This window comes from Mya arenaria, chromosome 13, assembly GCF_026914265.1.
Source record: "Mya arenaria isolate MELC-2E11 chromosome 13, ASM2691426v1".
NCBI classification, from domain to species: domain Eukaryota; kingdom Metazoa; phylum Mollusca; class Bivalvia; order Myida; family Myidae; genus Mya; species Mya arenaria.
In genome coordinates this window covers 59,511,341-59,573,279 of record NC_069134.1, presented here as the reverse complement: position 1 = coordinate 59,573,279, position 61,939 = coordinate 59,511,341, and the positions used below count along the sequence as shown (strand labels likewise).

Sequence of the window (61,939 nt, the reverse complement as noted above, 5' to 3'; positions counted from 1 at the left end):
ATTAAATCATTTGAGCATAATTATCTAAACAAAGAAAATCATAGTATTTTTGCGTTTTTACTGGGGAATATTTGGCCACGTAGCTATTAATTGAAATGAAAACATTCATAAAGGCTGATATTATTCATTTGTACACAAATCAAGTTGTTGTTTTTTTCTCTAGGGGCTTGATTTCCTAAAAGGATTGCCTTAAAAAATGAAGATCGGAAGTGAAATTTCATTTTGATTTTTTGTTCTCCTAGCTGTTGAAGTTATGTTATCTGGAAACATAAAATGCCATAAAATCGCTGTCAAAATATTCAAACTATGTTCAATCAGTCCGATCAGTTGTTCTTGAAAAACGAACTGAAAATATTGAAGAGTGTGCTGATTTTTTCTGTTGCAAGTGTAGCATTTAGGATAACACTCAAAAATCAAAAAGCATTTCTTTTTATATTAGTACATTTCTAAATGACTTAATCGTAACAACTCGGCCATCTCCGGCAAGCTTTGAGATATGTATTGGATAGTGGCTGAGGTGTTCCGAATAGGTCGAAACTCTGTCACAAATCTGTTGAGTTGCATTTTGTTGGTGGTACTATGGAATAGTAAGCGTCCGGGTAACAGTTTGATAAGAAAACAAACAATATTCATTACTTGTTAAATTAGAGTTTACCGATATCAAATTTTAATAGGACTTAATTGGTCCATTGTCACGAGTGTCTGTATAGGGTCCAGTTACAATGATTTTTTAATTGATATCCGCACACGCAGTAACATGGCATTGTGTCATTCGTATATAAAACACATGTTAAAATGTTCGTTTTAATGTTCATTTGTAGATTCTGATGTATATTTGCTGTTTTTTTACTAATTGATACAAATATTCAACATCCAAAATCATGTTACTGTTTTTGTTTTGTAATTCATAAACGTGCATGCAATGACGTCTCAAAATCATAGTACCTTGTTATGTTGACGCTAACAAGCATTTATCCTGTACAAAGAAGAAGCCAACCATTTGCTCAAACAAATCAGGATCCAGGATCTCAGCCGTATATATTTAAAATGCGATTTCATTGATTGAATCCCCTTTTAATTCTTTACAGAAGAATACGAGCTGTGAACGTACATCATGTTTATTGACTACGAAAGGCCCTTGCCAATTAATATAACAATGCTCAGAGCCAAGAAACATATCCTGTACTTGGAAAAAAATATTTTCTACGACCTAGATAGACATATTTGCATTTTGCTCTATTTTTTCGAGCTACGATGTATGACCCCGGTCAACCAAATGCTGATGCTAAAAACCTTTCGATCTAGGATCTACGATCCAGGTCGACAATATGTGCATGTTGTTTTATTTTGTCGGGCTACAATCTTTGTCCCAGGTCAACCAATTTTGATGTCCACTACATTTTCGATTAACGATCTACGATCCAGGTCGACCAATTCGTTGTTTTTTTTTGTTGTTTATGTATGATTTACGAGCTACGCAACAACTTCACGCACCTACAAAATCCCATTTGACCCATGTTTCGCAAACCATTTTATCGCGTGCCATCTTATGCTGGTATATGTGAGTGTTTCTTTATTTTGGAGTAATCTGGTAATGACCTCGAAATCACTTTTCTTTAAAAGGTCTAAGTTAACTGAATACAAATTAATAAATTTCACCAAAATATGAAATTGCGAAATCTATTTTATATTTTATTATTTATCGTATGATTCAAATCATTATCATATTATTTATTTGTTTCAGTTATAGAATTGAGAGGAAAGCAAATTAATGTGACTGATATTCTTGTGTTTTACAAATTTCTGATCGTTTTTGTCTCATTGAGTTGTCAATACTCGATCTTTTCCTCTCTTTAACACATCATAGTTCAATTAATTTCGAAATCTGTTTTTTGTTTATTTGAATGTTATCAACAGCATCGTTCTATTAAAGGGAGAATATAACAGGGTGATGATGACTGCTAAGGGGCTAAGGAGAAGTGAAGAAGAAAACATAGAACAGGAGAGAAAGGAAGATAGAACATGGAGAAAGAAAAGAAAAAGGGGGGATAATAAATGAGAGGGAGGGGATATAGAAGAGGAGAAGGGAGGATAAGAAAGCACAGTGGGAAGATGAAAGTGGAGATAAAGAAGAGGGGTAGAATGAAGGATAGAACATCGATTAGAACAGGAGAAGGTGACATATGAGGGAGAACGGGGTGGTAGACTTGGGGGAAGAACTTGGGGACGGTGCGAGAAGGGAGATAGAAATTGGAGGTTATAACAGGAGAAGGTGACATATGAGGGAGGACGGGGTGGTAGACTTGGGGGAAGAACTTGGGGAAGGTGCGAGAAGGGAGATAGAAATTGGAGATTAGAACAGGAGAAGGTGACATATGAGGGAGGACGGGGTGGTAGACTTGGGGGAAGAACTTGGGGAAGGTGCGAGAAGGGAGATAGAAATTGGAGGTTATAACAGGAGAAGATGATTGATGAGGGAAAATAATACGGAGAGAAAGGAGGCTATAACAGAAGGTAGGAAGAAAGGAACAGGAAAAGAGATGATAGAACAGTGGGAAAGAACTTGGGCAATATGATAGAAGTGGGCTAAAGACAGGGAAGAGTTGGGGAGAGATGAGGAAGATGAAATGTAGAAGAAGAAAGATAGTAAGGGAGAAGAAGCAGAGATTAGAGATGTGGTGAGGAAGAAGTGATTAGAGGAACAAGGATGAAAGATAAGGAACATCAAAAAGGGAACGAAAATTAGAGAGGTCAGAGTAGTAAAAAAGAAAGTCGATTAAATAGTTCTCGTAACATGCGCGACCACATACGCATTTACGGTGGTGACTCTGAGAGTCGATGGAAAGACAAAAGATAAGACAGATCTCGTACCATGCACGACCACACGTACGAGTGGTGGCTCTGTCTGAGCCGAGCTCGAAAACCAGCACCGCTAGTTCTCGTACAAATTCGTTTCAAGAGTTGAAACCTTGGGAAAATGTGTCATAACATAAAATTTGGAGGTTTAAATGGCAGATTTCTATATCCGTTACCATGGAAAAGATAATTATATGCATGTTCGCAATGGTGCATAGAACACCTATACATAATAAAATCGTATTTTTAAAGCTTTATTCTGGAGCGATAATTCTTTCAAATTTAAGTTTTTTGTCTTATTTTAGCGATATTGTAATAATTTTATGACTTCCGGTTTCGTTTCCTTCAGTCTATTTATGTTTTTAATAACGTAATACATAATCTATAAATAGATGTATTAATATAATAACAAAAATGACAAAATGGTAGCGGCCATTACAATAAAAGGTGTGAAAGAATGACCATTCGTGAAAAAAGGCTTGAAAAAGATAGTCGTACTTGTACAACTGGTGTTTCTAGTTCTTTGCTATAAAGACCATTTTAATAAAGTGTGGGCTTATAGACACCTTGGAAAATCAACAATAAATGAATCCTAAATGTCTTATATAAACATTTAAACGTAAATTTATCTGTTTTTAACAACATGGTATTCACAATGGGCAATTCAAGCAAAAGCCAATTTTATAAAAAAAAAACACAACGTCTTTCGGCTGTGAGAACTACCTTCACCTTACACCAGAGTCTTTACTGCATCCACTCATAAAAATAACAACTAGAAGCCATAGGCTATCAATAGAAACAGGTAATTGGAATAGAACACCATACTACTTATCTGCAAATTCATTGGCTTTAAATGTAGGTTGTATTCTAAGTAGTGTTAAAATCTACAAAATAAGGATATATGAGGCAACATTCTATTTACTTCCAATATTTTTTACTTAAATAAACCCAAAATAGGGTTCTGTTAAGACTGCACTCTCACATATTGAACGTTTGGACAACTTCTTTATTTTTTGTCTTGGAACGGGACAACTTTTGTGAGAATCCATGGAAAACAGTTAAATAAGACTGCTGACAAAAAATAGATCGCAGATAGTTGTATTTAAGTTCAAAAATTGATGTTGTATGCATTTTTCTTAAACCGTTAGAAACGGTTTAGGCTATAAAACATTAATTTTCGAACGGAAATATGAAAATCTACGATCTGATTTTTTGTCAGCAATCTTATATCATTGGTTTGCAGATATTGACGCAAAATTTTGCTCTTTCCAAGACAAAAAATGAAAAAGTTGTAAAAATGGTATATCTGTGAGAGTGCAGCTTTAAACTTTAAGCGCAGGTCAATTGATCATTTAAGTGTGTCCTCAGTAGGTCAGTGGTAATCGTACAATGCGCTCAAGTAAATATTTTGACCTAAAACATTTTGGCGTCGAGTTTTAACCATAACTATGGAGGCTGCGCATTTAAAGTACCATTAGTTGTCGTTTTACTAAAGCTTTAAATCAAACGAAATACTTAGTATTCAAATTAGGCAGTTAAACGCATACGAATACAGTTAAAATTCAGTAGGCAATTATTCATCATATAACATGTTCTGCTTTTTAAGACAAGGAATGGAAACTTGTTAAATTTATTATTAAATTGCATGTTCCCAGGGGTAACAAAAGTATATGGTTTGACATATTCAAATTATTTTTACCAGTTAAGGATTAGATAGATAACTTTATTTAACTTCAGTTTCATCTCTTTCTTTCAAAAATATGTCAACAAACGTATACACATCCATTCAACTTTAAAGCAAATGTTTACAAACGTTGCTGTTGTGTACTGTTATGATACTGGGCAATTCGAATTGACGCCTGGGTTCATCTACACCTTCGGTCCTTAGGATGCAATATGCCCTCAGTTCATCTACAGTGTCACATGAGTGGCCTTCGGTTTCCTTGCATAGGGCGGTGCGGCATTTGGATCCTTTCAATGGTGTGTAAGTGGCCTACAGATCATTTGCAGCGGCGCATTGGAGGCCTTCGGTTTCCTTGCTATAGCACGCTATAGGCCTTCGGTTTTCTTGCTATAGCACGCTATAGGCCTTCGGTTCCCTTGCAGTGGCATGTTAAAGACTTTAGGGTTCCCTTGAAGTGGCATGTTTAAGTTTCCTTAAAATGGCACGTTATATGCTTTCGGTGACCGTGCAGTGACAGGTTTAGGCCTTCAGTTCCCTTAAAGTGGCACGTTAGAGGACTTCGGTTCCTAAGCAGTGGCACGCTAAAGGTCTTCGGTTCATTTGCAGTGGCACGTTTAGGCCTTCGGTTCCTAAGCAGTGGCACGCTATACGCCTTCGGTTCATTTGAAGAGGCACGTTTCGGCCTTCGGTTCATAAGCAGTGGCACGCTATAGGCCTTCGGTTTATTTGCAGTGGTACGTTTAGGCCTTCGGTTCCTAAGCAGTGGCACGCTAAAGGCATTCGGTTCATTTCCAGTGGCACGTTTCGGCCTTCGGTTCATTTGCAGTGGTAAGCTATAGGCCTTCAGTTCATTTGCAATGGCACGTTTAGGCCTTCTGTTCATTTGCAGTGGCACGTTTAGGCCTTCGGTCCATTTGCAGTGGCACGTTAAGGCCTTCGGTTCCAAAGCAGTGGCACGCTATAGACCTTCTGTTCATTTGCAGTGGCACGTTTAGGCCTTCGGGTCATATGCAGTGGCACATTTAGGCCTTAGGTTCATTTGCAGTGGCACGTTTAGGCCTTCGGTTCATTTGCAGTGGCACGTTTAGGCCTACGGTTCATTTGCAGTGGCACGTTTAGGCCCACGGTTCATTTGCAGTGGCACGTTTAGGCCTTCGGTTTATTTGCAGTGGCACGTTTAGGCCTTAGGTTCATTTGCAGTGGCACGTTTAGGCCTACGGTTCATTTGCAGTGGCACGTTTAGGCCTTCGGTTCATTTGCAGGGGCACGCTATACGCCTTCGGTTCATTTGAAGAGGCACGTTTCGGCCTTCGGTTCATAAGCAGTGGCACGCTATAGGCCTTCGGTTTATTTGCAGTGGTACGTTTAGGCCTTCGGTTCCTAAGCAGTGGCACGCTAAAGGCATTCGGTTCATTTCAAGTGGCACGTTTCGGCCTTCGGTTCATTTGCAGTGGTAAGCTATAGGCCTTCAGTTCATTTGCAATGGCACGTTTAGGCCTTCTGTTCATTTGCAGTGGCACGTTTAGGCCTTCGGTCCATTTGCAGTGGCACGTTAAGGCCTTCGGTTCCAAAGCAGTGGCACGCTATAGACCTTCTGTTCATTTGCAGTGGCACGTTTAGGCCTTCGGGTCATATGCAGTGGCACATTTAGGCCTTAGGTTCATTTGCAGTGGCACGTTTAGGCCTTCGGTTCATTTGCAGTGGCACGTTTAGGCCTACGGTTCATTTGCAGTGGCACGTTTAGGCCCACGGTTCATTTGCAGTGGCACGTTTAGGCCTTCGGTTTATTTGCAGTGGCACGTTTAGGCCTTAGGTTCATTTGCAGTGGCACGTTTAGGCCTACGGTTCATTTGCAGTGGCACGTTTAGGCCTTCGGTTCATTTGCAGGGGCACGTTTAGGCCTTCGGTTTATTTGCAGTGGCATGTTTGGGCCTTCGGTTCGCTTGTAATGGCACGTAAGAGGCTTTCGGTTCGCTTGTAATGGCACGTTTACGCCTTCAGTCCCGCATTAGTGGCCATCACTTCACTTACGGTGGTGTGTGTGATGTCATCGCTTCCATCGCAGTGGTGAAGTGGTAGCCTCATACAGGCTATAACACAAGAACTTAACCATATTCTGGATATTTGGCGGATCAACGTTTACTCATATATTAAAATAATTGAATGATGTATCAGCAAATTACGTGTTACGGTTAATACTGGCTTTATTATTTGAATGATTAATTGCATGATTGAGTGAATGTATTACCAATGAAGGCTTCAAGGCTATGTAGGCAGGGCCTTTATTCATATTAACCGTACATGTATGTAAAAGTAGTTCAATGCACATTTGTCCTTATTGCGGTAATTTTGATTTGAACTTCGTTATGATTAGATATGACAATCTACTTTACCTTACATGTTTTTAGATTACGCATTTGCCACTTTCTTAAACACGCACGCTCGCTCGCATGCACGCACGCATGCACCCACACAAGCACGCACTCTTTTCATAATTATAACCTTTTCGGGGCTTACAAATCATACATAAAACGTTTCTAAACGAATCTTACATACAACTTTGGTATGAACATCTTTAAGAAAACTTTGAGTGACATATATCACATAATGATTTGACTTACACGTATTATATATAACTTTAACTTACACATATAACATAATGCTTTTGCTACACATCTTACACAAAACTTTGAATTAAATATAATGCATAAAACTTCGTTTTACACATATAACATAATGCTTGGACTTACACATTATGTGTGAGTTATAGTGTGTTTTATAAGACATTGACTTACACAGCATGTGTTTTATAAGACATTGACTTACACAGCATGTGTTTTATAAGACATTGACATACACATAGTGAGACCTTGGCTTACATCTAATGTGTGTGTACAAAGACCTTGGCTTACACCTCATGTCTGTGTTATAAGACCTTGGCTTACACGTCATATGTGTGCTATAAGACCTTGGCATACACGTCATATGTGTGCTATAAGACCTTGGCTTACACCTCATGTCTGTGTTATAAGACCTTGGCATACACGTCATATGTGTGCTATAAGACCTTGGCTTACACCTCATGTCTGTGTTATAAGACCTTGGCTTACACCTCATGTCTGTGTTATAAGACCTTGGCTTACACGTCATATGTGTGGTATAATACCTTGGCTTACACGTCATCTGTGTGTAAAAAGACCTTAGCTTACACCTCAGATGTGTGGTATAATACCTTGGCTTACACGTCATATGTGTGGTATAATACCTTGACTTACACGTCATATGTGTGGTATAAGACCTTGGCTTACACGTCATATGTGTGGTATAATACCTTGGCTTACACCTCAGATGTGTGCGCTATAAGACCTTGGCTAACACCTCTCGTGTGTGTTATAAGACCTTGGCTTACACCTCATGTTTGTGCTATAAGACCTTGGCTTACACCTCATGTCTGTGTCATAAGACCTTGGCTTACACCTCAGATGTGTGCGCTATAAGACCTTGGCTAACACCTCTTGTGTGTGTTATAAGACATTGGCTTACACATCATGGGTATGCTATAAGACCTTGGCTTACACCTCATGTGTATGGTATAAGACCTTGGCTTACACCTCATGGGTATGCCATAAGACATTGGCTTACACCTCATGTGTATGGTATAAGACCTTGGCTTACACCTCAAGTGTGTGCTATAAGATATTGACTTTCACCTCATGTGTATGCTATAAGACCTTGGCTTACACATCATGGGTATGCTATAAAAAATTGGCTTACACCTAAAGTGTGTGCTATAAGACATTGGCTTACACATCAAGTGTGTGCATTAAGACATTGGCTTACACCTCATGAGTATGCAATAAGACCTTGGCTTACACCTCATGAGTATGCTATAAGACATTGGCTTACACCTCATGAGTATGCTATAAGACCTTGGCTTACACCTCATGAGTATGCTATAAGACATTGACTTACACCTCATCGACATGCTATAAGACATTGGCTTACACCTCATGGGTGTGCTATAAGATATTGGCTTACACCTCATGGGTATGCTAAAAGACATTGGCTTACACCTCATGGGTATGCTGTAAGACCTTGGCTTACACCTCATGGGTGTGCTATAGGACATTGGCTTATACCTCATGGGTATGCTATAAGACCTTGGCTTACACCTCATGGGTATGCTGTAAGACCTTGGCTTACACCTAATGAGTGTGCTATAGAACCTTGGCTTACACCTCATGAGTGTGGTATAAGACATTGGTTTACACCTAATGAGTGTGCTATAGATCCTTGGCTTACACCTCATGGGTGTGGTATAAGACATTGGTTTACACCTCATGAGTATGCTATTGTACCTTGGCTTACACATCATGGGTGTGATTTAAGATCATGGCTTACACCTCATGAGTATGGTATAAGACATTGGTTTACACCTCATAAGTATGCTATAGGACCTTGGCTTACACATCATGGGTGTGATTTAAGATCATGGCTTACACCTCATGAGTGTGGTATAAGACATTGGTTTACACCTCATGAATGTGCTATAAGATCATGGCTTACACCTCATGAGTGTGCTATAGGACCATTGCTTACACCTCACCGGAATGCTATAATACCTTGGCTTACATCTCATGGGTATGCTATAGGACATTGGCTTACACCTCATGAGTGTGCTATAGGACCTTGGCTTACACCTCATGGGTGTGCTATAATACCTTGGATTACACCTCATCGGTATGTTATAAGACCTTGGCTTACACCTCAAGAGTATGCTATAAGACATTGGCTTACACCTCATGAGTATGCTATTATACCTTGGCTTACACCTCATGGGTGTGCTATACGACCTTGGCTTACACCTCATCGACATGCTATAAAGCTTGGCTTACATCTGATTGGTATGCTGTAAGACCTTGGCTTACACCTCATGGGTATGCTGTACGACCTTAGCTTACCCCTCATTTGTATGCTATAAGACCTTGGTTTACACCTCATCGGTATGCTATAATACATTGGCTTACATCTCATGGGTATGCTCTAAGACATTGGCTTACACCTCATGTGTAAGCTATAAGACCTTGAATTACACCTCATGAGTATCCTATAAGACCTTGGCTTACACCTCATGGGTATGCTATAAGACCTTGGCTTACATCTCATGGGTATGCTCTAAGACATTGGCTTACACCTCATGGGTAAGCTATAAGACCTTGACTTACACCTCATGAGTATGCTATAAGACCTTGGCTTACACCTCATGGGTATGCTATAAGACCTTGGCTTACAACTCATGAGTCTGCTATAAGACCTTGGCTTACACCTCATGACCTTAGCTATAACCTTGGTTGTAAAACATAGTCAATATTCTTAAGAACAAGGGTTTCAGGGCAAACATTGTACTTTTAGTACCATTTGTTATTTTCAGTTATATAACTGAAGTACAGTTTTGCTCAGGTATTTCTTTTCTCATGGATAATAATAAAAAAAAATATGTTTAACAACATAATATACAATAGAATGCTCTTTAAAGAGAGTAAACATTTATTATTTTGAATGATGCCACACTTGTATGTGAAAACCTGAGTTGAGATTGAGAAATAAGATTATGGAATTTTCGTGACATTTGTGCTTTGTATGGCTCGAACTCAATACTTCAGAGCTATGAAGTTAAAACTCAAGACCATTTAGCCTCACTTTTTAACTTTTGATCAAGGGTCATAACTCAAAAATCGGGAAGAGTAATGCTTTGGACAACAGGTCTTAAATAATGCTTTGGCTTACACGTCTTACAAAATGCCTTGGCTTACACGTCTTACATAATGCCTTGGCTTACACGTCTTACATAATGCCTTTGGCTTTCACGTCTTACATAATGCCTTGGCTTACACGTCTTACAAAATGCCTTGGCTTACACGTCTTACAAAATGCCTTGGCTTACACGTCTTACATAATGCCTTGGCTTACACGTCTTACATAATGCCTTGGCTTACACGTCTTACATAATGCCTTTGGCTTTCACGTCTTACATAATGCTTAGGCTTACACGTCTTACATAATGCTTAGGCCTACACGTCTTACATAATGCCTAGGCTTACACGTCTTACGTAATGCCTCGGCTTACACATCTTACATAATGCCTCGGCTTACACGTCTTACTTAATGCCTTGGCTTACACGTCTTACATAATGCCTTGGCTTACATGTCTTACATAATGCCTTGGCTTACACGTCTTACATAATGCTTAGGCTTACACGTCTTACATAATGCCTTGGCTTACACGTCTTACATAATGCCTTGGCTTACATGTCTTACATAATGCCTTGGCTTACACGTCTTACATAATGCTTACGCTTACACGTCTTACATAATGCTTAGGCCTACACGTCTTACATAATGCCTAGGCTTACACGTCTTACGTAATGCCTCGGCTTACACGTCTTACATAATGCTTAGGCTTACACGTCTTACATAATGCCTTGGCTCACACGTCTTACATAATGCCTTGGCTTACATGTCTTACATAATGCCTTGGCTTACACGTCTTACATAATGCTTAGGCTTACACGTCTTACATAATGCCGTGGCTTACACGTCTTACATAATGCCTTGACTTACACGTCTTACATAATGCCTAGGCTAACACGTCTTACATTATGCCGTGGCTTACACGTCTTACGTAATGCCTCGGCTTACACGTCTTACATAATGCCTTGGCTTACACGTCTTACATAATGCTTAGGCTTACACGTCTTACAAAATGCCTAGGCTTACACGTCTTACATAATGCCTAGGCTTACACGTCTTACATAATGCTTAGGCTTACACGTCTTACATAATGCTTAGGCTTACACGTCTTACATAATGCTTAGGCTTACACGTCTTACATAATGCTTTGACTTACACGTCTTACATAATGCCTTGACTTACACGTCTTACATAATGCCTAGGCTAACACGTCTTACATTATGCCGTGGCTTACACGTCTTACATTATGCCGTGGCTTACACGTCTTACGTAATGCCTCGGCTTACACGTCTTATATAATGCCTTGGCTTACACGTCTTACATAATGCTTAGGCTTTCACGTCTTACAAAATGCCTAGGCTTACACGTCTTACATAATGCCTAGGCTTACACGTCTTACATAATGCCTTGGCTTACACGTCTTACATAATGCCTTGGCTGACACGTCTTACATAATGCCTTGGCTGACATGTCTTACATAATGCATTGGCTTACACGTCTTACATAATGCCTTGGCTGACATGTCTTACATAATGCTTAGGCTTACACGTCTTACATAATGCCTTGGCTGACATGTCTTACATAATGCCTTGGCTTACACATCTTACATAATGCCTTGGTTTGCACGTCTTACATATTTATTTGACTTCCACGTCTTTAATGATTCTTTGACTTAAATAATACACGTATTACATAATGCTTTGGCTTGCATGTCTTAACTAATTCATAGGCTCTTGAATGACTTTGTGGCATAGCACATAAATCGACTGAGGTCACGATGACACTCAAAAAGTCGTATGTTAATTAACCCACAGCACTTACATTGTTCAGCATTTAGCAATATTAATCACCTATTTAAATTAAATATTGGATTAGTCATCTAACTTCACATTTCAGGTTTTCAAATGTCATTAACATGTTATTTATCAAAGTATCACAAAGGTTAGGCATACATAATTGATCTCTGGCATACAATTAAGCATAAATAACCCAACATAACATTTAATGGTTACCTAACAAGACATACATTTGAAGGTAAAGCTATCACAGTCGTGGTGAATACACACTCCTTCATTTGAAGGTAAAGCTATCACAGTCGTGGTGAATACACCCTCCTACATTTGAAGGTAAAGCTATCACAGTCGTGGTGAATACACCCTCCTACAATTAAAGGTAAAGCTATCACAGTCGTTGTGAATACACCCTCTTACAATTAAAGGTAATGCTATCACAGTCGTTGTGAAAACACCCTCCTACATTTAAAGGTAAAGTTATCACAGTCGTGGTGAATACAACCTCCTTCATTTGAAGGTAAAGCTATCACAGTCGTTGTGAAAACACCCTCCTACATTTAAATGTAGTTATCACAGTCGTGGTGAATACACCCTCCTACATTTGAAGGTAAAGTTATCACAGTTGTGGTGAATACAACCTCTTTCATTTGAAGGTAAAGCTATCACAGTCGTGGTGAATACACCCTCCTTCATTTGAAGGTAAAGCTATCACGGTCGTTGTGAATACACCTTCCTTCATTTGAAGGTAAAGATATCACAGTCGTTTTGAATACACCCTCCTACAATTAAAGTTAAAGCTATCACAGTCGTTGTGAATACACCCTCCTTCATTTGAAGGTAAAGCTATCACAGTCGTGGTGAATACACCGTTCTTCATTTTGAAGGTAAAACTATCACAGTCGTGGTGAATACACCCTCCTACAATTAAAGGTAAAGCTATCACAGTCGTTGTGAATACACCCTCCTACAATTAAAGGTAAAGCTATCACAGTCTTTGTGAAAACACCCTCCTACATTTGAAGGTAAAGTTATCACAGTCGTGGTGAATACAACCTCCTTCATTTGAAGGTAAAGCTATCACAGTCGTGGTGAATACACCCTCCTACATTTGAAGGTAAAGCTATCACAGTCGTTGTGAATACACCTTCCTTCATTTGAAGGTAAAGATATCACAGTCGTTTTGAATACACCCTCCTACAATTAAAGTCAAAGCTATCACAGTCGTAGTGAATACACCCTCCTTCATTTGAAGGTAAAGCTATCACAGTCGTGGTGAATACACCGTCCTTCATTTTGAAGGTAAAGCTATCACAGTCATGGTGAATACACCCTCCTACATTTGAAGGTAAAGCTATCACAGTCATGGTGAATACACCCTCCTTCATTTGAAGGTAAAGCTATCACAGTCGTGGTGAATACACCCTCCTTCATTTGAAGGTAAAGCTATCACAGTCGTGGTGAATACACCCTCCTTCATTTGAAGGTAAAGCTATCACAGTCGTTGTGAAAACACCCTCCTACATTTAAATGTAGTTATCACAGTCGTGGTGAATACACCCTCCTACATTTGAAGGTAAAGTTATCACAGTCGTGGTGAATACAACCTCTTTCATTTGAAGGTAAAGCTATCACAGTCGTGGTGAATACACCCTCCTTCATTTGAAGGTAAAGCTATCACGGTCGTTGTGAATACACCTTCCTTCATTTGAAGGTAAAGATATCACAGTCGTTTTGAATACACCCTCCTACAATTAAAGTTAAAGCTATCATAGTCGTTGTGAATACACCCTCCTTCATTTGAAGGTAAAGCTATCACAGTCGTGGTGAATACACCGTTCTTCATTTTGAAGGTAAAACTATCACAGTCGTGGTGAATACACCCTCCTACAATTAAAGGTAAAGCTATCACAGTCGTTGTGAATACACCCTCCTACAATTAAAGGTAAAGCTATCACAGTCTTTGTGAAAACACCCTCCTACATTTGAAGGTAAAGTTATCACAGTCGTGGTGAATACAACCTCCTTCATTTGAAGGTAAAGCTATCACAGTCGTGGTGAATACACCCTCCTACATTTGAAGGTAAAGCTATCACAGTCGTTGTGAATACACCTTCCTTCATTTGAAGGTAAAGATATCACAGTCGTTTTGAATACACCCTCCTACAATTAAAGTCAAAGCTATCACAGTCGTAGTGAATACACTCTCCTTCATTTGAAGGTAAAGCTATCACAGTCGTGGTGAATACACCGTCCTTCATTTTGAAGGTAAAGCTATCACAGTCATGGTGAATACACCCTCCTACATTTGAAGGTAAAGCTATCACAGTCATGGTGAATACACCCTCCTTCATTTGAAGGTAAAGCTATCACAGTCGTGGTGAATACACCCTCCTTCATTTGAAGGTAAAGCTATCACAGTCGTGGTGAATACACCCTCCTTCATTTTGAAGGTAAAGCTATCACAGTCGTGGTGAATACACCCTCCTACATTTGAAGGTAAAGCTATCACATTCGTGGTGAATACACCCTCCTTCATTTGAAGGTAAAGCTATCACAGTCGTGGTGAATACACCCTCCTACAATTAAAGGTAAAGCTATCACAGTCGTGGTGAATACACCCTCCTTCATTTGAAGGTAAAGCTATCACAGTTGTGGTGAATACACCCTCCTACAATTAAAGGTAAAGCTATCACAGTCGTGGTGAATACACCCTCCTACAATTAAAGGTAAAGCTATCACAGTCGTTGTGAATACACCCTCCTTCAATTAAAGGTAAAGCTATCACAGTCGTTGTGAATACACCCTCCTACAATTAAAGGTAAAGCTATCACAGTCGTTGTGAATACACCCTCCTACAATTAAAGGTAAAGCTATCACAGTCGTTGTGAAAACACCCTCCTACATTTGAAGGTAAAGTTATCACAGTCGTGGTGAATACAACCTCCTTCATTTGAAGGTAAAGCTATCACAGTCGTTGTGAAAACACCCTCCTACATTTGAAGGTAAAGTTATCACAGTCGTGGTGAATACACCCTCCTACATTTGAAGGTAAAGTTATCACAGTCGTGGTGAATACAACCTCCTTCATTTGAAGGTAAATCTATCATAGTCGTGGTGAATACACCCTCCTACATTTGAAGGTAAAGCTATCACAGTCGTTGTGAATACACCTTCCTTCATTTGAAGGTAAATATATTACAGTCGTTTTGAATACACCCTCCTACAATTCAAGTTAAAGCTATCATAGTCGTTGTGAATACACCCTCCTTCATTTTAAGGTAAAGCTATCACAGTCGTGGTGAATACACCCTCCTTCATTTTGAAGGTAAAGCTATCACAGTCGTGGTGAATACACCCTCCTACAATTAAAGGTAAAGCTATCACAGTCGTTGTGAATACACCCTCCTACAATTAAAGGTAAAGCTATCACAGTTGTTGTGAAAACACCCTCCTACATTTGAAGGTAAAGTTATCACAGTCGTGGTGAATACAGCCTCCTTCATTTGAAGGTCAAGCTATCACAGTCGTGGTGAATACACCCTCCTACATTTGAAGGTAAAGCTATCACAGTCGTTGTGAATACACCTTCCTTCATTTGAAGGTAAAGATATCACAGTCGTAGTGAATACACCCTCCTTCATTTGAAGGTAAAGCTATCACAGTCGTGGTGAATACACCGTCCTACATTTTGAAGGTAAAGATATCACAGTCGTGGTGAATACACCCTCCTACATTTGAAGGTAAAGCTATCACAGTCATGGTGAATACACCGTCCTTCATTTTGAAGGTAAAGCTATCACAGTCGTGGTGAATACACCCTCCTACATTTGAAGATAAAGCTATCACAGTCATGGTGAATACACCCTCCTTCATTTGAAGGTAAAGCTATCACAGTCGTGGTGAATACAACCTTCTTCATTTGAAGGTAAAGCTATCACAGTCGTGGTGAATACACCGTCCTTCATTTTGAAGGTAAAGCTATCACAGTCGTGGTGAATACACCCTCCTTCATTTGAAGGTAAAGCTATCACAGTCGTGGTGAATACACCCTCCTTCATTTGAAGGTAAAGCTATCACAGTCGTGGTGAATACACCCTCCTTCATTTGAAGGTAAAGCTATCACAGTCGTGGTGAATACACCCTCCAACAATTAAAGGTCAAGCTATCACAGTCGTGCTGAATACACCCTCCTTCATTTGAAGGTAAAACTATCACAGTCGTGGTGAATACACCCTCCTACAATTAAAGGTAAAGCTATCACAGTCGTTGTGAAATCACCCTCCTACAATTAAAGGTAAAGCTATCACAGTCGTGGTGAATACACCCTCCTACAATTAAAGGTAAAGCTATCACAGTCGTTGTGAATATACCCTCCTACAATTAAAGGTAAAGCTATCACAGTCATGGTGAATACACCCTCCTACATTTGAAGGTACCGCTATCAAAGTCATGGTGAATACAGCCTCCTACATTTGAAGGTAATTCTATTATGGTCGTGATGAATACCTCTTCATGCATTTGAGGGTTGAGCTATGACAGTCGTGATGAATACCGCCTCATGCATTTGAGGGTAGAACTATCAAGGTCGTAATGAATACCGCCTCATGCATTTGAGGGTAGAGCCATCACAGTCGTGATGAATACTGCCTCATGCATTTGAAATTAAAGCTATCACAGTCATGGTGAATACTGCCTCATGCATTTGAAAGTAGAGCTATCACAGTCGTAATGAATATTCCTTCATGCAATTAAGTTTAGAGCTATCACAGTCGTGATAAATACCCTCTTATACACTTGAAACTAGAGCTATCACAGTCGTGGTGAATATCCTCTAATACACTTAAAACTAGAGCTATCACAGTTGTGATAAATACCCTCTCATGCATTTGAAACTAGAGCTATCACAGTTGTGATAAATACCCTCTCATGTATTTGAAACTAGAGCTATCACAGTTGTGATAAATACCCTCTCATACACTTGAAACTAGAGCTATCACAGTCGTGGTGAATATCCTCTCATACACTTAAAACTAGAGCTATCACAGTTGTGATAAATACCCCCTCATGCATTTGAAATTAGAGCTATTTGAGTGGAAATTAATATCCTCTCATGCATTTGAAACAAAAGCTATATCAGTGGTGGTGAATACCCTCTAATGCACTAGAAACTAGAGCTATCACAGTCGTGATGGATACCCCTCATGTATTTGAAACTAGAGATATCGCAGTGATTATGAGTAACCTCTCGTGCATTTGAATGTAGATATATCAGAATGCCCCCCCCCCCCCTTATGCACTTAAACTAGAGCTCTCACACTCCTGATCATTATACTATGAAAATCTAAGAGCTACCAAGAACATCTAAGAGTTACTTAGAACATCTAGGAGATACTAAGAACATCTAAGAGCTTCTGAGATCATCAAAGAAATACTAGGAAACATCTGAAAGATACTAAGAACATCTAAGAGATACTAAGAACATCTAAGTGCTTCTGAGATCATCTAAGAAATACTAGGAAACATCTGAAAGATATTTTGAACACCTAAGATATACTAAAAACATCTAAGAGCTACTAAGAACATCGAAAAGCTACTTTAATATCTAAGAGATACTAATAACATCTCAGACCTACTCTGAACATCTAAGAGCTGCTACAAACATCTGAGAGATACTCAGAACATCTAAGAGCTACTTCAAACATCTTAGAGATACCTATAACATCTAAGAGATACTAAAAAATTCTCAGAACTACTAAGATTATCTAAGAGATACTTAGAACACTGCATGAAATAAATCTTAACGATTTGTGTAAATAAAATATGAATCAAACAAATCTCAATTTTCAATTTTTGATAATTTTCCTTTCAAATAAAGCATCTGAAGAGGTAAATGAACTGTATTTTTTAAATCAAAAATATTTCCTTGTAGTTTAAATTTTAACATTTCAATCTGCTCTGATTGAAAACCCTAACATGTATGAAACATGTTTTAATGTAAACAATTAAATGAGCCTTTAACCTTTTAAACCAATAAAAAAAGATTTGTCACTATCCCATTTAGCATTTCCCATCATTTAAACACAGTCAACAGTTACGGAAGTAACATTTAATTGGAAATCAGAACCTCAATTATCTATCTTGTATCAAATAGAAGAGAAGTCATGAAACACAAACAGGTGAAAACTGTATTCATTAATGATTTTATTGCCGAAAGACCACATGATATTGACAAGCTGTCAACTACTGTGAAAATAGAAAGATGACTAAATACAATGAAACCAAAACAAACAGCCATTATAAAATCGTTTGCTTGATACAATTCTTCAGCTGTTGCATAGATAATTTGTCTGCTGTCTGAATTCTGCTTTAAACGAGAATTGGTTTAAACAATTTTTATTTCAATATAACATTTTCAATTTTCAGGTTCTCTGAAATCATTAGGACATTAATTTTTGTGGTTTTAACCAGTTTGGTTATCCACTATCGCGCCAATTGGCATATTTTCCCACAGAACCTGCGTGAGCTAGTAGACAGTGAGTTGACAGTGAATTCGCAGATGAATGAGGATCAGATTTTTTATTTTTTATTTTTTTTATTAATAAAACACAAGGAATTCAAGTACCCACGAAATTGTCCTTTTTTGCAAAACCCCGAAATTTCATGCCCAGTAATATAAATAACTTCACAGTATATACTTAGTTCCAACAACACCAAAAACAAAAATAACTGTGGCAAATAATACAAGACAAGTAAGTGATATATGCACGAAAACTTGAAATTGGTCCATAGGAAACAGCTGCCTCCACAATCATGTTATGTCACATGAATGCTTCAAAAAAGATCATTGTCATAGTCAGTACAATGGATATTTTGAATCAGCATTCAATGCTTTTTATGCCCCACCCCCATAAGTTGGGGCATAAAAATAAAATGGCCATAATTCTGTTCTGCAGTACAGATCTTTCTTTACAAACATCAGTGCATGATTCTTGATCGTTAGTATCTTGAAGCCATTCAAAGTATAAGAAAAAAAGGACAAAGGGCCATTATTTTGGTCCAAGGTTTAAGGTCACTAAAGTTTTGAATCTTTATATTTTGAAATGCATAGGCAACTCTGCATCCAGTATACACAAATTATATGAGTAGATATTTTGCAACAACTGTGTCCTTTGAGCTGCCAAAATTAATTCTTATGGAGGAAACAAGGCTAGGAGGAGTTAAACACATGATTTCGGGACTGACGTCCACATATGCCATCAACCCTCCTATATTTTATATATGTTCCGAATTACACAACATATCAGGAGTTGGCTTTTCTCTTCCTCCGCGGCTGTGATGTTGAATTATCTGCACTCTTGGACTGACTTGGCTGAGATCCACCTGAAATATGTCCATATTTACATGAGATATTTGTATATTGTAAATTTGAAAATTTGTCAATTTGTTACTTATAGGTTAATAGATCAGTTCCTCAAGGTGAAAGATGTAAGACAGAGAAAATAATCTACTTCAATTTACTTATGGGTTGAGACTAAGAGAAACATTCACCATGAATTTTGAATTTCTTGGCATAGTGTGTCCGTTATAAAAGGGACTAGCCAATGTTTTGTAAACTGCACTTTTTTATGATGAAATAAAGTGTGGCAAATCACAAGAAGTGTTAAAACTATGATACGGACGGCTGAAACCCTCCAACCAATGTTGATATATAGGCTCCTTGCTACAACCTGGTATGTATTTTTTTACTGCAATTTTGGTTTCAAAGAGTAAAATAATAATAATATTGAATATTACCAGGTAGTGTTTTCCGATGCATTACAGTGAAAAAAATTGTTTGGTTCAAAAACATGAGCCAGTCCCTTTGAACTTTATCAGCATCTTTTCCACCAAGATTTAAACCAAATATTTACTAGGCCATTAGTTTCGATATTCATAGTGGCATTTGTCCTTCTGGTGACATCATTTGAACATTTTATTTTTTCATAATTATCATAAAAAATCCACAAGGGCATGAATTCTTGTACATTGGGGACAGCCCTTGTTTATTTCATCACACAGAAATGTGTAATATACATCATAAGGGTGAATCATTACCTTTAAAGCTGCAATCTCACAGATGGATTGTTTTAAAAACTTTGTTTATCTTTTATCTTGGAATGAGCCAATATTTGCATAAATTGTGTTACTAAGACTTTAAGAAAAATGAGTTTTTCAGCAATTTTCCAAACAATTAAGATCTGTTCTATTGCAAGTTATCTTATATGACTGAATTAAAGGCATGAATGCCAAAATCAGCTGATTCTGAGACAAAATTGAAAGAAAAGACAAAACTATAAATCTGTGAGAGTGCAGCTTTAAAACCTATTTAACTTACATGTATTAACAAAAAAGATTTAACAAAAATATTTACCAGGCCATGAGTTCTGGCATTCCGGGCATCGCTTGTCTGCCTGGTCACGGAAAAACCTCTTAGAGCAGTGATTGTGTATCTTGGTGGTGCAACAGTCACATTTCTCGCCCTGGAAGATATGATTAGTGAATAATTTACATGTACAAGGGAAATTGACATTCTGGGCCAAGCGATTCCATCTAGCCGTGGAAAAAAACCTTGAAGCAGTGATGATTTACCTTAGGTGAACAACTGTTACATTTTCAACCTGGAAGATACGAATATATCTATTAGTTTACATGAACAAGAAGAAAAATTGAAAATAGGGGCCAAGCTTGTTCATGTAGTTGTGGAAAGTTATGGTGAATCTTGGTAGGGAGGCTGGGAAACTTCTCAGGACTTCTGGAAGATACAATTAAAATACTGAATACATTAACATGCAATCAGTTAATGAAACAATATGCATAAAATTATGCATAAAATTGTTAATCATTTCAAACATCTCTCACACAAAATGCTGCTAAATGGACAGATTGTCCCACTGATAAATTACTGTAGATTATAATATGTACCAGTACTTTTTTCAGGATTGTTCAGTTTTTCCAATCTCATCAGGCTGAAAATTCAAACGCGATTATTTCAACAAAGACATGCGACGGTGAATCAAATTATTTGAGAACATGCAGGCGAAACAATTGCAAAAAATATCAAATACTCAACCCCGAAAACATTAATGCAATCTAACGCATATTACAAACAGTACCTGAAGGCAGAGTTTCTTGCAGACGTTACACCTGACAGCATCTTCCTCGTACATTTCCAGAATGTACTGCTCCATCTCCATCAGTCCCCTGATGCCCAGGTAGACACGACCAGCCTCTGTCTGGAATGGGCCGTTAATAATGATAATGAAGCAAATAGCTACTTCATTTATGCATGTGCATCTTCCTCAAGAATGAGCTGCTTGCAAGACCCATAATACCTTTAGGTCAACATGAGTACCTTTGGTAGGGAATGTGGCAAATATGCAGTGATAGGTACAAGTGCATCAGAATGTACATGTTAACTTCAGAACGTAATTCCATCCTCTTGAGGGCTCATGGTGCCTAAGGGCTATTCCATTTAAACATATAACCCCCGGGGGGAAGGCACTTTTAAACTATGCCACCCCCCTACAAAAGCAAATTTGCCCTTGTGGGGTCAAAAAAGCGAAAAAATACACCCACCTATATACTATTTAAATAATTGCCTTCCCCCCGTGGGTTATATGTTTTACTGGAATAGCCCTAAAACCCGGTTCAAATTTTGTTTGTTCAAAATTTCTCATCAACACATACCCTGCCAATCCAGCGTTCATGTATCAATCTGTCAAGGAAGGCATCGGCCTCAACTTTAGACATTTTCTTTGGTAAGCTGTCTGTTATGTCCATGGCAGCTATTGAACCAATAGAGCCCCTGTCGGACTTCACAAACTCTTCAATCTAAAAGTGTATTTTTGCAAACAGTTAGCGACTCACTTCAAACTGTAAATCTCTAGATTCAAACAAATTGTATGTTCGCTTAACTAATACTTGCTTGTGTAGCTTTGCTGAAATAAAGGTCCAAATAAGAGTTGTTTAGATATTAGTACACAGATATCAGTACTCCATTTAAATTTAGATATCAGTACACAGATATCAGTACTCCATTTAAATTTAGATATCAGTACACAGATATAAGTACTCCATTTAAATTTAGATATCAGTACACAGATATAAGTACGCCATTTAAATTAAGATATCAGTACTCCATTTAAATTTAGATATCAGTACACAGATATCAGTACCCCATTTAAATTAAGATATCTGTACCCCATTTTAATTAAGATATCAGTACCCCATTTAAGTTTATGTTCAAGATCATAATGGACAAATCTCTTTAAAATGAAAGTGATCATTTAAGACAAATCAATGAGCATACAACATCTGATAATCTGAGATTTAGAAAAAAAGTGTCTCTTTACCTCTAAACCATGTAGTTTAATAGACCTCTCTAAATTTGTCACCTAAGTGAAAAAACTCAATATCTGCTTCTATTTCTATGTAAAGTTATTGAGTTATGCACTAGCGACACAATGATCTTACTTTCAATCAACAGTAATTCTCAAGGCAATGAGCCTCAAATCTACAGTGTTTATTTTTCAAGGCAACCATAACATTTACTGGCACATTACCAATTTTTTCACAAAATCCAGCTCATTCTCTGTATATTGCGAAGACAGCAATGCCACACTGGTCTCCGTTGTGTTCACCTGTAATGATCCAAGCAAGATCTGTGTATATGGGAGTAACAGCAAACATAGTTTGATCTAATAAAGTTAGTACTACTGTTTGTAAGACAAACTAAAAACATAATATTACATTCTATTTTCAAAACTAAATTATAAAATGTCATGATATACAGGTAGTACAATGTATAAAACTTGAAAAAATGAGCAGGTTGTTAACTAAAAGCTATTCTCAAAACAATGTGTATGATTTTTTTTCAATCCAAGCTTGTCCAAAAAAAAATGCAAGCTTGAATGAATGAGCAGGCTGTTGACACGAATTCTAATTTCAAAGACAATACCAATGTTTTTCTACAATCCAATAATGTCCCAAAATACATGCAAACTTGGTCAGGCTTTTGACACAAATTCTAATTTCAAAGACAATACATACAATTTTTTTCACTCCAATATCATCCCATGCAAGCTTGAAAGATGAGCAGGCTGTTTGTTGGCATGAATTCTAATTTCATTGACAATTCATATAATTTTTTATCAATCTTATATTTTTTTCCAACATTTTCCAGCAAGCTTACCAAGCCATAAAAGCTTTTCCCATTCATTTCATCACAGGCCTTTTTGATTTCCATGCCGAACATGCTGATGTTGCTGTTTATTAAATGACAAAAGTCCAATAATAGCTGCGTCTTTTCTTCATCCGAAAATGCTTCTGAAATATAAAGGTTATTATTTTAAAAACATTTACAGATGTGTTACCAGTTACCAGTAAGTCCAGATCTACTAATTCAAATGTTAAATACGCATGTTATTTCATTTATTTGAAGATCTTCAGCTCACATCAAACCCAGAGAAAACCCACTTGTCTGGCTTGAAGACCACAACACAAACTCACATGGGCCCAGGTCAGAAATCGATCCAAGGACGCCTTGGTGAGAATGAGTACACAAACCATTTGCTCTTTGACAATACAAGAGATGTATGGATCTAAATCTGTGTTCAACATTTAAAAATCCAAGATCTGAAATCCAAAACTTGCCACTGAGTGATGTTCTACAAAGAGAATAATTAATTAAACAAATCATTTTTTTGGTGTTATCTGTAGTCTTATTATTAATTTCATGGCCAAAGTACAAAGATGAGGAAGCATAATCCAGATGACATTGAACTAATACATTACCAAAAGTTTTCCAAAGAGGTTGTGTTTAAAATTCACTTTGTCTATATAATTTTTTTGTACTAGAGTTAACCTTCTAAGCAATACTGATCAAAATAGATGTACCTGACAATTCAGAGTCCAAAATTGACTCAAGATATTTGATAGATTTTTGTGACTTAATTTCATCGACATGGCTAATACATTGTAAACTAAAAGCACTTATATGTTGTAGTTTACAAAGTTTACGTTTGGAACCAAAAAGTATGTACATGTATACTGTCTTTCCTAGATTAAGAGATAATTTGTAATCAGTTAACCACTTGCTGCATTTTGCAATTTTTGACCAAGAACTTATAATATCGGGGTCTTTATGAGAAAATCGCCGTTGAGAAGTAAATGCTAGAGATAACTTAATATTTGATGATTATTAAATATTATTTCCTGTTTATAACTATTAACAAACAAAATGAGTTCTAAAGCAAGAGCGAACCATTGTATTTCTCGCAGCAGGACTTGAGCAGGCTGAACACTTCCTGTCCGTTGAGAACAAACCGCGACATGAACGACTGCAGGAACATACGATGACTGTCCCGCAACACCATCATCCTGTACAGCTGAAAAACAAAACACACTTTGATGTAATCATGTTTAATCATGTTTTCCAGTACGGATAAAAAAATCTGACCATCGGGCACGCTGCGTGGCCTGAAACTTGGCAAGCGTTGTTACCGGCTTGCACACGTGACCTCGGTCAGATTTTTCTATCTGTACCGGAAACACATGATTTATACTTATAAACAATAACTTTGAATAACATGTATCTCATTTCAAAATTACCAGAATCAGTGAATTTTTTACAGACGCCTCCTTGGTCTAGTGGGTAAGGCATCCACCTATGGACCCGGAGGTGGTGGGTTCGATCCCTGGCCACGTCATACCCGAAAGACGTTAAAAGTTGGTACAAGTAGCTTGCTTGCCTGGCGCTTGTCAATTAAAGGGTAGTGCTTGGAAAAGTGGTGTACTCAGTACTGGTTCAACCCAGGGAAGTTGTACCCCCTGTATCGGCGCTTAACACCGAGCACGTCAAAGAACCAAGGGGTCTCTTCGCAAAGAGCTAGGGTATCGCACCCGAGCTTCCTTGTATCCGACCACTGCCTCTTCTGCATGCTGTTCCTTCAGCAAAAACAAAGGAACCCGTTGAGAAAAAGTGCGGGTTATCCTTGACCGCAAGGTCTAAAGAAATACAAACATACATACAGTCTACAGACTAGTAATTACCAAAAAGTCAAAGTCTTGTTTCCCGCTAAAATGTCAACACTAAATTTACCCTCTAACTAAAATCTCTTAAGTGTGAAAGTGAATTGCAACTCAAAGTTCGATCTCTTGTTAAACAAAAAATAGAAACATTTAAATCGAAATATCGATATATGATCCTGTACACAAGACTTAACATAGACTTGGTCATAAATGTTTTTGTAAACAATACGAGATTAAAAACATGGCTGGTGTGGTCCACGTGAAGGAGAAAACTAGTTGGAAACCAGTGGAATTCAGTCGATTCGTAGACTCTAAAGGAGATTTTGATGGACTGATTAGTTTTGAAGAACTTACCGACTATGAAATTGTTAAAGGAGAGGTCAAAGTGGGTAAAAAGGTAAACATGTGATGGAATGTAATATAAATTCGCGAATTTGAAATGAGTCGTGAACACTTGGTTTCGAGTTAATTTGTCCGGTTTAATTTCATTTTGGGTTATCTTAAATTTCTATAACGGATAAAGTAAAACACTGCAAGCTACCAACAGTGCTATGCACGTTGAGATTTTGTCTCTGGGTTTGAATAGCCAACAAGGTTCTGTCAGTTGTAAACTAGCTGAGTGCCTTTCTTATCAATCTACCTGGTCAGTAGCCTAATTCCAGATCAATTTTGAAGTTCTCTTTAAATATTGTCAGAAAGACTTAACATAAATGCAGGAAATTTTGACAGCAATTATGGGTCCTATATATATTTACCGATGTGGAAAAAGAATAAAGGAAAATCCAATTAATTATTATATAATTTCTGTACAAAATGTGGACATAAACAACGTCCGTAAAATGCATTCCCTGCCTACAAATTCAGATTTTTTTTAAGAACAAATTAAACATCATCAAGTCAATATATCAATATTTTAATGTTATTTTTTTTTAAAAATCATGCAGTAGTTGTTTTACCTGTGTATATAATTTATACATCTTTTTAAGTATTTGTATGTGTATTTTCTGCTTATCCAAACTAATTATAATTATGTCTGAATTCACAAAATATAAGTTCAAAATATAGTTTATTTGACATAACCAGAGATCATTAGCTATGAATAACTATTGAAGTTATACTAGAAAATAACAAGAACTTATAAGGCTGGCAAAAAATCATGAGTACCAGGCTTGCAAGCTTGTGCAAATGTCAGGGCACGACACTAACGGTAACCTTTCTGACAGGATTACCACAGCCAATTTGCAAGGGAACAATCCGGGTCACCAGATAAAAACACTTTGCCACTGTGGTAATATCATAAATATTTTAATTTTTTGTCCAATGAAAAAAAAAATAATACAAAACTATGCTTTATCGATAAATAAACAATCTCTTCATGTATATAGCAGACACGCACTGCCTGGTGCAACATCATTGAATGTATTCCGGGTCAGCGTTCTCTGCAGTGTTTGGTATATAAAGTACATACAGAGAAGCCAGTCACCTTTAAAAACAATGTCATAATTGGATATTTAAGATAATTGTCAGCCCTTAATTTTATGAATATTATTTTAGTCGAAACTAAATAACAGACCAGTTCTGTTTGTTAAATTTAAGTATGACTAAGAATTCTTCCACACATTTTATTAATGTTATTAATCTTTAACGATGTGGTGATTTGTAAGCGGTGCTCCAGAGCCATTTTCCACATGGAAATAAAAGCTTGATAATGATGTGGAAAGGCTTAAAAAAGACTATAGATTGATTCTTAGTTTATTTTAAAACAATAAATTATTTAATTGTTTTCTTGCAAAATTTTGCAGGACACCCTGCTATTTTACAGGTCATCATTTTTTGGGAGTAGGTGATCCTGCGGGTCACCTTATAAAAAAAATTAGTGTGTCTAATTGTATATGTATCTCTTTCTAATTTATATTTCCAGAAATCAAAGGTGAAGGGTGAAGCAAAAGCAAAGGAAGATGCTAAAAGAAAATTAAAAGAAAAAGATGTGGAAGGTAAACCAAGAAAGAAATCGACAGAGAAGAAAGTCAAAAAGAGTGGAAAAGTAATTAAAACTGGTGCTCAGGCCAATCAACAAATTGATGACTTGAATGAAACTGTGGAAGAAAAATCAGATCTTGAGAAGGAGCAAGATCAGTTGAAAAAAAAGAAAAAGAAAGAAAAAATGAAAAGAAAAATACAAGAATTGAAGAATAAAAGAAAGTTACGGAAGGAAAAGCAAGAAAATGAACCCAAACAGAAAAAAGTAAAACTTGAGCAGCCAGAATCAAGTGAAGATGAGGCCGAAGATGATGATGCCACTAAAGGTAAAATACAGAAGAGAATATTTCATTGCCCAATATAAAGATGCGTAAATAGTACTTAATGGATTCAGACATAAAATGATGTCTTGTATTGATATTGAAAATATTCTATATATAGCCTTTGTGTCGTCATCAGTGTTGTGCAAAAACTTGGCCTTACATCAAAAACCTGTTGCAAGTGGCTATACTCACTTATATAGATAAAGGTCCATAACTCTGACTTTAAAAATTGACGAGTTATGCCCTCTTTTTTGGCATAAAAACAACGGGTGAGTGCTGCGGCACTCTTTTTAAACAATTATCGTCATATTGTTATATATTTTTTTTATAAAAATTGATAATAACCTTATCTTTAATCATTTTAATTAACGAAAAATTTAGTCATGTTTGCCTTGTATTATATTGACCTTTATCATAATAAGGAATGGAGAGATGGAAGGGCCTCCATGTGCCAGAAGAGGTTCTACGGGCTCTGAGAGATGCTGGATTTCGGGCACCCACATCCATACAAGCCCAGGTCCTGCCTTCTGCCATCAGGGACCAGATGGATATTGTTGGGGCTGCTGAGACGGTAAAGGATTTGTATAAAAGTTATATATAGGGCAATTAAAAAAAATAAGGGTGGCTTTTTCCAGGAGCCCATCTTGATAAAAGCCCAGTTGTGCAATATTAAAGCAGTTAGCTTCTGGGATTTCCATAGCCACCTCATTTGTACTGATATGTTACAATAAAGCTCTTTGTTGTTTCTGGTGCTAAGAATTTAGCTGCCATATGGATAGAGCTATTTGGTAACATATCTTTCCATAGAGAATTTGCTGACTACATACATATATATATATATATATTTAATGTCACAAGCAATGTGTACAATATGAAGCCCTCAGTAACATGCAACAAAATATTATAAATCAAGATTTTCAGTAAAATATTTAGTGAAATGTCACAGATTAAATTGAAATTTTTATCTGCAAAAACGAACAAACTTTTCTTATACTAACAAATATAGACATAAGCAGACTATGAGATAGTAGATACCGTAGTTATTATAACTTCCGATTCCATTGCTTTTTTCTGACGAATCTGGGGCCAAAATTTGTCCCAATAAATAAAAAAAAATGGACCCCCTAAAAAAAGTCATTCATCACATTATTTTATGTTTTTCTGTCCTTTTTATGCAATCTGTTTTATTTCTAAGCAAAATTTAAAATAAGTCAAAATAGTGCATTTTACCCAATTTGAAGGGCCCCAGTTGCATCTCAAAATGGTTGGAAAACAAACAGATTCTCAGCAATATAGATTCAAAAAGGCAACCTTACTACTTGTATAATGGCGTGTATAAGATTGCCCCAATGTCATGTAAATAGTGTGTTTGTTATGGTATAATATCTGTGTCTATGGTATATTACAGGGAAGCGGAAAGACTCTGGCGTTTGGAATACCACTTCTGCATTTTATCTTGGAAGAAAAAAGGAAGGAAAATGGTAATATTTCTTACAAAATTGTTTTGTTATTGACTTACATGTTCCAGCTTAAAGATTTCTTGCTCTCTGACAGGTAAATCATTGTTGTTATTTAAGAGAAGCACATGTTTTTAAAGCAGTCCAAAGATTTAAAGTCTGCAAACATAAAACATTCTTTAAAAACTTTTGTTTACTTAAGATATGAATTGAACCAGAAAATTTAACTAGGTAAATTATTTCAACTAAATATTTTATAACTAGTTTGAACATGGTTTTTCATGTTAGTTGATTCATGAAATGAGATTTCACTACCACGGCAAATAAATTTCAGACCCACAATCTATGGATGAAATGGAAAGTGACAGTGGCAATGAAACTGGTAATGCTGATGTTGAAGATATTGATGCTTCTGCGGACCAGGAGAAGGAGGAGGAGTCAAATGAAATGGATGAAACAAACAGTGATATGGAAGAGGAGTCAGAAGATGACGAGGACAATGGAGAAGCAGAGGAAAAAGAAGATGAACAGTCAGAAGATGAGAGTGATGATGGGGAAAATTCTGACGAAGAAAATGTTGGTGAACTTCAGGTATATATTTTCTGAAATGTTAATCTGTTTATAAATATATTGTAACATCAAGCTCGAATTCATTTTAGCAAGGATTATTTTCCACTCAAAGACATGGTTATTGATTTTGACCAATTCAGGTGTTTTTCAGCAACAGTGATTTGAGTATTGTTATTATATAATCTGCCTTTTATAATTGTACATTATATTTTACTATACTTCATGTGACTTTGTCATCAATAGTTATTCCATAAAGTCAAATTTGACTATTTTAATGGCACCATCGCTTGCATTTTGAAATACTAGTAGATGTTCATGCATGTTCTACGGTAACTGGTGTTCGTAAGTGATATGCACTTACAGGGCTTTTTCACCTTCTTTGCTAAGGGGCCGAAATTAGGCTACTTCACAATTGGGAAAAATGGCATTTTTTCCCAATTTCCAGATATTTTTTTCACAAATCCCAGATATTTTTCCCAAAAAGGAAGATCTTACTTCAAAAATTTACAAAAAAAAATTATTCTGGTTGAGCAAATTATTCTTTTTTATCTTAAACGTTGACATAAGAAGAAAGCTGTATAATTTAAACGTTATTCGAGGACCAATTACTCCATAGAATTATATTGTTATCAATTTCCCATTTTGAGACGTTAACGCATTTAAATTTCCCAATTGGCAGAATTTCACGCGTTTAAATTTCCCAAAATGAAAAGGCTAGGCCTCTTCACAATTTTTGGTGAAAAAGCCCTGACTTAATGCACAAACAGTCTGTAAATACATTTTCTTGATTTATCATTATTCTGTTAATTATATGTATAACTATTATCATTAGTTTTTGCTAATTTTATATTTTACAAGATAAATTTTCTGCATATGTTTAAAAATGACCAGTGTTATATTCAGTTAAATACTGATTTCAGGTAAAAGTGTCAAATCCCAACCTTGGCTTACACCTTAGCCAACATTATTTTTTTTGTTGATTCAATTTTACATGATTTAATAATAAGCTGCAGTATTTACGTTCATGTAACGCCAGTTTTTCAACAAAATGAAATCATTTTGCAGGAGGATGGTACAGGGTGTGTGGCAGTTGTGAAGGATGCTGACTTCAGCTGGATGGAGGGCCTGACACCTGCCCCCATGATGCCTGGAGCCCCTATGCTCCCCCGGGCGACCAGGACCCACCCCCGGGCTCTTATCCTGGAGCCCACACGAGAGTTAGCCATACAAGTGAAAAACCACCTGGTCGCTGCTGCCAAGTACACCGATATAAAGGTGGGTCTAGTTTCTTGCAGATGTGTTGTTCACATTAATTTTTGTCAAGTTTCATGTTATAGAGGGCTGCACAAAAAATTATGGGTGCCATATAGTAACCACCCTGTCTGTCTGTTCATCCAGATTATGTGTTTTTTTTGCTAATAACTTAAGAACTTCAGTATATTAAATTCATACTTTCTAAACATGCTAACAGTAACAATTTATGTTACTTGTGCTAAAAAATTGTCAAATCTTTTAAAGGGACTTGGTCATGTTTAACAGAGTCAGTCAGACATTGAAAAAAAATTGTGAGAAATGTGACAAAGATGCTTTTATCAATGATATAACATCATAAAATGCTCATAATGGATCTCATTTGTTAATAAGTATTTAAAAATGTGACAGTGCATGCTGTTTTTGCCGAAATGTGCTAGGACTAAATAGTCTGTCATTAAGTAAGGAAAGTAACTTAATTTTGAATATTTGAAAGTATTGTTTGCATCATTAAATCTGTGAGTGAGTCCCTTTAAATGTTAAAGGTCAATTGGGCCGATTGTTCAGAGCTTTGTTAAAGTTAACAACGGGATTAACAGCATTGTTGTTAACTTTTTAAAGTCAAATATTTGATGATGTGCTCACATATTTAAATATAAACAAGAACAGCTGAAACAGTTATCTCGAATCTTGTTTGTAGTACAGAAGTGTATCCATTGAAGTTCCAGAGAAGTTCTGAACAATTGGTTCATAGTCTCACAAGTTTTCCAATAGAAATTGAGTATCTTGTTTTGGAACATGTCTGAGATATTGTTTATAAATGAATCAGATTCTGTGCTATGGTTAAAATTTACTATTTAAAAAGAAAAACTTCTTTAACATCAAAAGCTTAACGCAAAACTGAACCAGCCTTTGAGACTTAGAGTCATAACATTTTACACAGCTTATTTCATATTGCGTGCGTAATTCATCAATAACATATGAAAAATATTTTCTTAGGATCTTTAGATTACACAATATTATATATATATTTTCTCACTACAACATTGTTTACAGGTAGCAGTTATAGTTGGTGGCCTGTCGATGGAAAAACAGCGCCGTGTATTGAAGAAGTGTCCCGACATCATTGTGGCCACTCCTGGTCGCCTTTGGGAACTTATTCAGGAGGTATGTTACGAACATTAAACGACAATCACAAAGGGCTAAGAAGTTATACGGTCTTCTATTTGTGGGAAAAAAACGCATCAATTCCGAGAAATAAAATATACAGAGAGTAACATCGTCTTGGGTGAAAAACTGTATGATTTGCATGAAATTTTTGGAGCGAGGATGCCTTAAATGTATTAACAGTTGATGCAGTATAATTATAAAGTTTATGATGGATGCAAATTTTGATTTATATGAAAATGAGTGTTTTAGTTAGATTTTTCAGAGGTTAATGGAATAAAATTATTTTCCAGATTGACTTCTTATATTGTTAAAGCCTTTACAATACTGTATGTCATATCATCAGGGCGAGACATGTCTACATGAAGTTGAGAAGACACGTCTTCTTGTGGTGGACGAGGCAGATCGTATGATAGAAAAAGGACATTTTGATGAGCTTGCCAGGCTGCTAGAGAAGATGAAAAGGTGAGTAACATTGTTATTAAGGTTACCTATCTTGCATAGAAATAGGTGTGTACTTGACCTTTGATAGAAAAGAGGGCCTTTGACAACCTTGCCAGGCTGCTAGAAAAGATAAAGGTTGTTACTTGTGTTACCTACCTTGGGTAGAAAAGACGCGTGTACTTGGAAGTGGACGAAACAGACCTCATGATAAAATAGAGGGCCTTTGACGAGTTTGCCAAGCTGCTAGAAAAGATAAAGGTTGTTACTAGTGTTACCTACCTTTGGTGGAAAAGTTGTTTTTGATGTATTTCCATTATTTCTGCTACTTACACTTTCATACCTGAACACATGGAATGATGAAAAATGAATATACTTTGTTCACTTTTTTCTGGCACTCTAATGCTGATCAACACCTGTACATAAGAGAATGAACGAATAATGAATCCACATTGTATAATGAATTGTTATTTGCAGAGACAGCACAAAGGAAATTCGTCACACGTTCGTGTTTTCTGCCACTCTGACGCTGATCCACACTGGACCACAGAGGGTGATGAAAAAACGCAAGAAGAAAATGGATGAGAAAACTAAGCTTGGTAAATTATGGAAAACTTTTTTAAGCGTACTCCTTTTGTTTAAAACATTTGGAGGGGTGAGATCAGAATGTTCCTAACTGACAATATAATACAAACTACATTTTCAGCCAATGAACATAAAGTAGAGGGCTTAATCATTAAGAATTTCAACTTTCGCATTTGTTTAAAGGTCCATCTACTGTCACTTATCTTAAATAACTCCCTGCATCAGATTTTGTGTCAACAATGTGTCAGCCAATGAGGTTGTATTATAAGTCAGTGAGATGACCTGAAGTAATAACTTAATGATTAAGAAGGACTCATTCACTATGCTCACTCCACCCTTTCCTTATCATTAAGATTTTACTTTACATCATCTAACTATTACACAAGCAGATAAAATCCTTTCACCTCCACACCTCCATTAACTCATCAGTTTAAGTAATTGTATGCCTTGGATCGGGCATGAATTTCTCATACTTAAAAATACCTCACGTTATTTTTTAGGATTGATAATTGTCAGCTGTTGGAACACTTGATAAGTTGGTTACGAAAAGTTCTTGTATATTAATATCAGTCGATTTACATGAATATAGAAGAATTCTCCAGTCTTCAAAAAGTTGGTTGCTAAATTTGTAAGAACACCTTCATGAATTACCTTTCAACTGCACACAGCAGTTACTTCCCTTTGCAGTTCAGTAAATTACTGGTGTCATGTTAATCTCATACTTATTAAAACATAAAATAAATATTTCATTTGTAGTGCTTGTAAATAACTAAATGTATGAAACATAAATAAAATTCAAAGAGTTATTAAAAATAAAAGTACAAAGCTGCAAATTAATTTATTCTTTTTACTTGGTGGCTCTTCAAGGGAGATTACTGTATGGGAGATTGCAATACAGTCTTCAAATGTGTAATGTGTTGAATGGGGCTTTAATTTATCTGCAGGTTACCTGATGAGGAAGATGGGTCTGAAGCCGAAACCAAAGATTGTGGACCTGACACGAAAGATGGGGACAGTCGAGACTCTCACAGAAGCTCGGATACACTGTCCCAAGGAGGAAAAGGTGGGATCGTTAGACATCAGTGATCGAAATTAGCCCACAAGCCCTGCACTGTTTAAATTATTACTGGGCTTGCTTAAAATTCTGGATTTAATACATAGTTGGGCAGGGCTTGTTCTAAAATTTGATGCCAAGCACTAGTGGAAGAATTCGGTATTAAACATCAAAAAGTCTCATTTAAATGACCAGCATGCATGAGGAAAACGTTAATGAACAAAGTTATGCCAGTTAAACAGGGAGCAATGGCATCAAGATTCCTTGGAGCAGATTTTGTCTAGGACAGATTTTCATGAAAAGTACTGTTTTGCACGAAATCGCCCCTAGGGTTTTTGGTGAAATAGCTCTCAGTGTTTTGCAATTTTTATGGAGAACAGTAAACAATCAACAGTATTTATCCTTAGAATTGACAAATCCCACATGTATTTTGTATCAGTCAAAAGTTCCCCATTATGTGAATATCATACTCCTGGCCCGAATGTCTTGATAATTCTTTAGTTTAACAGGTTGGAGTGCATTATTTCATTTTTAGCCAAATTACTTTCTTATACTCGTACTAGATTTCTTTTATGTAACAAAAAGTAGTTCATCATGATTATCTTTTAAATACTTCTTGTATAAGTCTCAAAACTCTTATAAATGAGAACATCCAGGAAATGATACTGAAACAGAAATAGTGACCTTAGCTTGATCCACATTATTATTAGAAGGAGCTAACTCTTGTTCAAGAAATTAGGGCCATGTTTTAGCGTAGTTGACTTTCCAATAAAATTAAACTAACCTTGACCCCCTTTTATTATGCCCCCGAAGGTGGGCATATTAAAATCGCACCGTCCGTCCGTCCGGCTCTGTAACTTTCCCTTGTATGGACAGATTTTAAAATAACTTGCCTCATGTGTTCCACATACCAAGACAACGTGTGGCATGCAAGACTCGTGTCCCTACCTCAAAGGTCAAGGTCACACTTAGTGTTTATTCACAATGGAGTGCTGCATATAAGGACATAGAGTATAGGTTGTCGTGTCCGGGCTGTAACCTTCTCTTGTATGGACAGATTTTAAAATAACTTGCCACATGTGTACCACATACCAAGACGACGTGTCGCGTGCAAGACCCGTGTCCCTACCTCAAAGGTCAAGGTCACACTTAGTGTTTATTCACAATGGAGTGCTGCATATAAGGACATAGAGTACAGGTTGTCGTGTCCGGGCTGTAACTTTCCCTTGTATGGACAGATTTTAAAATAACTTGCCACATGTGTTCCACATACCAAGACGATGTGTCACGTGCAAGACCCGTGTCCCTACCTCAAAGGTCAAGGTCACACTTAGTGTTTACTCACAATGGAGTGCTGCATATAAGGACATAGAGTATAGGTTGTCGTGTCCGGGCTGTAACTTTCTCTTGTATGGACAGATTTTAAAATAACTTGCCACATGTGTTCCACATACCAAGACGACGTGTCGTGTGCAAGACCCGTGTCCCTACCTCAAAGGTCAAGGTCACACTTAGTGTTTATTCACAATGGAGTGCTGCATATCAGGACATAAGAGTATAGGTTGTCGTGTCCGGGCTGTAACTTTCCCTTGTCAGGGTTCTCAATAAGTTTCAGTTGAACCGTCTCAAAGAGTAAAGTAACCGACCTGCTTCTACTTATTCTATTTAGAATTAATTTATTTTTCAAAATTTTAACCGGCCCAATTGCCATTTGAACCATCCATTTTAGCCGGCAGCCGGTTCTTATTGAGAACACTGCCTTGTATGGACAGATTTTAAAATAACTTGCCACATGTGTTCCACATACCAAGACGACGTGTCGCGTGCAAGACCCGTGTCCCTACCTCAAAGGTCAAGGTCACACTTAGAGTTTATTTACAATGGAGTGCTGCATATAACGACATAGAGTATAGGTTGTCGTGTCCGGGCTGTAACTTTCCCTTGTATGGACAGATTTTAAAATAACTTGCCACATGTGTTCCACATACCAAGACGACGTGTCGTGTGCAAGACCCATGTCCCTGCCTTAAAGGTCAAGGTCACACATAGTGTTTATTCACAATGGAGTGCTGCATATAAGGACATAGAGTATAGGTTGTCGTGTCCGGGCTGTAACTTTCCCTTGTATGGACAGATTTTAAAAAAACTTGACACATGTGTTCCACATACCAAGACGACGTGTCACGTGCAAGACCCATGTCCCTACCTCTAAGGTGAAAGATACAGATACAAAGTGTTTATTCACAAGGGAATTCTGAATATAAGGACATAACAGTGTAGGTTGTCAAGTATGGGTGGTATTTTTTTATGTTCAGAGGCAATTAAAAATAACTTGCCATATGTATTTGACACGTAAAGGCAAGATAAACTTTTCATGTACTGACCTTGTTCGTAGGTCAATGTCACATTCGGGGGCATTCGTCACATACTGTGACAGCTCTTGTTTTGCAATAAAATTAAACTAACCTTGACCCCCTTTTATTTTGCAATAAAATTAAACTAACCTTGAGCCCCTTTTATTTTGCAATAAAATTAAACTAACCTTGACCCCATGGTTTCCCAATTAATCATTCATTTTGAATTCTAATTTCAGGACATCTACTTGTATTACTTCCTACGACAGTATCCAGGCCGGACACTCGTGTTTGCGAACAGCAAGGATTGTATTCGACGTCTGGTATCCGTGTTTACGATTCTACAGTGTCGACCCCTCCCCCTCCATGCTGACATGCACCAGCGTCAGCGACTGAAAAACCTGGACAAGTTTACAGGTAATGGAGGATTGTGTTTAAGGATTGACTAGAAAGTTAAAGTCATGAAATTTATAAAACTCTGCAGGTTTGTTTCCGTCCTTTCAAATTGACTTCTCTTGCTTGAAGAGTTTTTGTATCATCTTCTTCTCTTGTTAGAAGATACCAGTATTGTTTGTGTATCAAGAAATCTATTTTTCTTAATTTCTTCATTATTAACATTTCATCTCCATTTGTTTTAAGTATGACCAAGACAAAAAATACTGTGTAATAAATGAAACAAAGTTAGACCGCAATTTTTATGCCCCCACAAAGTGGCGGCATATAGGGTTGCCCTTGTCCGTACGTACGTCTGTCCGTACGTCCGTACGTACGTACGTACGTCCCGAAGATTGTTTCCGATCTAATTCTTGAAAACCGTTTGTCCAATCCTCACCAAACTTTAAACACATGTTTGTGACCATAATATCTTGATCAAGTTCGATAGTCATGGAAATCGCTTTAGTCATTTAGGAGTTACGGCCCTTTTTTGCCAAAAATACTTCAAAAATATATGTTTCCAATCTAATTCTTGAAAAGTATGTGTCCAATCCTCACCAAACTTTACATACATGATTGTGACCATAATATCTTGATCAAGTTCGATAGCCATGGAAATCGCTTTTGTCATTTAGGAGTTACGGCCCTTTATTTGCAAAAAAAGACTTGAGAAATATGTCCCGAAGATTGTTTCCGATCTAATTCTTGAAAACTGTTTGTCCAATCCTCACCAAACTTTAAACACATGTTTGTGACCATAATAATTTGATCAAGTTCGATAGTCATGGAAATCGCTTTAGTCATTTAGGAGTTACGGCCCTTTTTTGCCAAAAATACTTCAAAAATCATTATGGCTTATTTTCTGTGACAAAAAACCGAAGTGGGGGCATCCGTGTCCTATGGACACATTTCTAGTTAAAAAGTTGTTTGGCCTCGTCCAACCTACTCACAAGAATACCTGTGACTGAATAGGTTTTTCAGTGATCATATTTATATTTTCATTTCTCATCACTAAATTAGGGGTGAGGCTTTATACATATGTAATTGAAAATTGCAAGTGTCTTTTATAATGTGTTTATTTAAATCCAATGCCCCATTTGCAGCTAACCCCAATGGCCTGTTACTGGCTTCTGATGTGGCAGCTCGAGGATTGGACATCCCGAATGTAGAACATGTCATACACTACCAGGTGCCTCAAACTGTTGAGGTATGCATGCATGGCTTATAAGCCCAAGTTAAAATGTACTTGGCTTTCATGATAAATTACAAGAGGTTGCTAAAGCCTACAATGAACCCATCTTGCGTATCATTTGTAGCAAGTTGTTTATTTAGTTTATACTAATTTCCTTTAGTTCAATTATGACAAAAGCTGATAGCTTATATAATCACTCTCCAGTCCGTTTCTGGGGTAGAAACCAGTACTGGTGACCATTTTGAGAGGCTGTTAGAAAGGACCCTTGGTGGGGATTGAACCCACAATCTCTTGGTAGAGAGGTGGAGACCTATACCAAAAGGCCACTTTCACCCTCTATTAAGTTGTGTATTTATATGCAGAGTGAAAAACTGGGGCACATGTTCTGCAAATGTTTTTATCTTGGACACATCTTAGAAACTTGGTACATATGTTACAATGACAATATGGATGTGTGTAGCAAGAACCATAACCTTGGCTGATATATCAGTTGAATTATGTCCCTTGAGTAGCAGAGAAAAACAGATTTGCGTTGACATACTGACATGACAGATGAGTTAAACAATGATGAAGTATTGTCGCAAAATTGTTCTAAGACTGATGTCACCAATAATCAATTGCAAAATCTTGAAATCAATAATTGCTATATAGCAGTATTCTCTAAAAATAAAGTTTTTCGACAAATTTATCAGTCCTGCTAGTTGTAAGGATTATTTACATTAATTCCTGTTTCCATGTTTTCTCACTTGCAGAATTATGTGCACAGAAGTGGCCGGACAGCTCGTGCAATGAAGGAAGGACTCAGTGTTGTGTTGATTGGCCCGGATGATGTTAAAAGTTACAAGAAGATAATACACACGCTCAACAAAAGTATGTTTAACCAGGTTTTCACACAGTTATGGTTATTAGAATGGCGAACGTTGTTGTTCAGGCGGGCGGGCGGCGTCAAACTCACCTATGAAACTGAATAACTTTAGTAAGGGTTGACATATCTTGACCAAACTTGGTTTATAGAAAGAGTTTATGGGTACCTTTCATGGGATTGCGTTTGGGGTCCCTAGGGTCAAGGTCAAGGTCACTGTTACTAAAAATAGAAAACCAGTTAAAACTGAATAACTTTAGTTAGGGTTGACCTATCTTGACCAAACTTGGTCAATTGGAAGAGTTTATGGATACCTTTCATGGGATTGCATTTGGGTCCCTAGGGTCAAGGTCACTGTTACTAAAAATAGAAAAACAGTTGAAACTGAATAACTTTAGTTAGGGTTGACATATCTTGACCAAACTTGGTCTATAGGAAGTGTTTATGGATTCCTTTCATGGGATTGCATTTTGGGTCCCTTGAGTCAAGGTCACTGTTACTTAAAATAGAAAAATGGTTCAAACTAAATATCTTTAGTTAGGGTTGACATATCTTGACCAAACTTGGTGTATAGTAAGAGTTTATGGATACCTTTCATGGGATTGCATTTTGTGGTCCGTAGATTCAAGGTCAAGGTCAGTGTTACTAAAAATATAAAAACAGTTGAAACTGAATAATTTTAGACAGGGTCTACAAATCTTGACCAAACCAGGTATAAAGGAAGAGTTTATGGATACCTTTCATGGGATTGCGTTTGGGGTCCCTAGATTCAAGGTCAAGGTCACTGTTACTAAAAATAGAAAAATGGTTGAAACTGAATAATAAGTTAGGGTTGACATATCCTGACACAACTTGGTATAAAGGAAGAGTTTATGGATACCTTTCAATGGATTGCATTTGGGGTTCCTAGGGTCAAGGTCACTGTTACTAAAAATAGAAAAACAGACACAGGCTGTTCTTCTGTCAATCATTAAAAACCTGGTTTTGTCGCATTGCAGCGTTTCTTGTTCATTTATTTAAATAAACTACGTAGTGATGTGATGTATTAACAAATGGATCAAAGATTCAGGGCTTCATTATATCCAAAGTTCGCAAACTAAATCTAACCCATTAGCCTAGACTGTTGAACAAAATACGAAAAAGGAGTTTTCAGTCTGGTAAAAAGCTTGAAGCATTTTGTGTAATCTGAATAACTCTGGATGCTGATTGGCTGATTGAATTATAAAACAAGGCCTTGAACTATGTATGGTATGCCATTACAGATGAAGATCTGCCCATGTTCCCAGTGGAGCAGACAATCCTTTCAGAGCTGAAACGTCGGGTCAACATGGTCCGACAGATAGAAACACAAGAATATAGGTAAGTTCTCAAATAATCCGAAAGATAAAAATACGGCCGTATCATGTAGAAACTTAGGAGTGATTTGTAACTAGAAGTGATTTACAATAGCAGTGCTGCACCATCAATTTTGGCACACACACACACACACATATCTTTAAATGCTGAAAGCAAAAAAATACCTTAATTAAATCAAAATTTTACCAGTACAGTTCACAAAAAACATGTGTCTTGTGATAATTTTTAAATAACAATGATCATACTGTTGTTCATAGTGTGAAGCCATAATAATACAAGCACCAAAATGACTGGTTCATGAAATCTGCCAAGGAATCTGGGTTGGAAATACATGCAGACAATGCTGGACTGTATCCATAATGTATAGACTGGTTTATACAATGTTGCTGCTTTTTACAGGTTTAACAAAAAGAAGCGCCAAAATGACTGGTTTATTAAATCTGCTGAGGAAGCTGGCGTGGAAATAGACGATGCTGGACTGTATCCTTCATGTATAGACTGGTTTACTGTTCATCTTTCATTGGCGTTCACATAGTCTCAGAATTGAAACTTTTGCCCTTCCTATCTGAAAGCTTTAAAACTGTTACATCATACTAGGAGTATTTCATCTATAGATTCAACACAGTTTAAGAATCTTGGTTTTCTTGTGCACATACATGTAAAGCATACCACCAGAAATATTGAATATTGATTTGTTTTATCAGCATTTCCACATTTAACACGTTTTCCATGTGCCCAAGTAGTTGTGTGGATTTTAAAAGCAACATAGCAGTTCATACTGACTGAAATAGGGCTGAATCTGGCAAAGATAAGAAACCCGCAAAGAGCCTGTTTTAAGGTTCACAGCTGAATTGGTACATTTTAATATTAAGATAAGTAAATTGATTTGTATCAAAGATGATTGTACAATGTTCAGTTTCAAAACCGCACAAGGTATTTTGCTAGCACATTGTTTGTTGTTAAGCCTGAATGAATAAAAGTTTACTTAATGAATTAAATTCATTAGCAAATAGCAAAAGAACTCAAATTAAGATCATTTGTCGAGTTATTGTCCTTGACACGTGATCAGTTTGGATGACCTTGGTGATGATGATGAACAACAGCGACACCGGCAGCATTTGCGTCAGATGAAGCACGAGCTGTCCTTGCTGCTGGGCCAGCCTCTTGCTCCCCAGTCCACGTATACCAAGTATCCGACCAGGACTGGCAAACTGGTAACACCTCAGAATACAGGTTGGTATATAACCTATATTTTCATAAATTTTGTTCCTTCCTGCTAAAGCACAAATTTTCCACACTTGTGTGCCAGGTATTAATAAAAGGTTAAAATAAGGTCTTTCAAGGGTTCATTTGCCAGCCAACAAGGGGTGGGGGCTCGGGCATATGTGCCACCAACCCTGCTAGAGCCGCCACTGAACTGTAATTTTACTTTTATTTTTTGTTAAAAAAAGTTAACTTTTTTTTTCAACGGAACTTGAAAAAAACCAATAAATTTACTTCTTTCATAGCCTTCCAGTAATTGTTGTCAATGGTGGCAGTGTCTTCTTGCAAAAACGCTGGACTATATTGTATGACTCAAAGATTGGTTGACATGTTCGTTAAGAATACGATTTTAAAGCCTATTACGTTGACGTCAACAACGTTGCTTACGTTAACAACGTTCTGAACAAAAGGTCCATTGCCAAACAAAAGCAAGTCTGTTCACTTGCTGGCTGAAATTCTTGTTAGCTGACGATCCACTGTTCATGCATGTATGCGCAACAGGAGAGGCTAGGCCAGCAAATAGTTGGAAAATGTATTTGATATTTCGGGTAGATGTTATTCTTATTTACATGTACTCACAATTTTTCAGAGAGGTCAGTTGATGCGCTGGCACAACTGAAGAAAAATAAGAAAGTTGAGAAGCAGGCGACATCGGAAGTGGAGCAGACAACAAACAGCTCGGAGCAGACAACAGTTTCAAGGTCACAAAAACGCCGCCAATTGAGAAGGGAAAAGTGGAAGAAACGAAAAGAAGAGCCACAAAAGACAGAATGAATAATATTTCAAAATGTTTATATGAAATAATTGTTGATTATTTGAATACATATACAAATAAAACGTTTAAAAGAGCAATTCAATTCTGGGTTTACTTTTAACTTTTTCTACCATTGAAAATTTGAATTCTTGGACGAAATAGCAAATTAAATTGATGTGAAAAATGGATCCTAAAACTAAGATGAAATGATGCGATCTTCATATTTGAATGATTTGTTTAAACATATTGGTCACTTGTCTGATCAAAACCTTAAGTGACAGGTCAAAACTAACGTTTCAAACGTTTGTAAAAGCGCATGAGGGCACATGTTTATCCAACCGCTATGAAACATGTTTCTGAAATCGAGGTCAATTTTCAATTCAAGGTCATTTTACGTTCAGAAGTATGTCACGAGGTCATATGCGTGGAAAAGCCTTTTTAACACCAGAAACAACATATTCTACTCGTGGTCATAATGAAACATTGTCAAAAGATGGGCCTCTGTGAGAGCTATGTATATCAAACCGTGACGTATAACGTTAAGTCATGAAGCCGTCGACAAAATCCGTGAACTTGATCAAGCCGGATACATTACATGTTAACCGAGCGATTGTCACTATGTGTGTATGTGTGTAAACGTGTGTATGTACACCGAGTTTAATTTCAGAAGAGAACAAAGCGACGAAAACAATTAGCGCTTCAAAGAACAATCATTTTGTAATTCTGACATGAGAAAATGTACATGTGTCAACACACGCAAAATAAAACGTCTTATCGCTGATCACAGAGGTCAGCCCACTAGACCGGGCACCGCGTCATAGTGCACGTGAAGTGACGTCAGAAGGTCCATTGGCGCGTCCACCGCGAACAGGGCGTACTCCCTGCCACAGTCCATTAAACCTGCAGAATAATTTTACAAGCGCTGATGGTTAAAATAGAAAAGTTAACACAATATATACAAAGCGGAAAAGTCTTGAAAGTCCAAGTACCAGTGAAAGGGTTTTAGACAGGTTTTCCAAAGGACAGGGTGCTAAGAGAGAAAAGGGCACAATGTATCAGGAAGTCAGGAATTCGAACATCATAGATTTCACACAAACATAGTAGGAATTATGCTTAATTGAAGTAATAACGGGTTTCAGCTGCCGAATATGTCAAGTTTGTATTAATTTAAAATGGTATTTTAAGTTTTAATCAAAACAGAGATTTTTGATTATCTTAAGCATTTAATTTTATGAAGGCAGGGGGGTGCACATGCTGGTCTCCATTAGGCGAGAAGGGTGCCACCTTAAAGGGACAGGGTGCAGCACCCTTCCATAGTGTTTCAGCTAAAACCATAAGTGAGGTCCGTTTTATAACTATCTGCCTAAGAAATGCACTCGCATCCTCGGCATCCGATATAGGTTATGATATGCTGGGTTGCCGAGGATGCGCACCCGAGGCTGTCGAAAATTTACCTCTGAATAGTTCCATGGGTACATAGTCTGCCCTCATGATCTCGTATACATAGCTGACCCAGTTCAGATGAGTCGTCGTAACTAAGGGTAACGTAGTAGGTGAAGGTCGTATCGCGGAAGTCGTGGTTGTCATAGCAACATTGCTACTGACTGCCTGGTGACGTAGTTTAACAGCGTAGTCGTAGTAATTGTCACGGACGTAACTAAAACGCCAGACAATGTAAATATGTTGCATGCACATGGTCGTTTTAACATGGTCAATTCATGATAAATAGTAAAGACACCAAGAGTGCGACATATTTTTGAAGGTTCGATTTTCATGCGAAATATTATATTAAGCCAATGTGAAATATTGAGACAGGGAAGTCAACTCGGGAAGTTCTTTATACCTTGAAAATTGTATAAAGGGTTTACTTACTGCGCCATGTACATACATCCCCGCCCAACAACATACGACAATGCCTGTCGTTTGCCGCTAAATTGTCGTCTGGCCATAACATGTCGTCTGACCGGTGACGCGTCTAGTCCAGACACACAAACGAATACCAGAAAAACCAAAAACAGGTGTCTTTTCGCCATTTTCGTTGTCAACAGAGTTAAACTTTTTGGAACTAACTTCCTCGTAGAATAATGATAAGGTCTCTTGTATGTGAAGATAAGAGATTTCAATTGTTTTTGCAACGCAATATATAATGGGCACCTTTTCAATCACCAATGTAAATATCAAAGAACATATAAGCATGCCAACATCATTGTTACACTGTTGTTTTACGTAAGACAAAGATTGATATCAACTATTTATATAAAAAAAATGTTAACTAGTATATACTTCTTCCATCACATTTATTTTAGGAACAGGAGTTTAATTTTCATCATACGAAATTTCATTTTAAAATGTTCAGTATTTCTCTAGTTATTTCTCAAGTCTAATCCGGCAACTGCTCAAGTACTGTTTACAAAGCACTATGCTCCGCCCACTTATTTACCTTATTAGCATATAGTGAGGCATTGGTCCAGTTAAGGATTTTGTTGACATTTCCTATACAAGCATCGTAACGACCATTTTTTTTTGTCTCTTATTATTTAAGCCTATGTGGCACTGGGACTTTAATTGATATAACTGTGGTACATGTGTCCGCCTCTCTGCAAACGAGGCTGCGGGTTTGAATCCCACCAGGGAAACTTTCTTATGGTCTCACTCTCTCAAAAATGACACCAGTACTGGTGTTTACCCCAGATACGCACTCAAGAGTGATTAATGAAGCAAACGAAAAAAATGGCTTTCAAAGGATACGTAAGCACGGGCGGATATGAAGTTAGACGGGACGTAACCATTTGACTTGCACCTTTTCATCATAATCAAAATTGTACTACCCCATTTTTTAACCATCTGAGGGGGGGGACCGGGTAAATGATACACTTCTTGATATAAATTATACATTCATTTTATTTTCGACACGCGTGGAGGATGACATTTGGATCAATACCCTTACGCATGGGGCGCCCCTAAGTCCGAGGCTTACAACTGCAACATATTTAAACAGATAAGGAGAGACTCAACACGGAATAAACAGTTTTGATTATCCAAATGATGCTTTATTCCAAATAATATTTTGCATTTATTTGCCAGCCATATGTCACCATAATGTTGATGCGTTACCCAACGTCAATCTGAGCAAATACAATGGTTGTATATTTCACCTTGGGCTCCTGACGTTTACCAAGCCACGCCCTGTACACGTACTCCAGGCCGGAGTGTCTGTCCCGAACCTGCCACGTGCGCGCGCGAACCTCGTCCCACGCACTTCCGGTTTCACCGAGGCCCCGCTTCTTTCGCACGAGATAAGTGCCTGTATGATCGTCGTTGAGAAATAGAAAAATATCTTCCAGAAATTTATTAAGCAATAATGGGATTTCTTCGTTTCCGCTATTTATGCGTTCGTCTGTCATGTCCGAAAGTATTCTATCAAAGTCAGTTTTCATGATATCCTCTGATCTTAGCGTGGCAACAGTTTGTTTTTCTCGTTCAAAATCTTGAATATCTTTGGGTTCATCGGCATTGTGTTGGTTGACGTCATCATAAACTGACGTCACCGTGGAAAACGTCCCGGAAGTTCGAGCCAAAGGTGCGGCGGACGTCTGTTTGTACTGGAGAGCTTCGATCAGGACGATGAGGGGTATAAAAAGTATCGTCGCCTCCATTGTCGGCTTCTGAAAGAGGAAATTGCATATACGGAAAACGTTTAGGTATTTAATTTTTGAGTTTAGTAGCTGTTACCAGTAGTAGCAGACTACCCACCTGTCCGAGTTTGGTTTAGTGGTCACCAAGCCGGACAAATATGTTTTTTCCAGGTGCTCCAGTTTCCCCAACATTAAAAGACCACACTCTCGCGTAACAACGTACCAACGAGTGATTGGTGTAATGTTTTAACAACTTGTTCCTTAATCGTTGTAAAACAAATAAGTTTTAACTAAGTAAAAGCAGAAATTAGTTACATATTGTATTCACCTGAACAAGTATTTCAGCAACTTTCGTTTCTCTTATTAACTTTTATTGCAAGATCTAGGTCTAAAATGACATATTTGTCTCAAATATGTTAATGAAAAAGTGTGTCATTAGATAATATGCCAAATTATGTTATGTACCTATCCTAAAATATATCCTGATTTCTTAAAAAAAGCTTCCTGTATCCTGGAGAGCACCACTTAAGCCAGTAAGTATGTCATGAACCCATTGTTAAATGTCTCAAAGGGTTCATAGCCTGTCCAGATGTTCAAGCCATTGTTAAGAAAACAATGTATTCCATAAAAAACAAAAGACATGTTGCTGTTTTCTTGGAAAAAGTGACATCATTTAAGGTATCCGGTGTACACTCGAATTTCGTTATGTCAAATTCTGTTATCTCGATGCTTGGAAAATGTCGAATTATGTTACGTCGGTGTTTTGGTTATTTCGAATTATGTAATATCGATGTTTTGGTTATGCCAAACTCTGTTATTTCAATGTTATGTTTGTGTCAAATTCGGTTATCTCGATGTTTTGGTCATGTCGAACTTTGTTATCTCTGTTTGGAAAATGTCGAACTTTTTTCGAATGTGTTGGGTTTAGTAAGACATATTTTGAATTTCGGTTATGTCGAATGTTCGTTTTCTCGAAGTATTTCCCGAGGTCCCAACGACTTCGACATATCGAGTTTTTATTGTATAATGACGTGATTTTTTTCGTGCCTGGTGACCCCATATATTCTTGATACACTTGAAAGGGTTTTGTGAGTAGGGAAAGAATATGTAAAACTTATATCGAAAACATACCACATATACGATTTGTTGTCCTTGAAAAAAAAATGCAAATTAAGGGATTTCACGTTCGAATTCAGTTGTAACAGAGAATAAAAATACGAGCTACAATAATCTATATATAATATTTTTCGGTAATTTATTTTACATGTTTGTAATAAGTCGGTCATTCTTTACAAATGGGTTCAAAATTATACGGCATCATCAGAAATTCTCGGCTCATTAAAATGACAAACTCATTTGTACACCGGGGTCCGATTTCTTGAGTAATCTTGTCCCTTGTAACAGGATAAGGCTAAGCTCACTATTTTTTTTTGTTTTGGTATAACTTGTTTAATATTCTAATTTTTATGAGTTCTGATGCATTTAAAGGAGATTCTTTGAAAAATTACCTAGTCTTAAAAATGACCATGATAAACTATGTTTTGGTTTGTAATTAATACGGAATTTAAGCAAGTGAAATAAATTTAAATTTGTTACGCTTAGTTTTTAAGGAATTAGGGCGAGCTATCTTAAATAAATCAGCCAATAAGATTGTTGTTAATATCGGTCCTAATTTACGGGGAAATAGTTGCTTTTTTCATATTAAGCAGTTTTTACTTAAGACGCCCAATGATCGTTGCAACAAAAGTTAATCAATAACTATGCGGCATGTGCATCTCCATCAGAATACATGCTATGTATATAAATACTTGCACGTTCTTTATTATCTTGAATACATAGAAACTGCTTTGGAAGAAGGCTCTTTGGTCAATTCTGGATGAAATTACGAGATTGTTGGCAACCTTATTTTAAGTGATAAAAGAATGACACTACCGACCTATAACTTTGTCAAATTGCAGAAACATCTCCACCACCATCTCAATATGTTGGTGTACCCGTCGGTGGTGTCAGATGTGTAGGTATGTTAACAATGCTGTCAATGATGTCCAGTGTGTGTCGAGCAGAAGGGTTTATAATGCAGGACTGTTAACAATCCGGCACTGTTGTCCGGTTTGCTTCAAGGAAGCTTGTTTACAATGCTGGCACTGGTGTCCCGTGTGCGTCAAGGAAGCCTCTTTACAATGCTGTTTACAATGCTGGCACTGGTGTCCCGTGTGCGTCAATGAAGCCTGTTTATAATGCTGGCACTGCTTTCCAATGTGCTTCAAGGAGGCGTGTTTAAAAATGCTGACACTGCTGTCCGTTGTGCTTAAAGGGACCATGTTTACAGTGTTGGCACCGCCGTCCAGTGTGCTTCAAATAGCCGTGTTTTCAATGCTGGTACTGTTGTCAGGAATGCCTCAATGATCCGTGATAACAATGCTGGCACTGTTGTCCTTTGTGCTTCAAGGATAAGTGTTTACAGTGTTGGCAATTATGTCTGGTGTGCTTTAAAGAGCCGTGTTTACAATGCCGGCACTGATGTCTGGTTTGCTTTAAAGAGCCGTGTTTACAATGCCGGCACTGATGTCTGGTGTGCCTCAAGGAGCAGTGTTTACAATACCGGCACTGATGTCAGGTGTGCTTTAAAGAGCCATGTTTACAATGCTGGCACTGATGTCTGGTGGGCTTTGGAGAGCTTTTTTTATAATGCCGGCACTGATGCTAGGTGTGCTTTAAAGAGCCATGTTTACAATGTTGGCTCTGATGTCTGGTGTGCTTTAAAGAGCGGTGTTTATAATGCCGGCACTGATGTCTGGTGTGCTTTAAAGAGTCGTGTTTACAATGCCGGCACTGATGTCTGGTGTGCTTTAAAGAGCGGTGTTTACAATGCCGGCACTGATGTCTGGTGTGCTTTAAAGAGCGGTGTTTACAATGCCGGCACTTATGTCTGGTGTGCTTTAAAGAGCGGTGTTTACAATGTTGGCAGTGCTGTTTGGTGTGCTTTAAAGAGCCGTGTTTACAATGTCGGCACTGATGACTGGTGTGCTTCAAGGAGCCATGTTTACAATGTTGGCACTGCTATCAGGTGTGCTTCAAGGAGCCGTGTTTACAATGCTGGCACTGATGTCAGGTGTGCTTCAAGGAGCCGTGTTTACAATGTTGGCACTGATGTCAGGTGTGCTTCAAGGAGCCTTGTTTACAATGTTGGCACTGATGTCAGGTGTGCTTCAAGGAGCCGTGTTTACAATGTTGGCACTGATGTCAGGTGTGCTTCAAGGAGCCATGTTTACAATGTTGGCACTGATGTCAGGTGTGCTTCAAGGAGCCATGTTTACAATGTTGGCACTGATGTCAGGTGTGCTTCAAGGAGCCTTGTTTACAATGTTGGCACTGATGTCTGGTGTGCTTCAAGGAGCCTTGTTTACAATGCTGGCACTGATGTCAGGTGTGCTTCAAGGAGCCGTGTTTACAATGCTGGCACTGATGTCAGGTGTGCTTCAAGGAGCCGTGTTTACAATGTTGGCACTGATGTCAGGTGTGCTTCAAGGAGCCGTGTTTACAATGTTGGCACTGATGTCAGTTGTGCTTCAAGGAGCCGTGTTTACAATGTTGGCACTGATGTCAGGTGTGCTTCAAGGAGCCGTGTTTACAATGCCGGCACTGCTGTCTGGTGTGCTTTAAAGAGCCGTGTTTACAATGCCGGCACTGCTGTCTGGTGTGCTTTAAAGAGCGGTGTTTACAATGCCGGCACTGCTGTCTGGTGTGCTTTAAAGAGCGGTGTTTACAATGCCGGCACTGCTGTCTGGTGTGCTTTAAAGAGCGGTGTTTACAATGCCGGCACTGATGTCTGGTGTGCTTTAAAGAGCGGTGTTTACAATGCCGGCACTGATGTCTGGTGTGCTTTAAAGAGCGGTGTTTACAATGCCGGCACTGATGTCTGGTGTGCTTTAAAGAGCGGTGTTTACCATGCCGGCACTGATGTCTGGTGTGCTTTAAGGAGCCGTGTTTACAATGTTGGCACTGATGTCAGGTGTGCTTCAAGGAGCCGTGTTTACAATGTTGGCACTGATGCCAGGTGTGCTTCAAGGAGCCGTGTTTACAATGCCGGCACTGATGTCTGGTGTGCTTCAAAGAGCGGTGTTTACAATGCCGGCACTGATGTCTGGTGTGCTTCAAAGAGCGGTGTTTACAATGCCGGCACTGCTGTCTGATGTGCTTTAAAGAGCGGTGTTTACAATGCCGGCACTGATGTCTGGTGTGCTTTAAAGAGCGGTGTTTACAATGCCGGCACTGATGTCTGGTGTGCTTTAAAGAGCGGTGTTTACAATGTTGGCACTGATGACTGGTGTGCTTTAAAGAGCTGTGTTTACAATGCCGGCACTGGTGTCTGGTGTGCTTCAAGGAGCCATGTTTAAAATGTTGGCACTGCTATCAGGTGTGCTTCAAGGAGCCGTGTTTATAATGCTGGCACTGATGTCAGGTGTGCTTCAAGGAGCCGTGTTTACAATGCTGGCACTGATGTCAGGTGTGCTTCAAGGAGCCATGTTTACAATGTTGGCACTGATGTCAGGTGTGCTTCAAGGAGCCATGTTTACAATGTTGGCACTGATGTCAGGTGTGCTTCAAGGAGCCATGTTTACAATGCTGGCACTGATGTCAGGTGTGCTTCAAGGAGCCATGTTTACAATGTTGGCACTGATGTCAGGTGTGCTTCAAGGAGCCATGTTTACAATGTTGGCACTGATGTCAGGTGTGCTTCAAGGAGCCGTGTTTACAATGTTGGCACTGATGTCAGGTGTGCTTCAAGGAGCCGTGTTTACAATGTTGGCACTGATGTCAGGTGTGCTTCAAGGAGCCTTGTTTACAATGTTGGCACTGATGTCAGGTGTGCTTCAAGGAGCCGTGTTTACAATGTTGGCACTGATGTCAGGTGTGCTTCAAGCAGCCGTGTTTACAATGTTGGCACTGATGTCAGGTGTGCTTCAAGGAGCCGTGTTTACAATGCCGGCACTGATGTCTGGTGTGCTTCAAGGAGCCATGTTTACAATGTTGGCACTGCTGTCAGGTGTGCTTCAAGGCGCCTTGTTTACAATGTTGGCACTGATGTCAGGTGTGCTTCAAGGAGCCATGTTTACAATGTTGGCACTGATGTCAGGTGTGCTTCAAGGAGCCGTGTTTACAATGTTGGCACTGATGTCAGGTGTGCTTCAAGGAGCCGTGTTTACAATGCTGGCACTGATGTCAGGTGTGCTTCAAGGAGCCATGTTTACAATGCTGGCACTGATGTCAGGTGTGCTTCAAGGAGCCTTGTGTACAATGTTGGCACTGCTGTCAGGTGTGCTTCAAGGAGCCTTGTGTACAATGTTGACACTGATGTCCAATGTGTGTCAGGCTGATATGTTCACCATTCTAGAAATGCTGTCCGGTTAGTGTCGCGCAGGTTTTTTCATAGAGTTTTCCGTATTGTTCAGTATGCGTTGAACAGGTGTTATAAAAAAGCCTTGCAGTAAATGTTTTGAGAGCCAATGTCCCAAAAAGTTGGCCAAAAAACATTGTACTTTTGGAATTCACTTTTTTTTTCAAATTAGTGCAAATAGAAATACAAATATTCTGCATTTCAGTTAGGTGTTTTATTTCTTCAGACTGGAAAACAATGTTTTCTTCATTTCATCATGAACTTTATTAATTTTCAACAGTTTAGTATAAACTTTATTTTCAGAGTATAGTATGAACTAACTTGAACTTTATTTCATCCTGAATTCCATTTTGTCATCTTGGTTTGAACTTTACTACATCAGTATAGTATGATCTTTATTTCATTGCAAGATCAAAACAGTTTTTTGGGAATAGTATTCTCACATAAAGCTTTATACTTTTGAAAATACAACATTTTATATGTTTTTTAGAAATTGCTTGTTAAATTCCTGTTATATAAAATATAATACACATTTTATGTAATACTTGTATCATTTATGAGTTAACATAAATAAAAGTAATAAATCAAAGAGTTTTTCATAATGGTGAAAACAATATTTGCCAGGAATTCCAATAAATGAAAGAACAAATGAAATTATTTTTTATTTAATGCATAAAAAGGTAGCACAAAAGACACTGAAGTACATGTTTAAATGTAGATTTCTAACAAAAATAGCATTACTTAATACATGCAGATTTAGAGTTATACATCAAGCACTTTTTTGCATTTTCCACTTCTTTATATCTTAACTTTCATTGGGCCGAATGTTCAGAACTTTGTTAAAGTTAACAATGTTGTTAACAACATCATTGTGAACTTTTAAAGGTGAAATATTTTATGATGACCTCATATATTTGCATAGAACAAGTGCAGCTACAATATTTGTCTCAAATCTTGTTAGAAATACTGTATATCACAAGTGCATCCATTAAACTTGCAATTTTTAACAATGATTACGTAACTATGTTTTTTACTTTAGACCCACATTAATTATTGCTAGATTTTTATCTAAATTATTTTTGAAATGTGGGCAGGGGGTTTCTTTTTGCATAAGAGACCATATACTTGTGTTTCTAGACAAACCACTAACAGGATCGTAACAATTACATTATACATCAACACTGGTTGGTATGAAAAATAGCCGTTCCCGGACACTACCGGACCCAAATGTGTATCATATAAGGCTCTCATTTAAATTTAATCAATGCTGATGCAGAATACTTTCCTATGAAAAATAAAGCAACAGTAATTAATTATTACTAATTATAATAATACAGACATGCTTCTTGCATTGGATTGTCAAAGCTATTATCATATAAGTTATATATTTTAAGGTTTTTTTTCTTGATTAACATTCATAATTTATCTTATATATCTGATAGACATTATCTTGCCAAAACCAGTTAAGCAGCTAAAAAAACAAAAAAAAGCTTTTATGTTACTAAAATAGTTATCCCTTGTAAATTCACAGAATACCATAAGTGCATAATATATATATATATATATATATATATATATATATATATATATATATATATATATATATATATATATATATATATAGTTTCTTACTATAGAGGATATTTGTTTGCTTCAGTGTAAGATCGTAATATCTTTCACTGAGTGAGCAACCAAAAGCTTTATTTCATGAGTAGCCACGAGTTGGTTTTGACGAGGTGAAAATATATTCAATCTTACATGGAAACAAAGAATTTTTCTTTTTATTATATAGTTAAAGCTTGCTATGTTGAAGTCGTTAGGACCTTGGGAAATACTTTGAGATAATGAGCATTTGATATAACCGAATTCAAAACATGTCTTACTAAACCTACAACCCTTGAAAACAGTTTGACATAAGAAACTCACCCTCATAACAGAGTTTGACAAAGTGAGTTCCAACTGTGTGTCAAAATGTATGCAAACGCTGCTTCAGTTCAGATTTAACATCAGTGACATTGTGCTGATGTTTGATAGGAAAGCGTGCAAAAGCCATAATAGTGAAAAATGTCAAATTGTTATTTCACTGTTTGAAACAATCAGATATAATGTTTATTTCACAGATGTATCTCTATAAATCACCGGAAAGCATATATACAACAAGAAAATCATGTTGATCAAAAACATGCATAATATTCAGTCTATGTTGCATATCATTTAGACTCTCTTTTCACACAATGTCAGTTATTAACATAAATATGTGGCAGATAAATCCTTATTACTATAAATACAGGTGGATCCCTGTTTCAATAAATAGAGGACCATTTCTCAGGTGGATCCCTGTTTCTATAATTACAGGTATATTTCTCAGGTGGATCCCTGTTTCTATAATTACAGGACCATTTCTCAGGTGGATCCCTGTTTCTATAATTACAGGACCACTTCACAGGTGGATCCCTGTTTCTATAATTACAGGACCACTTCACAGGTGGATCCCTGTTTCTATAAATACAGGATCATTTCACAGGTGAATCCATGTTTCTATAAATACAGGACCATTTCACAGGTGGATCCATGTTTCCATAAATACAGGTATATTTCTCAGGTGAATCCATGTTTCCATAAATACAGGTACATTTCTCAGGTGAATCCATGTTTCTATAAATACAGGTACATTTCACAGGTGAATCCATGTTTCAATAAATACAGGTACATTTCTCAGGTGAATCCATGTTTCTATAAATACAGGTACATATCACAGGTGAATCCATGTTTCTATAAATACAGGTACATATCACAGGTGAATCCATGTTTCTATAAATACAGGTACATTTCACAGGAGGTTCCATGTTTCAAAAACAGGTACATAATTAACAGATGAGTTCATATTTCTATAAATACAGCTACATTTCAAAGGCAAAACAATATACAGGGAAAAAAACAATTATAAAAGATCATAGTACATATTATTCTTGACTTAATATGATTATAGTATACAAAAACACTTCCATTAAGAGTGTGGACTGTGTAAATGGCATTAATACAAAGAACAACTGGTATAAAATTTTAATGCCAAAAAATAGGTCAAAATATCTTTTTTAATTCATATTATTAGTTTGTCTGAATATCATCATTTACAAACTAAAACCATCGCCATTTTGTCTGGGTATGTTCGCACATTTCTTACCTGCAGGAATCCACCAAAAATTAATCCCAAAAGGGGAAGAAAAAATTAAATCTGAAAACTTTGTCACCTGTTTATAAAAATTAATATGCAGGCTCTAACCAACTGACTGCCAAAAAAGAAAAAAAAATGAGACCAGAAAGTTTTTTACCCATTTGAGTGGTGAATTTTTTCTTCTTCTGAAAACTACCAAACAAAGTATTTTAATTGCGCTAAAAATCAGGGTTACGAAACTGGAAATGAAAATATTTTGTTAGGATGAATCATTGTGCACCGGTAGCTCGATCTCTGACCACATTTCGGTATATCATACTAACGTAAATAGCTAACAATAAAAGAATAAATAAATCATCAAGAAATCCGAAAATTCCAAATACTGCTTCTGGTATAATGTCAAATGGCGACAGGAAGTAAAGAAGAGCCATGAGAAAGCATACAACTATTCTCAGACGAAACATGAACAAAAGTCCACCAACTGTGAAAAACTCGCTATAGAGATGACGTAGTAATGTTGGTAAATCTCGAAGGTAGTCCATCCACTAAAATAGAATACGATGAAATATTAAAAAGAAAGACAAAGCTTAGCATTTTTGAGCATCAGTCAAAAAATACAATTAAGGATAAGTTGTCAATAATCTAATTAATCTTTCATGATTGTAATTTACACAAATTGATTATATTCATCATAAATAATTAAATTAATGAGAATTATTGTAAATATCATAGTGTTTCTTTTTGACTGAAATGGAACTGAAATTCAGTCTCATTCGCAATCCAAAAGTATACTTTTTTTCTCACAGAAATTGGACTCAAAATTCACAATCCCAATTTTTTTTAATTTATTTCTTCTTAAATTTTTAACAAGTAAACTAGTTAAAAATTTAAGGAGAAATAAATAGAATAAAAAAAAAATTAAAAAAAAATTTGGATTGTGAAATTTGAGTCCAATTTCTGTGAAAAAAAGTATTCTTTTGGATTGTCAATAATCTTCCATGATTGTAGATTACACAGAATTTATTATATTTCACAATTTTGAGGGCCCTGGCCCCATTAACAAAAAGGTGGGAAAAAAACTCTGAAAATATAAAACAGCTATACTTCAACATCCAAACAAAACATCAAACTAAAAAACTATGCACTACAGGTCAATTCGGCATTGTTAATGTGTTATTCTCAAACTAAATATTTAACAAAGGTTAATTATTTTTTTACAAAACTACATTTTTCAGTCTGACAGTATTAAATGTGGATTGCTGAACATATAATTTCCACTTACCGGCCTTGGTTGACCAGAAAACCGTCTGTTGTACTGGTAGATGGAGTCAACAATCTGACGTTTGTCCGCCGAGTTGCTGTTGTGTTCCTCTTGGGTAAAATTAACCAGCAGTAATGTCACCTGAAGCATGGAATGTGCAAGAAGCAAAACTTAAGAATAAAGAGTAATCATAACTAATATTTTGAGAGCTTAGTGCAAGACTGTTGTAACTCCTTCTACATTTATATTGAGTTACAACCATCTTGTACTAATTCTGCTACATTTATAGTTCTGACAGTAGAGAATGATATAATTTGAACTCTGGCCTGTAAAGAACAACTTTTAAAATGTCCATGTGTTTGTACTTTAAGCAATTATTTCTGATAACATGTGTGTTCAAGATGGTACATACATTGTTACTTTTTTACAAACATTATCAAACTCCCTTTCCCCACTTGGATATTGTTAATCTGATTACCGTTTGCCTGCACACTGGACAGCGGACAGCTCCGAGCCAACGCCCATGTTGCCAGTATGTCACAATACACAGACCTGGATATATACACATTGTTTAACTTTACATATCAGAGTGAATATTGAATAATGAAATTGATTACCAGTACAAGTAATGAAATAAAAAATACACTTTTAAAATGTACCATAATTCCTTCTGAAAGCCTAATTTATTTTTTACATTAGGATCTAGACTTTTAAAAGACACTCAACATAAGTTATGAAGCATCTAAACTAAGCAAATAATACACATCAATTAGTTGCACAAAGCACAATCGCATTGCCATGTTACTCCAAGGAGATGCAGTGTTGTCAATAAGAACCGATTGCCAGCCAAAATGTACAGTTAAGATGGCAATTTGGCCTCTTCAGTATCCAATTCCATACGAAATTTTAAAGAAATGCCAAATTGTTGCCATTTGTATTCGGTTTATTTTATGACTGTGGGAAGTTGATTGACAAGTTCTATAATATTCAGTAATGCCTTGTACTTAATTTGAAATTTACTTGATGCATTAGGGTGGACATAAAACCAGGATCATTCAATGCTTCAATAATTTAAAATGCTAAGTACATTGGCAAATACCGGGGTAGTAGTATCTGACAAAACTTTCTGACAAAGCATTGCTAATTCTGAATTCATGAATACCTGTACAGTTTATTGTGACGTTTGCAAAACAACAATTGAAAGTTTTGAAATGGTTGATAGAGTGTTTGTTCTGTATGAAGAAATAAGATACAAAGAAAAACTAAATCCATTATATGACTTATTGCCTTTTCCATAGCATTTCCCATGTTAGCTACGTATGTGTAACCATTTCTACCCTGTATGACTGGTGATTATAGGGGCTACCAGACAAATCAGCCCCTAGCTCAAACGGTTACCTTTTCGGCCCCTTACCAAATCGTCCCCATCCCGTAGACGTTTCGGCCCCTGATTACCGAGACGTTTCGGCCCTTATTTATATTTTATTTTTTTTATTTCTAAATATAAGTAAAAAACATGTAATTTCATTTTTTTCTTTTGATAGACAAAGCTATATACATACATACAAAGGTATAGATAAAAATAGATTTAAAGAAAATATCTGTACACTTGAAAACATGTAAAGATTTATTCACGAGATGTTTTTTATAAAACGAAATAGAGTTGAAGGAAAAAAAATTAAACTTCATTTTTTTAAAAAATAATCTTTAATATTATACATGTACTACATATACACTATGTAGCTAATATTATGTATAATGACATGTCCATTGTCTAACATCAGTCTTGACCAAACACCTATCGCCTGCCGTAGATGGCACCAACATTTTTCAGGAACTCCTCGCAGGTGACATCATGCGAATCGTATGAGTCCCACTCATCCATGATCCTGGCGTCTAGAGCGGATACTTCATTTAAAGTTTCATCAAGGAACGATTCCGCAGTGGCGAACTGCGAAACATCTGAATTGATGGATAATGATTTATGAAAAGAAGAAAACAGATTTTTTATAAGAACTAATATACAGTACATCTTCTTATTAACTACAATTTAATAATAAATAAACAAACACATGGTAAGACATAAGTTATACATTTTATGAATTTATATTTTAAATCAGGTAAGGATGAAAAAAAAACCTATTATTAATCTTATATTGAATACGTATGCAAAACCATACTGGCTTAAAAGGTGTTTTTAGACAGACGGTCTTATGGCGAATTGTCACATTCCACAGGGGTATCAGGCGTTGGAATTATGACACTTTGTGTTTACAAGCTTATAAATACGTGTACAAGGTTTGTTCCGACTTTCCCAACCGCTAATTCTCACACTTACAGAATAATACCAATTATCTCTTCGCACCTCAAACAGAATATTATTATTTTATTACGGATATATTGTTTTACTCTTTTTAAAATGCATATTTGTTGTAGAATATCTGAGGAACTATCAAGTTGTCACTTGTTTGCAAGTCATATCTATAAAACAAACATTATTTCCTAATTATGTATAGATAAGACACTAATTGTCAAAAATAATGATTTATAATTATTATGGAGCAATAGTATACCACATACATAACAAATTAATGGTTGAAACGTAAAGGCATTTTTAAAAACCTTGCTTAATAACATAAGTTCTATTCTATCATAAGTTTGATAAAAAATATTGTGAAAATGTTATCGATATTAAGGTATAATATGAAAAGGTAATGATTTCGGTGTTATACATACCGCAAAGGTACATACAACACAAAAGAAACAAGAATATGTACATCGCGTATGTCCTAAGGATCTACAGAATTATGTTTAAACACTACCGTTTTTGATACAATAAACATAACAAAGAAACAAAGCAAAGAATTTATACTAGGGAATCACAAGTCAGACACGCGTGTAATCAGGAAATATTGCAAAATAAAAACCCAGTGTCAGTGACAACAACTTTGATATACCTTTGGCGGTACGTGCATTTTAATCTAAATTACATAAGTTATGGGAGTACTTAGCGGTAAACATAGCCATACCTGGATAGTGTTATACATTTATATATATACGTTTTTTTGTGTCTATAAAACATATTACTTGCACCTACCTGTATCGCAGACTCGATGCTGCCAACAGTCTCACAACCTTATCTCACTCAATACAAAAATCCGAATCAGACATTACAAATTTTAACAAAATTCCATTACACAATAAAATAAAAGTAGAACAACAACGCGTTAATAATGTCCAATACACGAAAATTTAACAGTAGCACAGCAACATGTTTAAAACAAATGGTACCCACTAAACAAATGGCTCCCACTTTTAGAAACGATTTAATATATATACTTACAGTGTTTACATTGCACAAATCTTCTTGAATCAACTGTAAATAACATTAAAAAATTAAAGACAATTATTCATTCACACGTCTTTGAATGTCTTTTTCACAACCACAACACTTACCGTTTGCCTTGTAAAGAACGCATGGTTCAAAGACACATTTTCTTTGAAGTCTTTAATGATCAATTAATAATTATAACAGTTATAACAAATAAACTTTCTTAGATTTTCTAACATTTTATATTAAAAATCAGGGTAAATAGTTATTTAGATTTTAATTATATTTTTTATATCAGTCATATCAATGTTTTTCATGCATATTTGTCTATTTGTAAATTTAAAGATGTTATTTACAACTTATTTACAGATCTCATTTACATTTATAAGACGACCTACAATGTTTTTCTTTATACTCAAGATAAAAATAAAATAAAGTTAAGGGGCCGAAATGTCTCTGTTAAAAATCACTGAGGGGCCGAAACGTCTCGAGTCATTTTAATTAAGGGGACGAAATGGCAGGGCCGAAACGTCTTAGGGGCCGATTTGGTAGTAGGCCGATTTGGTAAGGGGCCGATTTGTCTTGCTCCCATTATAGGAATGGATCAAACGTGAAGTTTCAATGATGAACATTTCTAACCACAGAAAATGTGTCCGCAGTTTGTCTGTATGGCGAACTCGGCCTGCCCAAGGCAGACTGGACAGTCATGTTGGCCATGGTTCTCCCCGACAGGCCTCATACGAGGCGCACCCTCCTGCTGTCCTTCAGTCTGTGCGTTAGCATCTTCTGTCTCACTGTGTGTGTGATACATCTAGGTTTTAATTGATATAGAAGATAATGGTTTGTTTCACAGTAAAGTTGCAATGTATTTCACTGAATGAGCACCAAATTTTTGCATTATTTCAAAATCAATTTCTTTGAATATTCGGTGAATAATTTGTGGTAATATTTACATGAGCCACACTTGGGACATATTGATATATCACTGAACCATCTATCTAATTTGTGTGTTTTTCTGGCACAAAATACATAGGGCCAGGATGGTAATAATGGTAAAAATGCCAATGTCACTTTTGTATTCATTCCCACCACCCATATATATGAAATCTCACTTTTAAGCTATCGACTTAAACAGAGTGAACAAATTCTTACGCCTGATTTTCAGCCCTCTGATGGTTAACTTCCTCCCGAGTTTCCTCAGCTAATTGCACATTCTCCGGATGTATTTGCTGGTCTCGTTGCCTGCATAAAAGAAGTATTTCAGTTACAAAGCATAGAAGAGAGACAAGCATTTTATATGTAGATATTTAGACAGTAGATTGATGATAGGTGTGTGCTATATTTATAATTATTGGATTGTTCATATAGTAAATTATACATAGAAGTTCTGATTCAAAGCCACATTAACTCATAATGATTTAAAGTTGAAACCTCTGTTGAACCATCAGCACCAAGGGAATAAACATTCCAAAGAAGCCTCCAACGGCTAACAGCGCATCATCTCCTATCCCTTCTATCCACATGTTTCGGTTGTTTCTGCTGGCCATCTACAATCTAGAAGTAATAGTGTACATTTAAATATGGTATGTATGTTATTGACAAGGATATCTACTGTATATGAAAGTATTAAGATGCCTTATTATGTAATAATAATTAACCTGTTATTATTTTAAAACAATTATTTTTCTGACATCAAAGTTGACGTGTCCAAAACTAAATGTGTAACAGGAAAGCACTTCTGATACGATGTTTACAAAACATTGGCAGTACTTTACAATATGGAATACCATTCCCAATCGAATTATTCAATACTGGAAAGAAAAGGGATAACAATACCTTCCACCGGTTTCGTTTTTCGTTTGTATGCAATGTTTGAATGTTTACGTTTTGTTTCTAGTTGATTAAAATTAATTAAACCGGTTTAATATTAAAGGTTACACCCAACCTTGTACCGGTGACCGATGCATCATAAACTTTTATGAACATTTTGACGGAATGTGTTTTTCGTATAATGATAAATAATGGTTTTAATTCACTTAGATATAATTCTAGTTATCATAATATGTTTGATTGAATAAAAATCAGTTTCATTGCACTTACGTTGGATATGTCTATACCCACGGCTGACGCGTCACGGCAAAGAACTACTCCGGTGAGTATGATTTTAATTTGTCTCAGGTTACTCGAATTGATGCAGAGTAACTGAATGCGTCAACCGTGGATATCCGACAATGACGGTAAAACTGAAATCCGAATATATATTTTTGTGATCAAGAGCAAACCGTCAGGAATGCTTCTGTTAAATGCACAATGGTTCATGCATTTCATAGAGGTAATAATTCAAAATATTCTATGAACTATGTTGGAGTTTTCTTTTTACTTAATTGTAAATGAAAGTGTTAAGAATGTGAAATGAGTGTTTGTACAGACAAAGATTATTATAGACTGGAATCTTCGTAAAAGGCTATGCAATTCACTGATTTTATATCAATTTGATTATGCTACAGAATGTGCCATTAACTCCTTTAGCACATAAGAAAATGACACATAACTTTTAAAACATATCAATTGAAGTCTCTGGTACTTTTATGAGGTCCTAATATTACAAATAAAACTGAAACATATCTAACTCTGTGAATAATATGAATATTATTGAATTGACAGATTTTTTACTAATTCAAGTTATAGTAGGTTCCAACTGCCAAACATGTAAAATTTGTATGTATCTATAATCATAACATAAGTTATGATCAAAAGAAAAGAAATATTTGCCCGTCCAAAGCATTTACTTCTATGAAGGCAGATGTATCCCCATGTTGGTCTACATGAGGGCAGAAGGATGCTACCACAAACGGGCAGGGTGCAAGACCCTTGCATAACTCTTTAGCTTATACCCAACTACATGTAATTCATCCTGGCATAATGGTCTTCCTTAACAATTGA

The 61,939-nt window shown here is 36.8% G+C and overlaps 5 protein-coding genes across 5 annotated transcripts; 1 reads left to right on the top strand and 4 right to left on the bottom strand.

The window, feature by feature from the left end:
* Positions 1-18,265: 18,265 nt before the first annotated feature.
* On the bottom strand, positions 18,266-25,234 carry LOC128214216 (non-structural maintenance of chromosomes element 1 homolog). Its single transcript, XM_052920568.1, has 8 exons — positions 25,174-25,234; positions 24,386-24,509; positions 23,315-23,448; positions 22,686-22,763; positions 21,811-21,954; positions 21,237-21,356; positions 20,495-20,603; positions 18,266-19,464 (listed from the first exon to the last, which is right to left on the bottom strand). The coding sequence occupies exons 2-8, from the start codon at positions 24,498-24,500 to the stop codon at positions 19,385-19,387; spliced, it is 780 nt and encodes a 259-aa protein (XP_052776528.1). The 5' UTR covers positions 24,501-24,509; positions 25,174-25,234; the 3' UTR covers positions 18,266-19,384.
* Positions 25,235-25,386: 152 nt separating this feature from the next.
* LOC128212797 (ATP-dependent RNA helicase DDX24-like) lies at positions 25,387-42,299 on the top strand. Its single transcript, XM_052918115.1, has 17 exons — positions 25,387-25,549; positions 27,074-27,458; positions 27,878-28,026; positions 28,864-28,936; positions 29,247-29,503; positions 30,548-30,757; positions 31,790-31,900; positions 32,247-32,365; positions 32,819-32,940; positions 33,871-33,989; positions 36,574-36,751; positions 37,873-37,976; positions 38,714-38,831; positions 40,086-40,182; positions 40,579-40,659; positions 41,249-41,412; positions 42,032-42,299. Exons 1-17 carry the CDS (start codon positions 25,394-25,396, stop codon positions 42,214-42,216), a joined length of 2,628 nt encoding a protein of 875 aa, XP_052774075.1. The 5' UTR covers positions 25,387-25,393; the 3' UTR covers positions 42,217-42,299.
* A 588-nt stretch (positions 42,300-42,887) lies between these two features.
* LOC128212909 (uncharacterized) lies at positions 42,888-44,246 on the bottom strand. Its single transcript, XM_052918299.1, has 3 exons — positions 44,069-44,246; positions 43,651-43,853; positions 42,888-43,096 (listed from the first exon to the last, which is right to left on the bottom strand). Exons 1-3 carry the CDS (start codon positions 44,227-44,229, stop codon positions 42,987-42,989), a joined length of 474 nt encoding a protein of 157 aa, XP_052774259.1. The 5' UTR covers positions 44,230-44,246; the 3' UTR covers positions 42,888-42,986.
* Positions 44,247-45,262: 1,016 nt separating this feature from the next.
* On the bottom strand, positions 45,263-46,449 carry LOC128213265 (uncharacterized). Its single transcript, XM_052918850.1, has 2 exons — positions 46,297-46,449; positions 45,263-45,861 (listed from the first exon to the last, which is right to left on the bottom strand). The coding sequence occupies exon 2, from the start codon at positions 45,850-45,852 to the stop codon at positions 45,307-45,309; it is 546 nt and encodes a 181-aa protein (XP_052774810.1). The 5' UTR covers positions 45,853-45,861; positions 46,297-46,449; the 3' UTR covers positions 45,263-45,306.
* Positions 46,450-52,855: 6,406 nt separating this feature from the next.
* Positions 52,856-60,929, bottom strand: LOC128212816 (E3 ubiquitin-protein ligase RNF170-like). The gene is made up of 7 exons (XM_052918149.1): positions 60,833-60,929; positions 60,428-60,550; positions 60,149-60,238; positions 59,636-59,790; positions 56,144-56,217; positions 55,687-55,806; positions 52,856-54,949 (listed from the first exon to the last, which is right to left on the bottom strand). Exons 2-7 carry the CDS (start codon positions 60,541-60,543, stop codon positions 54,674-54,676), a joined length of 831 nt encoding a protein of 276 aa, XP_052774109.1. The 5' UTR covers positions 60,544-60,550; positions 60,833-60,929; the 3' UTR covers positions 52,856-54,673.
* Positions 60,930-61,939: the final 1,010 nt, after the last annotated feature.

Bases quoted from the DNA above. Each gene is read 5' to 3' on its own strand.
- LOC128214216 (XM_052920568.1), bottom strand. From the start codon at position 24,500: ATGATGGTGTTGCGGGACAGTCATCGTATGTTCCTGCAGTCGTTCATG. The intron at 22,764-23,314 runs GTAAGCTTGCTG...GGATCATTACAG, and splicing joins GGAAAAGCTTTTATGGCTTG to GTGAACACAACGGAGACCAG. The intron at 19,465-20,494 runs GTAAATATTTTT...GACATATTTCAG, and splicing joins ATGCCAGAACTCATGGCCTG to GTGGATCTCAGCCAAGTCAG.
- LOC128212797 (XM_052918115.1), top strand. From the start codon at position 25,394: ATGGCTGGTGTGGTCCACGTGAAGGAGAAAACTAGTTGGAAACCAGTG. The intron at 32,366-32,818 runs GTGAGTAACATT...TGTTATTTGCAG, and splicing joins CTGCTAGAGAAGATGAAAAG to AGACAGCACAAAGGAAATTC. The intron at 32,941-33,870 runs GTAAATTATGGA...ATTTATCTGCAG, and splicing joins GGATGAGAAAACTAAGCTTG to GTTACCTGATGAGGAAGATG.
- LOC128212909 (XM_052918299.1), bottom strand. From the start codon at position 44,229: ATGGCGAAAAGACACCTGTTTTTGGTTTTTCTGGTATTCGTTTGTGTG. The intron at 43,854-44,068 runs GTAAGTAAACCC...CTGGCGTTTTAG, and splicing joins GGATGTATGTACATGGCGCA to TTACGTCCGTGACAATTACT. The intron at 43,097-43,650 runs GTAAATTTTCGA...ATTATTCTGCAG, and splicing joins ACCCATGGAACTATTCAGAG to GTTTAATGGACTGTGGCAGG.
- LOC128213265 (XM_052918850.1), bottom strand. From the start codon at position 45,852: ATGGAGGCGACGATACTTTTTATACCCCTCATCGTCCTGATCGAAGCT.
- LOC128212816 (XM_052918149.1), bottom strand. From the start codon at position 60,543: ATGGCCAGCAGAAACAACCGAAACATGTGGATAGAAGGGATAGGAGAT. The intron at 59,791-60,148 runs GTAAGAATTTGT...TCACACACACAG, and splicing joins CAGAGGGCTGAAAATCAGGC to TGAGACAGAAGATGCTAACG. The intron at 54,950-55,686 runs GTAAGTGGAAAT...ATTCTATTTTAG, and splicing joins TTTCTGGTCAACCAAGGCCG to TGGATGGACTACCTTCGAGA.